Below are 72089 nucleotides of genomic sequence, written 5' to 3'. Positions count from 1 at the left end.
CCATATCGTGTCCACCGCCATTAACTTGAGAATGGCGGCAGCTATAGGCATAGAAGTGGTGTCTAAGTATAGTAAAGTAGCCATGCTCTACGCAATGAAACCACCTATAGCGCCATTTTTATCTTGAAAACGGAACGATATAGAGAAAAAAAGTGAAATACAAAGTTGTAGGGCATCATCAATTCAATACGAATCTACACCTTGCATTCAGAAATGCTATGATTAGAATATGTAAAACTCACAAGGATGCGGACGTGAAGCGATACCTCATGGAGACCTTCCTACAAGTTATTGGGTATGGTGGCTGCGTTGAGTGGCCTCCACGCTTACCTGACCTGACCCCATTGCACTTCTTCTTTTGAGGTCACATCAAACAGCAGGTGTATGCGACCCCTCCACCAACATTGCAGGACCTACGACGACGTATCACAGATGCTTGTGCAAACGTGTCCCCTACCATATTGCACAACGTGCAGCAAGATACAGTATGCTGTTCAGAGTCCAGATGTGCATTGCAGCTGACGGTGGCCACTTTGAGCATCAAAGTTAAATGAGCGCCATATGCGTGACCAGCTTTCAATGTTTTGGGGGGGGTCATGGGTTTCATATCATAGCATTTCTGTATGCAAGGTGTCGATTCGTATTGAATTGATGATGCTCTACAATTTTTTAATTCACTTTTTTTCTCTATCTCGTTCCGTTTTCAAGATAAAAATGCAATCTCCGTTGTTTTCCACCAGGTGGCGCTATAGGTGGTTTCATTGCGTAGCACATGGTTACTTTACTATACCTAGACTCCACTTCTATGCCTATAGCTGCCGCCGTTCTCAAGTGAACAATATATGGGTGGACACACTGTATACAGTTAGGTCCAGAAATATTTGAACAGTGACACAATTTTCGCAAGTTGGGCTCTGCATGCCACCACATTGGATTTGAAATGAAACCTCTACAACAGAATTCAAGTGCAGATTGTAACGTTTAATTTGAAGGTTTGAACAAAAATATCTGATAGAAATTGTAGGAATTGTACACATTTCTTTACAAACACTCCACATTTTAGGTGGTCAAAAGTAATTGGACAAATAAACCAAACCCAAACAAAATATTTTTATTTTCAATATTTTGTTGCGAATCCTTTGGAGGCAATCACTGCCTTAAGTCTGGAACCCATGGACATCACCAAACGCTGGGTTTCCTCCTTCTTAATGCTTTGCCAGGCCTTTACAGCCGCAGCCTTCAGGTCTTGCTTGTTTGTGGGTCTTTCCATCTTAAGTCTGGATTTGAGCAAGTGAAATGCATGCTCAATTGGGTTAAGATCTGGTGATTGACTTGGCCATTGCAGAATGTCCACTTTTTTGCACTCATCAACTCCTGGGTAGATTTGGCTGTATGCTTGGGGTCATTGTCCATCTGTACTATGAAGCGCCGTCCGATCAACTTTGCAGCATTTGGCTGAATCTGGACTGAAAGTATATCCCGGTACACTTCAGAATTCATCCGGCTACTCTTGTCTGCTGTTTTGTCATCAATAAACACAAGTGACCCAGTGCCATTGAAAGCCATGCATGCCCATGCCATCACGTTGCCTCCACCATGTTTTACAGAGGATGTGGTGTGCCTTGGATCATGTGCCGTTCCCTTTCTTCTCCAAACTTTTTTCTTCCCATCATTCTGGTACAGGTTGATCTTTGTCTCATCTGTCCATAGAATACTTTTCCAGAACTGAGCTGGCTTCATGAGGTGTTTTTCAGCAAATTTAACTCTGGCCTGTCTATTTTTGGAATTGATGAATGGTTTGCATCTAGATGTGAACCCTTTGTATTTACTTTCATGGAGTCTTCTCTTTACTGTTGACTTAGAGATAGATACACCTACTTCACTGAGAGTGTTCTGGACTTCAGTTGATGTTGTGAACGGGTTCTTCTTCACCAAAGAAAGTATGCGGCGATCATCCACCACTGTTGTCATCCGTGGACGCCCAGGCCTTTTTGAGTTCCCAAGCTCACCAGTCAATTCCTTTTTTCTCAGAATGTACCCGACTGTTGATTTTGCTACTCCAAGCATGTCTGCTATCTCTCTGATGGATTTTTTCTTTTTTTTCAGCCTCAGGATGTTCTGCTTCACCTCAATTGAGAGTTCCTTAGACCGCATGTTGTCTGGTCACACCAACAGCTTCCAAATGCAAAACCACACACCTGTAATCAACCCCAGACCTTTGAACTACTTCATTGATTACAGGTTAACGAGGGAGACGCCTTCAGAGTTAATTACAGCCCTTAGAGTCTCTTGTCCAATTACTTTTGGTCCCTTGAAAAAGAGGAGGCTATGCATTACAGAGCTATGATTCCTAAACCCTTTCTCCGATTTGGATGTGAAAACTCTCATATTGCAGCTGGGAGTGTGCACTTTCAGCCCATATTATATATATATATAATTGTATTTCTGAACATGTTTTTGTAAACAGCTAAAATAACAAAACTTGTGTCACTGTCCAAATATTTCTGGACCTAACTGTAGTTACAGATACAATACATATAAGGTATTATTGGTAATAGCTGCAAAAATTACTAACTTAGGCATATCGCCAGTTATTTCACACATAATTGCTATATATCTATATACATCGAACATCTATACAGTTGGTTTCAATATTTTTATTAATCACAAAAAACAGGAATTCTATAACAATAACTGTGTATTATTGGTTTGTGTGTAATAGAAGCCTAAACCATAACTGTATACCACCCACTATTATACTTCTTAGTGTGTATTGGATAGTCCTAGTGTCTCATTGGACCCCTTGCTTAATTTTAATGTAATCACATTTATTTTAAAAAAACATATTTCAATAAAATAATAAGTTTTTACTAATTGGACCTTGAGCACCTTTTTTTCTTTAGGGAAAGTTGCTATTGAGTTATATATAGTGTGGTCCTTGTCTAGATTGGGATGGTCAGCATATACACACATATGATACAATCCTCTATACAGCCTGGACTCCAGACTGAATTTTTCTTGCACTGAAATGTAGCAAACCTATCGGACTGTAATCCATTTCTACGTAACTTCAGGACCATGGACAGGGACAAAGAATTGCATGGCACCCATTGAAACATCAGCATCTTCAATAGATGTCTATTATCTTCTGATTGTCTCTCCAGGAAGGAGACAAACTCTAGCGCCACCTATTGGTAGTAGCAATCCTAAAGTCAAAAGTGGCCTTTTAAACAAGCCTTTTCATATGCCTTAGAATTTGTACCAGATCAGAACCCCAATTTGCAGACATGGTGTTTCGGGGTGATTGCCCCTCGTCAGTGCAAAGTATAGGATCTGATCTGGCTTATGAGAAGCTATAGTGGGGATCACGGGGAAGACTATTCTCCTTGCGGAGACCTGACAGTCCAGTCTGGCTGCCAGTGAGGGGTCTTAGCTGCAAAGCCCCTCTGGGAAATATTATCCTCTGAGCATTACAGGAAAGTGTAAAATCGCAGACCCCACAGAACGCACGTGCGGTACATTGTGCAGAGTTTTCCCAACGAGAGATATCGGGGGATAGAAGTATCAGGAACGTTGGATTTCAGTATTGACGATTCCTTCTTTTCTCATAGAAGAGAAGCAACTCTGAGGAATCCGACACCGGCTTATTTCTCTATCCCCATTGAAAACGTACAAACTCTTGGCATGGTAGCCGTGGCAGCAGGACAGGTGATATTTTACTATTTTAACCCTTTCCCTTTATTATGTTTTGGGGTCTGAACAAACCTCAGAGTTTAATAAACGACAAAAGGGCACTTTTTTGATTCAGACTGAATCAAATCTGCTGGTCAGTTTGAGCGAAACTTCCTGAAATTAATTGTGAGCGATTCGCTCATCTCTAGGAAAAACAAGTTATTTTGTAAGATATAATAACTACATAAAACCCTCTATTATTACACTGCAGTTTGCATTTCAAAAATATAGCAAATGAGTATATTTTATATACACATACCACTTTGCTAGAAAAAAAAAAGTAAAAATTCCAAAAAGTTATAAAAGGCAAAAGAAAACTTCTGAGGAGCACTTGCAAATATTACAGTGTTGCACTGACCCCTGCTGGGCATATTGCTGTACTACGCAGGCAGAACCTCTCATTCACATAATAATAATAAATAATCTTTATTTCTATAGCGCCAACATAATCCGCTGCGCTTTACAATGCAAATGTTCATATACAAACAGTCGTAAGTAACATGATTATAGAAAATGCAATAATTAGAGCAAAAATCTGCTCAAAAAGAGCTTACAATCTATGAGGTGGGGGTGACACAAAGTACAGGTGCTTATTTATAATGACGGTCCAGCCATCTTGAAGAAATTTGGGATAGATAAAGGCTGCAAGAGCCATTCACTAGCCAATCTGTGTAGTGCTTTTGGGTGCGGTGGAGTTTGATGAGTTTCAGAGAAATAGTGAATAGGCTGTATATAAAAGAACCTCGATTGGGGAACATGATAGGCCGCCCAAAAAAGATGTGTTTTTAGGGAGTGTTTAAAATTGTGTAAGTTGTGGTTAATCCTGATTTATTGGGGTAGAGCATTCCAGAAAATTGGTGCAGCTCGGGAGAAGTTTTGCAGCCGGGAGTGGGAGTTTTGATTAGTGCGGATGTAAGTCAAACAATGCTCACAGTGTCTAGAGACTGGGTAGCAAGAGATGTAGGGGGCTGCCGCAGTGTGGAGAGCTTTTTGGGTGAGAACAAGCAATTTAAATTGGATCCTGTGATGTATGGGCAACCAGTGCAATGACTGGCACAGAGTGGAAGTATCCGAGTAACAATTAGTCAGATACAGTGGGTACGAAGAGTATTCAGACCACTTTTTAAATTTTTCAATCTTTGTTTCATTTCAGCCATTTGGTAAATTCAAAAAAGTTCATTGTTTTTCTCATTAATGTACACTCTGCACCCCATCTTGACAGAAATAAAACAGAAATGTAGACATTTTTGCAAATTTTTGAAATCAGGAAAACTGAAATCGCACATCCTCATAAGTATTGAGATCCTTTACTCAGACTCTCATATTTAAGTCACATGCTGCCCATTTCCTTGTGATCCTCCTTGAGATGGTTCTACTCCTTCATTGGAGTCCAGCTGTGTTTAATTAAACTGATAGGACTTGATTTGGAAAGGTGCACACCTGTTTATATAAGACATCACAGCTCAGTGCATGTCAGACCAAATGAGAATCATGAGGTCAAAGAAACTGCCCAAGGAGCTCAGAGACAGAATTGTGGCAAGGCACAGATCTGGCCAAGGTTACAAAAAAATGTCTGCAGTATTCAAGATTCCTAAGAGCACAGTGACCTCCATAATCCTTAAATGGAAGAAGTTTGAGACCACCAGAAGTCTTCCTCAACCTGGCCAGATGGGAGAAAGTTCCACAAAACCAACTATCACTGCAGCCCTCCACCAGTTGGGCCATTATGGCAGAGTGGCCCGATGGAAGCCTCTCATCAGTGCAAGACATATGAAAGCCCGCATAGAGTTTGCAAAAAAACCCATGAAGGTCTCCCAGACTATGAGAAATAAGATTCTCTGGTCTGATGAGACGAAAATAGAACTTTTTGGTGATAATTCTAAGCGATATGTGTGGAGAAAACAGGCACTGCTCACCACCTGCCCAATACAATCCCAACAGTGAAACATCGTGATGGCAGCATCATACTATGGGGGGTGTTTTTCAGCTGCAGGGACAGGACGACTGGTTGCATTTGAAGGAAATATGAATGCGGCCAAGTACAGAGATATCCTGAAAGAAAACCTCTTCCAGAGTGCTCTGGACCTTAGACTTGGCCGAAGGTTCACCTTCCAACAAGACAATGCCCTTAAGCACACAGCTAAAATAACAAAGGAGTTGCTTCAGAATAACTCTGTGACCATTCTTGACTGGCCCAGCCAGAGCCCTGACCTAAACCCAATTGAGCATCTCTGGAAAGACCTGAAAATGGCTGTCCACTAACGTTCACCATCCAACCTGATGGAACTGGAGAGGATCTGCAAGGAAGAATGGCAGAGGACCCCCAAATAAAGGGGTGAAAAACATGTTGCATCATTCCCAAGAAGACACATGGCTGTACTAGCTCAAAAGGGGGCTTCTACTCAATGCTGAGCAAAGGGTCTGAATACTTATGACCATGTGATAGTTCAGTTTTTCTTGTTTAATAAATTTGCAAAAATTTCTATACTTCTGTTTTTTTGTCAGGATGGGCAGCAGAGTGTACATTAATGAGAAAAAAAATGAACTTTTTAATTTACCAAATGGCTGCAATGAAACAAAGAATGAAAAATTTAAAGGGGTCTGAATACTTTCCGTACCCACTGTAGCGGACCTTAATCCTCCGGCCACATTCACAGACGCCCTGAGAATCGCCTCCTACCTGCCAACATCTCTTCTAATTAGTAAGCCTAGGACAACGTCATGTGTGCAACCACAAAGACTAAAGGCCCCGTTACACGCAACGACATCGCTAACGAGATGTCGTTGGGGTCACAGAATTTGTGATGCACATCCGGCCTCGTTAGCGGTCGCTCGTGCGTGTGACACGTACGAGCGACCGCTAACGATCAAATATACTCACCTAATCGTTGATCGTTCTTGAAGAAACTTGAAGTTCCTTGGCTGCAATACAAGTTTTGCATCTAAGCCCCTCATCTTCAGTGCACCTTTTGTCATATTATTATGTATTATGGGGCCAACAGGACCTTGAAGGCTGTCGGTTACCAGGACGTGATGTGATTGCTATTTTTGCAAACTTTACTTCTGAAAATATTTAGACCCCCCTCAGTTACCCCAAAATAAAGCAAGAGTAAAACATTAGAATGGAGAGGAGGGAGGTGCAGCTGCAGCTTGTCACTCATTTGGGGAGGAAGGGTAAAGAGTAAAGAAAAAAATGTGTGTGGGTGGGGGGGGAAGTCTAGCATCACCCCAAGAAGCACCCATCAATTCATTAAGCAGAGGGACAATCCGCAGGTTACAGAGGGATCGTACTGCATCCATGCCCTATATTATGGAGTAGAGCACACATCAAACTCTTCGCTGCTCATTGAGACGTTATACGCAGCTCAACATTTCTCAAAAACAAGTTTCTTTACTCCGAAATCTAACAAGCTGCGAATGTCTGACGTCACATCATGCCTCGGGGACCAGTCCCGCAGACCTTGCAGAGGAGTAATATGTTTAACCCTGCGCTGCTGTGATGTACTAGCCGAGCAGGAGGCCACATGTCCGCACCTCCATCTCTCGTACAGAGGTTATTGAAGCTGCGCAGTTACCGATTTCTTCCTCTTCCACTGGTTTAACCTTGTGTATAGTGTACAGGGACAGCACACCTGTAGTCTATTCTCTTTACATTTTCAATACAATCTTTTGTACTCTATTATCAGTCAATTCAGACTGTGGGGAGACTGGCTAAGGTTAGAGTCACACTGGCGTATGGAAAATCGGAGTGATTTCATGCAGGAGAGCCGGACTAGTGATGGCCGTATGTTACTCCGTGTGAAATGTGAGGATGCCATTTTTACTAACATGTAGTCCCTATGTAATCCATATACAATGCAATTTTATTGATAAGTTGCAATGCCAAAACCCTTTTACAATAATTGGCCAAATGTTTGAAACCTATAAAAGGCCTCCTCCCGATCCCACGATGGGAGCACATCCATTATTTTTGCGCTACTGTAGCTAACTTAATTAACAGTATCTTTGTGGTTTTGGTCACCACGCCCTTCCATCTGACCCTAAACCAAGTAGGGAGAGTTCTTCTCCACTGCTGTTGTCGTGTCGATTTGGAGAGGGCTACCCAGTTGTTGTAATGACGTGGTGGTGGAGATTCTGGGTCCATCCAGTCATCAGACCGATGCCCTACAAAAAAGCACTTCCACTTTCTATAGGTGCAACTACACAGGAATCCTGATACATTTTTTTGCCTACTGCTGTATGAGCAGAAGCGGACATATCATTGGTGAAGCCACACAGGCCCCAGGAGGTCAGGGGGCCATTTCTACCCTAAAGCAAGTGGAGTTGTTCATTTTGATGCGTTATAGAATGGAAAAGGGCCATATATTGTTCTTACGCAGGGGCCCTCTTCTATCTGTGTCCACCAGTGGTATGAGCCTGGATACGTTTGCTTTTCTTTTGCAACAAGTGAGTCCCCAGATAAGCAGGCAAAATACGCATCTGCAGCAAAATATTTCTGCGGAGGAGGACACTAAGGTATGTTTGGGTTGTTTTAACATTCATTTTTTTGATTTTTGAAAATTAACTACAATAAAGTCAAAGTGCAGAGAACACATTCAACAGACTCTATGTAGGATAATTGTGCCTGACTGTATGAAGACTCTGTGGCTGATACTGCGGTAAATGGGGTTCATATGTCCACTGACTATGGCTGGTCATTTTATAGGGGTATTGGCTGTGGTCAGCGTGGTGACTATGGAAAGAAGTGTTGTATAGGCAATGACTGTGGTTGACACTTTATGGCTTCACACTTGTTGCCCTCATAGTTTTTCTGCTGCTGGCTTGATATACGGACCGTGTGGCTAACACTATGTGGACATCATTAGTCCTCTGACTGTGGTTAGCAATTTTATTTAGCCAATGATTGGCTTTGGATTGGGATTATATGTTATGGGGGTACTGAATGCAGCTAGCAAAAATTCTGGATTTGCCACTACCCCTCTTTAAAACAGAGGTCTGGTCTGGACTGGTCCTAGTGGCTATGAGAAAAATGGTTCGGACTTTGAGGTTTTGTCCAGAAAACATGATTGAAATGTATGGCAGCCTGATAATCCATTGTGCAGTTAGGCTATGTTCACAAAAAAGTTTTTGTAGTGGATAAGCTCCAAAATCCTCGTAAAAAAAAAAAAAACCTTAGAAAAGTCTTCCTATGAGCAGAAGAGTGGTTTTCCCATAGAAATGAATAGGAAGAATTTTTTAAACTTTTTTTTTTTCGTAAAGAGGCTCTGAAATATACTTGGTGGGGCAAAAAATGGCCATGTCACTTCTTCAAAGCAGATCCTGATCCAAACTAGGCACCAACCTATAAAACTAAAATAAAAAAACCCATATATATACAGTGCCTTGCGAAAGTATTTAGCCCCCTTGAATTTTTCAACCTTTTCCCACATTTCAGGCTTGAAACATAAAGATAAAAATGTTATTGTTATGGTGAAGAATTAACAATAAGTAGGACTCAATTGTGAAGTTGAATGAAATTTATTGCTTATTTTAAACTTTTGTAAAAAATAAAAAACTGAAAATTGGGGCGTGCAATATTATTCGTCCCCTTTACTTTCAGTGCAGCAAACTCACTCCAGAAGTTCATTGAGGATCTCTGAATAATACAATGTTGTCCTAAATGACTGATGATGATAAATATAATCCATCTGTGTGTAATGAAGTCTCTGTTTTCACGTCAAACAAGGAGAAAACTGATCAGAGATGCAGCCAAGAGGCCCATGACCACTCTGGATGAACCGCAGAGATCTACAGCTGAGGTGGGTGAGTCTGTCCATAGGATAACAATCAGTCGTATACTGCACAAATCTGGCCTTTATGGAAGAGGGGCAAAAAGAAAGCCATTTCTCAAAGATATCCATAAAAAGTGTTGTTTAAAGTTTACCACAAGCCACCTGGGAGACGCACCAAACATGTGGAAGAAGGTGCTCTGGTCAGAGGAAACCAAAATCGAAATTTTTGGGCATAATGCCAAACGATATGTTTGGCGTAGAAACAACACAGCTCATCACCCTGAACACACATCCCCACTGTCAAACATGGTGACATGTCAAACATGGTGGGGGCAGCATCATGGTTTGGGCCTGCTCTTCTTCAGTAGGGACAGGGAAGATGGTTAAAATTGATGGGAACATGGATGGAGCCACATACAGGACATGGTTGAAGAAAACCTGTTGGAGTCTGCAAAAGACCTTAGACTGGGACAGAGATACAGAGATTTGTCTTCCAACAAGACAATGATCCTAAACATAAAGCAAAATTTACAATGGAATGGTTCACAAATAAAAGTATCCAGGTGTTAGAATAGTCAAGTCAAAGTCCAGACCTGAATCCAATCGAGAATCTGTGGAAAGAGCTGAAAACTGCTGTTCATAAATGCTCTCCATCCAACCTCACTCAGCTCGAGCTGTTTGCAAAGGAAGAATGGGCAAGAATTTCAGTCTCTCGGATGTGCAAAACTGATAGAGACATACCTCAAGCGACTTGCAGCTGTAATCGCAGCAAAAGGTGGCGCTACAAAGTATTAACTTAAAGAGGACGAATAATATTGCACGCGACAATTTTCAGTATTTTTTTTTTTACAAAAGTTTAAAATAAGCAATAAATTTCGTTCAACTTCACAATTGTGTCCCACTTGTTCTTGATTCTTCACCATAACATTAAAATTTTTATCTTTTATGTTTGAAGCCTGAAATGTGGGAAAAGGTTGAAAAATTCAAGAGGGGGCGAATACTTTCGCAAGGCACTATATATATATATATATATATATATATATATATATATAGTACAGACCAAAAGTTTGGACACACCTTTTCATTCAAAGTGTTTTCTTTATTTTCATGACTGAAAATTGTAGATTCACATTGAAGGCATCAAAACTATGCATTAACACATGTGGAATGAAATACTTAACAAAAAATTGTGAAACAACTGAAAATATGTCTTATATTCTAGGTTCTTCAAAGTAGCCACCTTTTGCTTTCATTACGGCTTTGCACACTCTTGGCATTCTCTTGATGAGCTTCAAGAGGTAGTCACCGGAAATGGTTTTCACTTCACAGGTGTGCCCTGTCAGATTTAATAAGTGTGATTTCTTGCCTTATAAATGGGGTTGGGACCATCAGTTATGTTGTGTAGAAGTCTGGTGGATACACAGCTGACAGTCCTACTGAATAGACTGTTAGAATTTGTATTACGCAAGAGAAAAGCAGCTAAGTAAAGAAAAACGAGTGCCCATCATTACTTTAAAAAATGAAGGTCAGTCAGTCCGAAAAATTGGGAAAACTTTGAAAGTGTCACCAAGTGCAGTGGCAAAAATGATCAAACGCTACAAAGAAACTGGCTCACATGAGGACCGCCCCGGGAAAGGAAGACCAAGAGTCACCTCTGCTGCGGAGGATAAGTTTATCCGAGTCACCAGCCTCAGAAATCGCAGGTTAACAGCAGCTCAGATTAGAGACCAAGTCAATGCCACACAGAGTTCTAGCAGCAGACACATCTCTAAAACAACTGTTAAGAGGAGACTTTGTGCAGCAGGCCTTCATGGTAAAATAGCTGCTAGGAAACCACTGCTAAGGACAGGCAACAAGCAGAAGAGACTTATTTGGGCTAAAGAACACAAGGAATGGACATTAGACCAGTAGAAATCTGTGCTTTGGTCTGATGAGTCCAAATTTGAGATCTTTGGATCCAACCACTGTGTGTTTGTGCGACGCAGAAAAGGTGAATATATGGACTCTACATGCCTGGTTCCCATCATGAAGCATGGGGGAGGAGGTGTGATGGTGTGGGGGTGCTTTGCTGGTGACACTGTTGGGGATTTATTCAAAATTGAAGGCATAATTCAATTTTTAATAAATGGCTACCACAGCATCTTGCAGTGGCATGCTATTCCATCCGGTTTGCGTTTAGTTGGACCATCATTTATTTTTCAACAGGAAAATGACCCCAAACACACCTTCAGGGCTATTTGAGTAAGAAGGAAAGTGATGGGGTGCTACGCCAGATGACTTGGCCTCCGCAGTCACCAGACCTGAACCCAATTGAGATGGTTTGGGGGGAGCTGGACCTCAGAGTGAAGGCAAAAGGGCCCACAAGTGCTAAGCATCACTGGGAACTCCTTCAAGACTGTTGGAAGACCATTTCCGGTGACTACCTCTTGAAGCTCATCAAGAGAATGCCAAGTGTGTGCAAAGCAGTAATCAAAGGTGTGTTTGGTCTGTACTATATATATATATATATATATATATATATATATATATATATATAAAATATTTTACATATACATAATATGATCTTCATACCTCGCCTAAAAAAAAGTTGTTTTGTGAAATAGTTTCTGCTTGAAAATCTCATTGCTTATGAGCATCTGAAAAAAATTGAGTGAACATAACCATAGTGGCACCATTTTTTTAAAGAAAAAATGATTAAAATGAGGTTAACCCTCGGATTTCTGCCACATGTCTGCAGGTATTCATATAATGTGGATCCCCCATTCGATGGTAATAACCTGCGTGTGACTATTCTACTCTGTGTTGGGCACAATGCAGATTACGGCTCAGAGTCAGGACCACTCAGTGTGAACATGCAGCATATGAAAGTCTTCATTCCGTTAAATGTAATCATGATGTGGCTGCGCTCGTCTGCACGTGTCACCTCAGGACATCAGCACCGCTCCACCCTGCTCCTACTATTTCTTTGGTTATGTAACGTGCTCTTCAGCAGCCGATTATGTGTCCTACGCACTTTCTTAATGAGCAGTACTCAGCACATTGGAGATCTGGCAGCAGTGGCGTCGTTACAGGGGTATCAGATATGGCTCGGTACAACCAGACCTCAAAAGCGACTGTACCCATAAAGAGAACCTGTCATGTCCCCTACGCATCCTAAACTATTTTTTTTTAACTAGGTTCATTGTAAATTGTGCAAGACTACCAGTAATGAAATGGCACCATTGGATATATCTATACAGAGTCTGCTCTCCATTAATAGTTGCATATACAAATCGGCAATCGGATACAAAGAACCACAGATACCTACACACAATGTAAAACATGCAGAGAATTATTATTTCCAAAGTGCTCCATTTGAGTGAATAGAGAGCAGGATATTCTCTCCGATGCGGTATAGATGATAGGGCGTCATATGTTCTAAATAGAAAATTTTGATATAGGGGTTTTCCGGTTTCGTAAAAGTAGTTATACCTTGGTACATGCAGAACCGAGAGTCTTGTGAATGGCTAGTTATCGATTCATACCAGTGCTGCCCCAATGGCTGAAAGCCCAAGCTTGCCGGGAGGAATAAAGTTTATTATCTCCTGGCAGTGTGGCTCTCAGTGTGAGCACTGGGCAATTTCAGAACGCTAGTAACCTGCAGATTATCCTCATAGGGTTTTTTTACATGACAGTTTTACTTTAAATCTATGGCCATAGTGCATGTTAACCAGACTGTGCTGAGGAAATTCTTTTTCAATTTCCAACATGTTTTGTTAAAGAAAAAAAAAAAACGTATAGGGCACGGCAACAGAAAAAGGACAAAAAGGGTGCCAAGAGAAAAAATGGGGAAAAAAGGAGAATAAAAAGGAAAAAAGAAGGAAAAATTGTTTATTCCAAGAGGAGGTGGATAAAACAATTGAAAGATAGAGTAAAATGTTTGAAACTAGATAAGAAGTAAAAACGGTTCAAAAAATACAAATTATTTAGGACTAAGTGGACTAATCAATGCACTAGTCAATCAGTGGAGCAATCAATGGAAAAGGAAATAATGGTCAGAAAAATACAAGGAACAAGGCGAAGAGGAAGACCAGCAACTCGATGGCTTGATACTATCAAGATAACAGCGAAGACCCTGGTGGACCTATCTAGGCATAGCAGACCCTGATGGACCTATCTAGGTGTATAAGACCCTGATGGACCTATCTAGGCATAGAAGACCCTGATGGACCTATCTAGGTGTATAAGACCGTAGTGGACCTGTCTAAGCTGCACAAGATCGATCTTCCTACAAAGCATTCATCCATCAAGTTACCATGGCTCGAGCTCAAACTGAAGGCCGTTAAAAAAAAAAGTGATTGTAAAATGATTACATTGTATAATAATTAGATTAGATCTTTCTAATAATTTTACTACCATTTAGCCCTAAAGAATTTTGATCTTTTATTTGCATCCCCTGCCTCATCTTTGCATTAACAATTTGTCCTTCTTTTTTCCCTTTTTTTGTTCTTCAGTTTTTTTTTAATTCTCTTTCTCTCCCTTCCCATTAAGTGCGTTCTTTGCAATTCTCGGCGCCCTTTTCAACCATTTTAAAGAATTTCTGTTACTGGGCCATGTAAATTTATGTTTTACCTTGAGAAAAGCGTCGGTCTGGCACCAAAATGTGTTGGAAATAAAAAACACTATTCTGAAATATAAAGGGTTCCTCAGCAGTAGCGGCTATCCACGTGTCAATAGGTGTGTCCTACACGTCCGGTGAGCGCATTCATCACCTCATGCTATCATTTCAACATATGCTACTGCCCTAATTGTGTGTCCTTTTGTTCCAATCTAGATTTCCTCAATTTTAAATCTATGAAGTATCTAAGAAAGCCCACATGATTTTCAATTTAACAGGGAGGTCTTCTAAAATCCAGAATTTCAAAAATCTTAGCCAACTAGTCAACTGTCTTGGGTAAGGCTATTCCAGCATTGTCTTTTGGCCCTATAGTTTCCTTAGCTTTAGAAGGGCCCAATTGCCAAATTAAAGAAATCATATGAGAGTTGATGGTTTTAATGAATGTCTGGGGAATGGGAAAGGTCATATGCTCCAGGGCACATTTGACTTTTGGAAGAACTATCAACACAGGAGAGATGTTGAGGTTGTATATTTGTGTATAATCCTAATTACCCAATTGTTGGATCTCAATCACATAAACATTGATTTTTGCCATTTGATGTGAAGTCCTGAAAATTGGGTAAATGCGGTAATTCCATTCTGGCAAAAAGACTGCGGAATTTGACATCAACAGAATTAGATTGTCAGTATAAAGGATGACTCGATCCTCTACGTATAGAGCCTATTTTTATCCTGTTCTGCTGTGCCTGTCTGAGCTTGATCACCCAAGGCTCAATTGCAAACGCACATTTCAACATTGAAATATCAACACCAAGGAGGAAAAGTCGAGGAATGTTAAAAATCACAGGACGGATATGTAGCACCAAGGGATATGGGGTACTCTGTCTCGGGCAGTGTACGTCTGGGGAATGTCACAGTGGTGGCTATTACCCGGTTCCGTGCATTCTGCCCTTTTTGTAATTGGGATATTTACAGGGGATTGTTGAATAAAGTTTATTCGTGACGCCACTTGCGGTGGTGCAGCTAAATGTAGGGAGTTGCCTCTGCAGAATGTCTCTACTGGGGCTGGTGGTATTGGCAGCTAGGATGGTGGTCCCTCCGCCCCAGCGGGTGTATGGTGCAGTGGGCGTCGGAAGAAGGGAGTCCATGCAGGTATTTAGTGCAACTGGTTTACTCACTTTTCTGAGTTGGTAACTGGGGACCCGAGGCGGCTGGTTGCGCCTCCAGGTTCCCTTTTGTTCCAGTGCCAGTCTGGTTTCTCTGGTACCTTCTTCCCCTGCACCTGTCTCTGGTAAGTGGGTCCCCGTGATATAGAACACTGGGGGTCCCCGTTCTGTCCGCCTGACTGTAGCATGAACCCTGTGGGGTTGCAGTCTCTGGTCCTGTCCCCTGTTCTCTTTGCTACTGAGTCTTCAGATCCTTTAGGGTCAGCAAGGTCCTTTATGGTCCCCTTTGCTGTGCAGGTGTTAACAGGTCAGCTTAAAGCTCTTTCCAGTCCTAGGGTCCTGTACCCTGTCGGGGCATAGTTCCGGGAGTACTCCACCGGCAACCACCTCTCCTGGGTACCAGGTCACCGTCAACCCAAGTCAAGACGTCACTCTGCTTCCACCTTCACTCCTCGCCTGTCTGACACTTGTCTCTGACTACTCTCCACAGTCTGCCCCTCCCACCTGTCAACTAGTGGACTGGAGTGGCTCCACCTCTAGGCGGCCATCCATGATTCCCACCCTAGCTGGGTACCTGTTACGGTTGCTGTGGCACTGGAGTCGATGTCCAGATTTCTTGCTACTGCACATGTGCAAGCGCTGGAGACTAAGCCCTATCTTGGAGCCATTGCACATGTGCGGGTGACATCATCGCTGACACGAGGTCACATGTCTCTGACACCTTCTATGCCGATTGGTCGCTGGTCATGTGCTTGTGACGCTTTGCTCGGTGATAGGCCAGCGTGACGTCATTCCTGTCGTTCTGGCAGCGGATTGGCTCTGGTGTCCTCCATCTTAGATGAGGCACAGAGTCTAACTAAGAACCTGACGCACGCCGCACGGCGCTCAGTCCTCTTGGTTCATGCATGAGAGTAGACGCTCTGTGCACGTTCCTCTAGGCATCTCTCTGTCTATGCTAGGTGAGCGCTACCAGCAGGGTAGCGTTCTTATACCTTACAGCTTCGGCTGCAGTCCGTATCCTTACCTCTTAGGGGAGCGGACATAGGCAGGTGCCTGAGGCACATGGTCCGGCTGGGCCTTGTGATTCTACTCATAGGTGGACGTTGCCGCTAGGGTAACGTTCCTTATACTACGTCTGGCAGTTGTTCGTATCCTCGCACACTAAGGGAGCGAACAGAGGTAGGAGCTTTGTGCGGCTTATGCTGCTGTCTGTCTCTTTTGCACCACTAGAAGAGCGGACCTAGGCAGGTGCCATATCTAGTGGTTCGTGTCCTCGCACACTAGTGGAGCGAACGCAGGTAGGAGCTTTGTGCGGCTTACACTGCTGTTCGTCTCTTTTGCACCACTAGAAGAGCGGACCTAGGCAGGTGCCATATCTAGTGGTTCGTGTCCTCGTACACTAGTGGAGCGAACGCAGGTAGGAGCTTTGTGCGGCTTACGCTGCTGTCCGTCTCCTGGCACCACTAGAGGAACGGACCTAGGTAGGTGCCATTTCACACTCACTGCCTTTGTCTCTGTGATTATTAACAGAGACCATTCCACACACCCTCCAAGTAAGGGAGGAATTGCCTTATTTACTAATTATATTCCTCTGTGAGTTTAACAGAGGTATTGCACTCTGCCATAGTCTGCAGCAGAGCCTTTGCACAGTGGACCCTGACTGTCTGATACTCCTTTAGGTTTTATTATCAGACAGCCCCCTGTAACATTAGGACTGAGCCAAGGGTCTGGCAGTTATGGCAGAATATCAGCAGTTACACCGTTACATACAAGTACTTGAGTTACGGCTCAAGAGTATAGAGGATAAACCTCAGACCATGGTGACATCTGCACATGATCCTCGACTTGCTCTGCCAAACAGATATTCTGGCGATGCCAGATCATGTCATGGTTTCATTAGTCAGTGTCAGATACACCTAGAGGTCAACTCTTCTCGCTTCTCTACGGAGAGGTCCAGAGTAGGCTTTATCATCTCCTTACTTCAGGACAAAGCCTTAGAATGGGCGACTCCCCTATGGGAGCGCTCTGATGTGGTTACTCTGAGACATCAAGACTTTCTTGATGCTCTTAAGGCGGTATTCATGGGTCCGCAGGTTACCCATGATGCGGCCCTGAGACTGTTAGATCTATCTCAGGGTTCGTTATCCACTAGTTCTTATGCCATTGCTTTTAGACCTCTTTTGGCAGAACTAGATTGGCCAGAGAAGGTGTTGATTCCTATCTTCTGGAGAGGGTTGGCAGGCTATGTCAAGGATGCTCTTGCTACTCGTGAGGTCCCTGCTTCTCTGGAAGACTTGATCACAGTAGCAACGAGGATCGACGTACGTCATAGGGAACGTAGACTCGAGGTCTCTTCCTCACGCCCTAAGCATCGGGCTATTCCAGTTGTTGAGGGTCCACTACCATCTTCCTCAGCATCTGAAACATCTCCCACTCCTATGGAGTTAGGTCATACATCCTCCAGACTACGCAAGTCTGGTCCTCCTATATGTTACGTATGTCGTCAGGCTGGGCACTATGCCAACAAGTGTCCTAGCCGTCAGGGAAACTCCCAGGCCTAGTAACCATTAGAGGGGGGTTACTAGAGACGTCTTCTGCACCCTCTAAGTGTAGTATCCCAGGTCAGCTCTCATTCTCTGAGAATACATGGCCTATTATGGCTTTTGTGGATTCCGGAGCTGACGGGACTTTTGTGTCCTCAGGATTTGTAAAGAGACACAATATTCCCTCTGTCATGTTAGAGGCGCCTATTCCTGTCCGTGTTGTTAATGGAACTATGTTGTCTGACTCCATTACATTGAGGACAGTTCCCTTGCGCCTTTCCCTGTCTCAGGGTCACATAGAGGAGATTTCTTTTCTTGTTTTGCCTGAGGGTATAGACGACGTCCTTCTGGGTCTCCCATGGCTTCGGACTCATGCTCCTCACATTGACTGGGAGTCCGACAGCATTATTAGTTGGGGTTCGAAATGTCAGTCCCGATGTCTTCCCTTACAACCTAAGGTCGTTGCGGTTGCATCAACTGATCTCTCTCCCATACCTACACCCTATTTGGATTTCGCTGACGTGTTCTCCAAACAGGGTGCTGAGGTTCTTTCACCCCATAGGCCGTATGACTGTGCCATAGACCTTATCCCAGGTTCGGTTCCACCTAAGGGCAGGGTTTACCCCTTGTCGATACCTGAGTCGGAGGCCATGTCGACCTATATAAGAGAGAGTTTAGAGAAGGGGTTCATTCGTAAGTCTGTCTCTCCCGCGGGAGCTGGGTTTTTCTTTGTTCGGAAGAAAGAGGGTGATTTGCGTCCCTGCATAGATTACAGGGGTCTCAACGCAATCACAATAAAGAACAAATACCCGTTACCTTTAATTTCGGAGCTCTTTGACAGACTGAGGGGAGCTCAAGTTTTTACGAAGTTGGATCTGCGGGGTGCGTATAACTTGGTACGAATTCGAGAGGGTGATGAATGGAAGACCGCTTTTAACACCCGAGACGGTCGCTATGAATACCTCATCATGCCTTTTGGTTTATGTAATGCACCCGCAGTATTTCAGGACTTCGTAAACGATGTGTTCAGGGATTTACTGTTATCCTCTGTAGTGGTGTATCTGGACGACATCCTGATTTTTTTCTCCTTATCTGGAGACTCATCGTCAGGATGTCGTTCGTGTCCTTTCCCGTTTAAGGGAGCACTCATTGTTTGCTAAACTCGAAAAATGTGTATTCGAGCAGTCATCCTTGCCTTTTTTGGGCTACATTATCTCACAAAAGGGTCTGGCTATGGATCCTGCGAAGCTTTCTGCTGTCCTGGAATGGTCCGAACCTCATTCCTTGAAGGCGGTGCAATGCTTCTTAGGATTCATAAATTATTACAGGCAGTTCATACCCCATTTTTCTACTTTGGTGGCCCCTTTGATGGCCTTGACTAAGAAAGGTGCTAATTCCAAAGTCTGGTCTACTGAGACATCTCAGGCTTTTGAGGCAGTAAAAAGACACTTTTCAACTGCTCCCGTTCTTCAAAGACCCGATGAGAATAAGCCCTTCCTCTTGGAGGTTGATGCCTCTTCAGTGGGTGCTGGTGCGGTCTTGTATCAAAAGAACGGTGCAGGTAGAAAAAGGCCGTGTTTCTTCTTTGCTAAAACCTTTTCACCGGCAGAGAGAAACTATACCATTGGGGATAGGGAACTGCTCGCCCTGAGATTAGCCTTGGAGGAGTGGCGTCACTTGCTGGAAGGAGCGAAACATCCTTTCCAGGTCTATACAGACCATAAGAATCTTACGTACTTACAAACCGCTCAGCGTCTGAATCCTCGCCAAGCCCGCTGGTCCTTATTTTTCTCCCGCTTTCACTTCTCCATCAACTATCTGTCTGGGAGTAAGAATAACAAGGCAGACGCCCTGTCTCGCTCTATGGTTTCTACCCAGGAAGAGATTGACGAACCTCGTCTTATCCTTCCCTCCAGGGTTTTTCATACACTCTCCCCTGTGACGTTAGACCAAATCCCACCGGGCAAGACCTTTGTTCCACCTGATCGACAGAATGATATACTGTCGTGGGCCCACACCTCAAAGGTGGGTGGGCATTTTGGTATTAGGCGGACACGAGAGTTACTGGAGAGGTGGTATTGGTGGCCACACTTAGCCAGCCACGTCAAGAGATATGTCGGTTCCTGCTACTCGTGTGCTCGCAACCGTCCATTACGGCAGAGACCGGCTGGGCTCTTGCATCCTTTACCAGTGCCAGATAGACCATGGGAGGTGGTAGGCATGGACTTTGTGGGTGATCTTCCGTGTTCACAGGGACATAGATTTGTGTGGGTCATTACGGACCATTTCTACCGGATGGTTCATCTCGTACCGTTATCGAGAATCCCATCTTCCAGGGTACTAGCCAAACTATTCCTCAAGCATGTCTTTAGGCTTCACGGGATGCCAGATCGTATCATTTGTGAAAGAGGCCCGCAATTTGCTTCCCGTTTCTGGCGAGATCTTTGTAGCCTTCTGCAAATTGAGTTGAATCTCTCTTCGGCATACCATCCGGAGACCAATGGTTTGGTTGAGCGTACCAATCAATCCATGATTATATACCTTCGACACTTTGTTGCTGAGAACCACGATAACTGGTCCTCCCTCCTAACATGGGCAGAATTTGCCCTTAACAATTCGCTGGCTGAGGCCACTGGGCAGACACCGTTCGTACTCAATAATGGGCAACACCCTAGGGTACCGGTACCGTTTCCTGCTGCTGCACCTCCTCCTCTTGTGGCCGACTGGGCAACTAATGCCAGAGAGGTTTGGGATCGGACTCAAGAGTCGATCCAAGCAGCTAAGGACCGTATGAAGACGGTGTCCGATCGGTTTCGTCGCCCGGCTCCTGTCTTTTCTCCGGGGGACTTTGCGTGGCTCTCTGCAAAACACGTGAGACTTAGAGTGAGCTCTGTCAAATTTGCTCCTCGCTTCCTGGGTCCTTATGAGGTTCTTCGACAGGTAAATCCTGTAGTCTACCAATTGAAGTTACCCGTCCATCTTAGGATCCATGACAAATTCCATGTCTCACTGCTAAAGCCGGCTATTTTACCTCACGCTCGTGAAGTGCACTCTCCTGCCTCTGATTCCTCTCGCTCTAGCTATGAGGTACAAGCCATAGTTGGTTCTAAGATGGTTAGAGGTCGCAGGTTCTTCTTGATAGATTGGGAGGGCTACGGCCCGGAACATCGCTCTTGGGAGCCTGAGGAGGCTATCCATGCTCCCGACTTAGTTGCCGATTACTTGCGTCGCCGGGAGGGGGGCCCTTGAGGGGGAGGTACTGTTACGGTTGCTGTGGCACTGGAGTCTATGTCCAGATTTCTTGCTACTGCACATGTGCGAGCACTGGAGACTATGTCCAGATTTCTTGCTACTGCACATGTGCAAGCGCTGGAGACTAAGTCCTATCTTGGAGCCATTGCACATGTGCGGGTGACATCATCGCTGACACGAGGTCACATGTCTCTGACACCTTCTATGCCGATTGGCCGCTGGTCATGTGCTTGTGACACATGGTCACATGTCTCTGACACCTTCTATGCCGATTGGTCGCTGGTCATGTGCTTGTGACGCTTTGCTCGGTGATAGGCCAGCGTGACGTCATTCCTGTCGTTCTGGCAGCGGATTGGCTCTGGTGTCCTCCATCTTGGATGAGGCACAGAGTCTATATAAGACCCTGACGCATGCCGCACGGCGCTCAGTCCTCTTGGTTCATGCATGAGAGTAGACGCTCTGTGCACGTTCCTCTAGGCATCTCTCTGTCTATGCTAGGTGAGCGCTACCGGCAGGGTAGCGTTCTTATACCTTACAGCTTCGGCTGCAGTCTGTATCCTTACCTCTTAGGGGAGCGGACATAGGCAGGTGCCTGAGGCACATGGTCCAGCTGGGCCTTGTGATTCTACTCGTAGGTGGACGTTGCCGCTAGGGTAACGTTCCTTATACTGCGTCTGGCAGTTGTTCGTATCCTCGCACACTAGGGGAGCGAACAGAGGTAGGAGCTTTGTGCGGCTTATGCTGCTGTCTGTCTCTTTTGCACCACTAGAAGAGCGAACCTAGGCAGGTGCCATATCTAGTGGTTCGTGTCCTCGCACACTAGTGGAGCGAACGCAGGTAGGAGCTTTGTGCGGCTTACGCTGCTGTCCGTCTCCTGGCACCACTAGAGAAACGGACCTAGGTAGGTGCCATTTCACACTCACTGCCTTTGTCTCTGTGATTATTAACAGAGACCATTCCACACACCCTCCAAGTAAGGGAGGAATTGCCTTATTTACTAATTATATTCCTCTGTGAGTTTAACAGAGGTATTGCACTCTGCCATAGTCTGCAGCAGAGTATTTGCACGGTGGACCCTGACTGTCTGATACTCCTTTAGGTTTTATTATCAGACAGCCCCCTGTAACAGTACCATTGTATGGGGGATTGTTGAGGAAAACTGGGATTACCTGGGTTTTTGTTGGTACCGGCACTGGGGTTCTGGGTTCCTAAGGGGGTAGGCCCTGCATCCTTGTGGGGATGCAGAACCTTTTAGCACCCTGATGGCTTCAGGGGCGCTACATATAAACATGTTAATGATATGCAAATGCTGAAAAAATGGAAGCTAATTTTTAAAAATATCTTTATTTAGTATTGAGTATGAACGTTCCTGCCTTTAACTAGTGATGGGTGATCATTAAATGCTCGGATGCTCGTTACTTGAGTCGATTATAAACTATTACTATTTTTAGTGATGAGGAAGGGTGCACGCCACTGTTCAGTACTTGATCATGCATAGAGGTGCTCAAGTACATTCATTACTCGATCGAGTATCACAGGTGCTCGAATGCCATGCTAGATTCCCTGCCTTGCATGTTTCGCAGCTGTTATACAGCCAATCAACAAGTGAGGATTACATGCCATAGATGGTAATGCCATGGCCTTGTTGGCTACTGGCATTACTCCAGTTATTGATTCTGGCCTCTTGTCCTGCACATTTCAAGAAGGACATGAGGAGATTGTGTGTAGTGATGCCAAAATATTTGAGCGGAAGTGGAAAACAAGATGGCAGATGATGAAGTCACTGACCCAAACTTGGAAGGTGGGTACCATGCAGTGAGAGGACAGCAGAAGAGAGAGGGAGAGATCCACAGCACTGCAACAGACAGGAAGGGAGAGTGAGGTGGCCAGAGGGAGAAGGCGGGCAACTGTTCCCCATAGTACCCACATGCGGCAAGCTCCCAAGGTATACGGTTCATTGTTTCTTCTTTTCTTGTCCTCCTCCTCCACCACATCAACAGGGTCTTCATGCGGCCCTCACTCAAAGGTTTTAGAGGGTCATCAGGTGGCCGTTGCTTCAAATTTAGGAGGGTAAACAGGTGGCTGTCACTCAGTTTTCAGAGGGTCATTATGTGACCCTTGCTCTTAATTTTTCCATGGTGTGTATGATGCCCACCTTCATAATTTTTTCAAGATGTGTATGAAGCCTAGCTCTGAAATACTTTTACATATACAGTATAGATGAATACCCCCCAGGGGTAAATGTTTTTCAACTGTTGCACTTAGTAAATAGTCTGAGTCTCACTCCTTTAAAAATGGGTAAAAAAAAGGTTTTCTAAAGCCCTCTTCTACGTGTCTTCCAGTGTGTATTGCAGACCTTTACCTAATAGTTTTAACAGGATGTGTATAAGGTCCTCTTTATAGCTAATACAGTGTGTAACGGAATCCCTCTCCCTTTTAATTTTCACAGTTCTTGCATTGTCCGAATAGGATTTCTAAGTTTTAGAGTCCCTCCTTCATAAATTAGAGGATGTTGTCTGACCATGTCATACACCCCACATGCCCAGATAAGGTAGTAAAATGATAAAATTACATTTACCAGTGGCTACCGTTGGGTGTAGTTTTATTTCATCATCTACTATGTCATCTACTGTAGCACTGGAGACAGGGAAATGCGGTGAGAGATGGCCAGCCTATTAAAGTGTGAAAGAGGATGGGTTTTTTTTCTCTTTTTAATTTTGCCTTATATACAAGAAGGAATCTTTCTCAACTTTTGCACTGTAGAAACCATTTTATCTTCGGTTTTGTAAGTTTTATTGTCAGTCTGTAAAAGTGGAGTAATACTCTGGAGTGGATCAAATTGTCTCTCCAGGAAGGAGACAAACTCTAGCGCCACTTATTGGAAGTAGCAATCCTAAAAGTCAAAAGTGGCCTTTTAAACAAGACTTTTCTTATGACTTAGGATTTATATCAGATCAGAACTCCAATTTGCAGACACGGTGTTTTGGGGTGATTGCCCCTCGTCAGTACAAAGTATGGCATCTGATCTGGCTTATGAGAAGCTATAGTGGGGACCACGGGGAAGACTATTCTCCTTGCAGAGACCTGACAAACAAGTCTGGCTGTCAGTGAGGCATCTTATAGCTGCAAAGCCCCTCTGGGAAATATTCAAATTGTCTCTCCAGGAAGGAGACAAACTCTAGCGCCACCTATTGGTAGTAGCAATCCTAAAAGTCAAAAGTGGCCTTTTAAACAAACCTTTTCATATGACGTAGGATTTATACCAGATCAGAACCCCACTCGGGAGTAGCGTAACAACATTGTTCCCAGCAGCAACCTGGGAACCAACAGTGACCCAGGCATCTTCTCCATGCTGTTCCCATTCCATTTGAGAGCTGATTTCACCATTTCAGCAATTTTCATGCCCCCCCAAACATCCTGTTAGGGTCTTCCAGAAAAATGCTTGAGTTTCCCTGTGACTTCCATTATACTTGGTACTCGAGTCAAGCTTGTTCGAGTGTCTGACCTGCTCGATTCGAGTACTCATCACTAATCATTTTATATAAAATGTTGTGGTTGCTTGACTGTATTTTTGACTGTATTTTTCCTTTTGAGTTGTGTACTTTGCTATGTTTCAATTAATACAGCCCCTGCCTACTTCGCTTTAACCATGTGGCACCATTACATTCTCTAGTATATCTTTGTACATGGTACCATTCATATTTCCATCAATTCTATGCAGAGGGCCAATGGCAGATGTAAAAAAGCAGCCCAAAACCATGACATTGCCACCACCATGTTATATTGGTACCTTACATCATTACGTTTTCCAATTGAGTGGTATACATAGTGCCACCACCACTACCAAACAGATTGAACTTGGATTCATCCGACCACAACACCTTAAGCGGGCTTTACACGCTACGATTTCGCTACAGCGATCTTGTTGGGGTCACGAATTTTGTGACGCACATCCGGCCGCTGTAGCGATCTCGTTGTGTGTGACTCCTAGGAGCGATTTTGGATCGTTGCAAAAACGTCCAAAATCGCTCCTCTTTGACATGGGGGTCCGTTCTCAATTATCGCTGCTGTCACGTGGGCGAAGTTGATCCTCGTCCCTGCGGCAGCACACATCGCTACATGTGACGCCGCAGGAACGACGAACCTCTCCTTACCTGCCACACGCCAGCAATGAGGAAGGAAGGAGGTGGGCGGGATGTTACGTCCCGCTCATCTCCGCCCCTCCGCTTTGATTGGGCGGCCGCTTAGTGATGTCGCTGTGATGCCGAGCGAGCCGCCCCTTAGAAAGGAGGCGGTTCGCCAGTCACAGCGACGTCGCCGAGCAGGTAAGTACGTGTGACGCTGCCGTATCGATAATGTTCGCTACGGCAGCGATCTTCACATATCGCCATAACGATAGGGGCGGGTGCTATCACGCTCGCCATCGCTAGCATCGGCTAGCGATATCGCAGCGTGTAAAGCCCCCCTTAGACCAATCTGTCTCTTTCCATTATCTTTGTTCTTTTGCAAACTCAAGTCAAACCTTCCATTTTTTTACAGAGATGAAAGGCGTCTTGAGTGGAACTCGTGCATCCAAGCCTACTGCTCTTAGCCATTGCACCATACATAGTTTGGTGACTCACTTTGACACCATATTCTTTGTTACTTTGTGCAAAATCTATACAGCACCTTTATGGACATCAGATACAGACTTTTTCTTAATGTGATCAACTTTGGAGGAAGTTTTCCGTGGTCGTCCACTTCTAGGTTTGTCAGCTGTTCCATAACCTTCTTTTTCTTTCTTCATTATACGTGACACTTAACTCTGAGAACAGATGAGTTCCATAGCTCCTCTTTTTGTCTTTTGCCTGGCTTCACTCTCAGAATAATAAGCTTCCTGACATCTGGTGATAAATTTGGCTTTATCTTTTTACATGTTTTATCCTAAAAACACACAAACCCCTCCCATTTCACCCCTGCAAAAAAAAAATAAAATCCCCGGACGTCTGGTCATGCACACCATGAAGTCCGGTGTACACGTCCTGGCTTCAAACTGGTGTACTGTGCATGACCGGAAGTCTGATCATGCTCATTGACCTTACGCCCAGCGTTCTGAGGCGGTGTAATGGACACAGGTATGTGTGTCACTGCCGCTGATGACGCTGGGTCATGGGCATTGAACAGCATGTTAGTACGCCCCTGTGGGAGTGCTAACTTGCTGAGAGGGTGAAATGAGCGCAGAAACTAACACCCTTGCGACTAGTCCCTGCACTCATTAGCATATCATAAAGGATCTTTAGAAATACTTTTTCTAAAGATCTCTTTATCTAGGCTTATATAGGCTGGGACAGTTAGGCAGGGATTAGAAATAGTCAGCCAGAACTGCTTGTGGTTCTGGGTCCATATTGCACCTGACAGGTTCCCTTTAAAACAATGACAAACACAATATTCATCCATAGAGATGACAACCATTTGCTTTCGGTTTACCAAAATCACCATGAAAATGGTATCATAACAGCCAGACAGAAGCAATCCCACATAAAAAAAAAGGAAAACTTTTGGTTGCTATTCTATGTAAGGTTCGGAGGAAGAAAAAAAAAGATATGTATCTAGCCAAAAGGTGTAATATGTGTTTGGTGAGAAGTTTTGTTGGGTTCTTGGAAACACCAACGTTTTGTGTTTTCTAAAAGGTTTATCCAACCTATTCCCCTGGTTAGTGCATTAAGTAGCGTGGAAACACTGGAAACTGTCAATTAAAATGTGTGATGTGAATCTTTCCATCTGTTGGTCAGTCAATAGATTGAAACACTGGCGACACAGACTGTACGAGAACAGTATATGGGTCCTTTGTAGCCCAAGACCTCATCAAAATGCACAATTCCACCTGCTTTGAAGGTGTAATGGGCCCCCTGACCTCTTAGACCCCTGTGCAGCAGCACAGGCTGCACCAACGATATGTCCTCCCCTGAATTGAAATAGCCCACGCAGGATTATGACCGTGAAAGGAAAGGAAGCAGCAAAAATCTCTGCCTCCTTCAAAATCTCTAGACAAGCAAGAGGGGGATTATACATATATTGTACACACACATGTAGCACTCCTTCATGCATAAGGGATCTACAAGGTACTGCATCTGTGATGCCCTGGCCTATCAGATCGTCACAGGGCATTGTGCAATCTGCCCTTCTGTGCAGTATCCACCTCCTCCTTGGTTATGGGTCGCTCACCTTTGGTGTTGCAAAGAACAAGCTAATCAAATCCTAGAAACACTCTGCACCACACCCATCAGACACACCAGTGGACGGCCTGAGTGGAATAGGGTCGCCCACTTGGGGGGGTTGGTTGAGGGGGGTCAGGAGTGTCAGGAGCAAAAGAGAGAAGTAGCTCTCAGAGAGAGAGGAGGTTAGGAGCTGGGCTCCGTGAACTACTAGGTGGCAGAAGTTGGTCTGGGCCTGGTAGGAGCTGGACCCCGGTCGCAGGGGATCGTGACAAGGGGCACGGAATGTCGAGGAGGACAGCCCGGCAGCCTTGTGCCATCACCGGGCAGGGGCCAGGGCACGACTGGTTAGGGAGAAGCTTCAGGCGTCCTGACAATTTACCCGACGAGGACAGAGCCTTCAAGATCCGTTCTCCACCCGCTCCAAAATCGGGGTACTAATGCAACGATGGATGCCGGAGGAGCCCGTTTGCCCGCAGGCGCTGGCCCTTAGGTCTCTAGCCTTAGGCTGTAGCTGTATACCCTCACGGTGCGGACGGTTGCCTTCTAACGGGTCTTTGGCTGTTAGGAAACCCCTGGGGTTCCTGTCACACTCGGACTTGACTGTTGACGGCGACTCCAAGCCTAGTCGGGGTCCGATGGCCCTGCCTGTGTGTGCTGGCTTCACTTCGCTCCCCGGTCGGTACCGGCGGGCCACCGCCCGACCCCGGTCCTACGGTTCTGCGTCAATTCACCACTCCTGCAGACAGCCACCACCGTCTGCCAACCTTGTTGTCAGTGCCTGGGCCACAAACCCAGACACTCTCCTCTCACTTCAACCTCCTCCATTGAACTCCTCAACTCCACTCAACTGTCACTTTTCCTGCCTCCAGGCCTGTGAACTCCTTGGTGAGTGGGGCCAACCACTTGGCTCCGCCCCACCTGGTGTGGACATCAGACCCTGGAGGGAGGCAACAAGGGTTTTGTGTTTGGCTAATGTTACTGTCTAGTGGGGGTGGGGGTGTGTGTGTGTTACCTGTGACGACCTGGCTAGTCCAGGGCGCCACATTTGTGCGCATGTACATCATCAGAGAGAAGTGCTTATAGCAGACAAAGGGTTAGTCAGCAGGTCTGAGCCAGAAAGTAAATGTAGGTAGTAAATAAACATGAATTTGTTGAAGAAGAGGTTGTCACCTAAGAAAAATGGATGGTAAGACAAACTCCAAGCTACACAGTAAGTGAAAATAAATCTTACTGAATACTCACACACCCATTTGTCTGATTTGGCCTTAATCTTTTCCTATCCAATACAATTTCCTATTTCGCCCAGTGAACCTATTATAGGTCATCATCAGTTATATTTATTCCAGCGTTCGGTAGTGAAATTTGGAATCTGCTCAAACCCATTGGCAGAAGACGACATTCGTTGACACCCATCGACGTCAACCTCCGTACCCTCGTCATCTTCATCGCTGACATCGGTAGAAAAAACGCTTTCAACATCACTCAGTTCTGACTCCACAACTTCACTTCCATCGTCCGAATCACTCTCACTATTACTACTTTCACTAGTATCGATTACACGCTGCCTTACTTCGTCCGGATTCACGCACCTTCATTTCGCTATCTCTTAGCCATTTTCACTTGTAAAACAAGAAGAAAACGAACCTGGGTTGGTTCAAAAGTCGTCAAGAACAGATGCAAGCATTGGCTGCCAAAAATATCACTATGCGCGAAGTCCTGCCTACTATGCTTAGAAAAGGGACATTCCACTCAGTGGCCAGCTAGAAGGGACTTAGGAGAGTAAAAAGCGTATGAAATATTGATGTCCCCTGCCAGGGGACAAAGGAGCTTAACGGACTATTTTAAATGTAGCCCCCTCCCCGGGGGAACTCAGGATAGGAAAAGGTTAAAAGGCTTTGGGTGATGATGTTGTGACGCCCTGGCCTATCAGGTCGTCACAGGGTATTGTGCAATCTGCCCTTCTGCATGATATCCACCTCCTCCTTGGTTACGGGTCCCTGACCTTTGGTGTTGCTAAGAACAAGCTAATCAAAACCCTAGGAACACTCTGCACCACACCCACCAGTGGCTGGCCTGAAGGGAATAGGGTCACCCACTTGGGGGGTTGGTTTACGGGAGGTCAGGAGTGTCGGGAGACAGTAGTAGCAGTAGAGTGTGTAGTGTTGGAGGTGAAGGAGAGAGGAGGTCAGGAGCTGGGCTCCTTGTGGTACTAGGTGGCAGACGTTAGTCTGGACCTGGTAGGAGCTGGACCCCGGTCGCAGGGGATCATGACAAGGGGCACGGACTGACGAGGAGGACAGCCGGCGGCCTTGTGCCATCAACGGGCAGGGGCCAGGGCACGACTGGGTACGTGGACCCTAGCCTGGGAAGTAGCTTCAGGCGTCCTGGTAATTTACCCGACGAGAACGGAGCCTTCAAGATCCGTTCTCCACCCGCTCAAAAATTGGGGTACTAGCGCAACGAGGGGGATAGGACTTTCCCACTACATAGTCCAGAAAATCCCAAGCGTGAACCCTGAGAGCAATCTCACCCAGTTAGCCATACTGGTGAGCGGGACCCGTTTAGTTCCATGCTAAAAGGGACCAACTACAGAAAAGAGGTGCCAAGGTTAAGTTCACAGGCTAAGAAGCAACACCAACGGGCACGGGATTCAGGCGTGCTCCCTCCCTGCTGCAGTGCATCAAGAACTTTGGTTTACCGCGGTTGTCAGCGTCAGCATTATTGGACTAAGTGAGTATGCAATTAACCCTTACCGGCCCGATGGCACCACCCCGACACCATCACCGACTTCCAGGGCATCCCCCTACCCGTGGAGGGGTTAAAACACCTGGCTGCCCACACCATCGCCACCGGGTACTCCCAATCGCAGCGGTGGTACTCCAATCTTACCACGCACCACGGGTGGCGTCACGAACTTTCCACATCATCCCCTGTAAATACCCCCACCCCTTTATTCCGTGTGGCCGCGCGACCCCGGCTTCTCGGGTCCGGAGACCCCTTGAGCCACCGCGGATCCGGATCCGAGCGGCAGCGGCAGGCTGCCGGCGCGGCGGCAACACAATGTCACAGGAGTTTTCTGGGCTACTTGAGAAACCAGTGTGGACCAGGTCAAAAGAGGGTGACAACAAGAAAATGGAGCAAGATCCAGCCTTTAAGCAGAGACAGATGAGTGACAGATGCAACGAACATCCATATTACATGCTGCTAATAACATTTCTAAGTAGCCAAGAGCCTATTACATCCAGCGAACAATAAAACAGTAAGTGAGACCAGACGATATTTAGCATCTGTTGATAAATTGTAGAAGAGCAGTTAAATCAAAACATATAAGGCTCAACAGAAGCCCACACAATCTGAACCGAGGATGTACCAAATACTGGTAGAGCAATATAATGGAGACCTACTGAATGTGGCCTAATATTAGGAGAATCTATGCAACCAGTGGGTGAAATATTACATACAAACATTAAAGCTTACGTGACGCCCCTGACTATACCAGGGTGTCACAGGGAACTGCACTCCTTTCTCATATGGTGCAGAACTCATCCTCGATGGTTCTGGGATCCTAAAGCGGGGTTTACACGCTACGATATCGTTAATGAATTATCGTCGGGGTCACGTTGTTTGTGACGCACATCTGGTGTCATTAACGATATTGCAGTGTGTAACACTTATGAGCGACCTTAAACGATCTCAAAAGCGGTCAAAATCGTTTGCCGTGGAGAAGTCGTCCTGAAACAAAATATCGTTTTCTGTTAATTAGCGATGTTGTTCCTTGTTCCTGCGGCAGTACACATCGCTGTGTGTGACATCGCAGGAGCGACGAACATCTCCTTACCTGCCTCCACCGGCAGTGCGGAAGGAAAGAGGTGGGCGGGATGTTACGTCCCGCTCATCTCCACCCCTCCGCTTGTATTGAATGCCTGCCGTGTGACGTCGCTGTGACGCCGCACGAACCGCCCCCTTATAAAGGGACATCGCAGAGACATCGCAGAGCAGGTATGTGCGTGTGACGCTGCCGTAGCGATAATGTTCGCAGCGATCACACAATATTGCATGTACGACGGGTGCGGGTGCTACTGCACTCGACATCGCTAGCCGATGCTAGCGATGTCGCAGCGTATAAACGCTGCTTAACTAGGGTATTGCTCCCATCAGCACTAAAATCCTAACCACACCTCACACCACACCCTATCAGGCACACCAGTGGGTGGTCTAGCTGGAAAAGGGCCACCCGCCTAAGGGTCAGTCAGACTGGTGGGAGGGACATAGTCAGTCAGTTGAAAAGTAGCCCTCAGAGAGTGAGGATATGAGGGAGTTGTAGCTCCCTGGGAGACTTTGGTTAGGTCGCAGACGGTGGTCTGGGACCAGAGGAGTTTGAGACCCGGTCGCAGGGTATTGGAGCAGGGTGCCCAGCCTTAGTTTTGGATAGCGGTCGTCATCGGAAAGTCCAGTAACCGGACCAGTACCTAGCACGGCAGGGTACAGGACCCTATATCAGGGAGTAGCTTCACACAACCTGGTTTTTCACCTGTGGAGGATAGTCTCTTTATGAACTTCCCCAAGCACTCAGAGATCGAAGGCACCAACACAACGAGGGGGATAGGGCTTTCCAGCTTATGCGGCCCACTGAAATCCCAAGTGTTAGCCATCGAGAGCACAGCTTCCCTATTTAAATATAGGGAGTGGGACCCTGACAGCTTCAGGCCGAGGGGTCACTCAGAAACATCTATCTACATGTGAATGGAGGCAGGCTCTGGACCACTAAGCAATACCAGCGGGGACGGATTCCCGGACGAGTTCCCCAGAGTGGCAGCGGCACCCAGAGACTTGGTTTACTTCTGTGTCAGAGACTGCTTAATGGTTGCACCAACATCCACACAGTCTGAGTGAGTACACTGCTCTCCCTGCGTCCTGCCTGCCCACACAGCCCGCACCACGCTACCCTCCACCTATCCTTCAGAGTCCCGGGGTCTCCCCTACCTGTGGAGGGAACATCATCTGGCTGCCCCACTCCATCTCCCCCGGGTACTCTCATCGGCAGCGGCGGTACTCCCCTTAACGCGAACCATGGGTGGCGTCACGAGCTCTCCCTTGTAAATATTCCCCCCCTTTACATTTCGAAGTGGCCGCAAGCCCCCGGGTCCAGAGACCCTCGAGCCACAGCGACCCCGAACCCGAGCAATTCGACTGCTGCAGGGGCGGCACACTTACTTAAGAAAAGTATTGTTTATAACAAGGGTGACCAACATGCGGCTCACGATGGCTGCCAATACAGCCCAAGGCAGATTACGAGTAGGCCATAGTGCTTAAATTTATAGTGGGCTCCCAGCCCAGTTTTTTCATCCGCTAGCCTTTTATTTTTTATGCAGAGAACCAAGCGCACATGCATTTTGTATTATTTCCTATGTGATGCATACAAGAGTCTCAATGTCTCCTATGTGATGTATATACAGCAGTCTCCGTGTATTCTATGTAATGTACTGTATATTCAGCATGCACAAGGAGTACAGGCTTTTCGGCAGGATCTGACCTGTCTTGAAACCGGGCATTTAATCTTTTCACCACATGAATTGCAATGTCTAGGTGAGCTGTTGGATTTTTTTTTTTTCTGTTTGTATATACAGCAGTCTCAGTGCAGTGTATCGTATGTGATGTATATACATTAATTTCAGTGTATCCTATGTCATGTATATTTAGAAGAGTCTCAGTGCCTCATAAGTGATGTATATACAGCAGTCTCATTATTTCCTACATAATGTACTGTACATACAGTAGTTTCAGTGTCTCCTATGTGATGTATATACAGCAGTCCCAGTGACTCTTATGTGATAAACAGTGTAATGTACTGAACATACAGCAGTTTCAGTGTCTCCTATGTGATGTATATACATCTGTTTTAGTGATACAGAGTATGTGACGAATGTGAGTACACCCCTCCCAGTTTTGTATATATTTCATTAGTAGTTAGTGTACAGCTTGTATAATAGTGTAAATTTGGTGGGCCCTCTAAATAACTCAAAGAGTCAGCCATCAGTGTCTAAACTGCTGGCAACAAAAGTGAGTACACCCCTAAGTGAAAATGGCCAAATTGTGCATAGCCATTTTCCCTCCCTTGGGACACATTAGGTTTCAGGTGTGAATGGGGAGCAGGTGTGTTAAATTTTATGCTCACACACTCTCATACTGGTCACTGGAAGTTCAACATGGCACCTCATGGCAAAGAATTCTCTAAGGATCTGAAAAAAAATAATTGTTGCTCTTCATAAAGATAACCAATGCTATAAGAAGATTGCCAACACCCTGAAACAGCTGCAGCACGGTGGCCAAGACCATACAGCGGTTTAACAACAGGCTTTGCCATGGTTGACCAAAGTTGAATGGACATGCTCAGTGTCATATCCATAGGTTGTCTTTTTAAAATAGATGCATGAGTGCTGCCAGCATTGTTGCAGAGGTTACAGATGTGGAGGATCTGCCTGTCAGTGATCAGACCATATGTCGCACACTGCATGTTGGTCTGCATGTGTGTCATCCCAGAAGGAAGTCTCTTCTAAAGATGATGCATAAGAAATCCTGCAAATGGTTGCTTACAACAAGCAAACTAATAAGGACATGGATTACTGACATGACCCACATGTACTGTGGTCCGATGAGACCAAGATGAACTTATTTGGTTCAGATGGTGTCAAGTGTGTGTGGTGGCAACCAGGTGTTGAGTACAAGTTTGAGGTTGCATGAGTGTTGCCGTCTGTGGGGAACTACAGTTCATTGAGGGAACCATGAATAACAACATTTACTGTAACAAACTGAAGCAGAGCATGATCCCCTCTCCTTGGAAACTGGGCCACAGGGCAGTGTTCTAACATGATAATGACCCCAAACTCACCTTCACTTTGGGTAAACTGAAGGTAAAGGTGCTGGACTGGCCAAGCACATCTCCAGACATAAACCCTATTGAGCATCTTTAGAGCTGGAGCAGTGCAAGGTCTCTAACATCCACCAGCTTTGTGATGTCATCACGAAGGAGTGAGAGACGATTCCAGTGGCAACCTGTGAAGCTCTAGTGAATTCCATGCCCAAGAGATTTAAGGCAGTGCTTGAACACAATGATGGCCACACAAAATATTGATACTCTGGGCACAATTTAGTCATCATGACTTAGGGGTGTACTCACTTTTTTTACCAGTGGTTTTGACTTTAATGTCTGTGTGTTGAGTTATTTAGAGGGCACAACAAACTTACACTGACTACTTTAAATTGTATCATATCTTAAGTGTTGTTCCATGAAAAGATATCAAATATTTACAAATGTGATGGGGTGTACTCACTTTTGTGACATACTACTGTACTGTATATACAGTAGTCTCAGTATCTCCTATGTGATGTCTATACAGCAGTCTCACTGTTTCCTACATGATGTACTATATATACAGTAGTCTCAATGTATTCTATTTGATGTATATACAGCAGTCTGTCTCCTATGTGACATACATCAGTCTCAGCGTCTTCTATGTAATGTACAATGACGAGCAAAAGGGTAACAAAATGTTTTGAACTTTTACTTTTAGGCTCCATATATCACCCTCCACTACAGCTTTGAGCATGAAACTACCTTCATTTTATAGACAATCATCTTGGCGATCTCATACATAAATTTGATTTGCAAGTTTTTAGCATATGATTAATTATGCAGATTCTTGTCATGTCACTGCATTGTTAATCTTTTGCTCCTGGTGGTGGAAAAACATTTTTCCACCAGACGTCTCAACACAGACGTTCTTCACTGACGTGTAAAACACGCACATGTCGCTCCGTGTGCCGTGATTCACGGCACACGTGGGTTGTCTAAGTGCAATCCGGGCTCCGTTCTCCGTGGCCCGTGATTGCACATAGAGATTAACTCACCTGTGCCCGCTCCCGCTCTCCATGGTGCTGAACGCTCCCGCGGTGCAGCATCCGGCCGGCGCTGACCCCCGCAGCAGCTGCTTCCGGGTCGGCTGTGTCGTGCATTCATGAATATGCACGACAGTAATGAGCCGGCTCAGAAGCAGCAGGCAGAACAGGCTGCAGAGAGCGCCGCTGAAGCCGGGTGAGTAAAAATGATTTTTATTTTATATGCACGTTTTTTTCTGGCACGTATTTCACAGATCACACCACTGCGTGGTCCGTGGGACATCAGTGATGCCAGAAAAAAATGGACATGTCTCCATGCGGCAATCACGGACACGCAGGTACGCCGCACGGAGACACGTTCAGTGAAAAATCACTGATGTGTGAACAGACCCATTGATTATTATGGGTCTGCGTATGTCAGTGATTCTGGTACGTAGAAAAAAAAAGCACAAACGTACCAGAATCACTGACGTGTGAAACAGGCCTATATCCCAGTGTATCCTATGTGATATAGATACAGCACAGACTCAGCGTCTCCTATGAAACGTATATACATAAAAATAAAAAAGTGAGCTGGAGTATGAGTTGGTATACATGCAGCTTGTAAGCTCATGTTCACACTGGTCATAGGACAAAGAAAAACCAGTGTCCAGTTGGTACCCGGTCACTCAGGCCTTTATTCACATTGAGGCCTATCTTTACCCATGGTAAGGTTTTATTACAGAGTTTAGGTACTGTCTCGACTGGGTACACCTTGTCGCAGTCGGATGGCTTTATGCTTTTTTTGATCAAAAACAGTATTTACTAAGTACCCTGTGTTTATTTATATGCACTATGCTTTTAGTCAGTTACAGCAGAGTAAACGTCCATATTATTTTTGTCTGTTTTTTTTTGTAATGTATATACAGTAGTCTCTGTGTCTCCAATGTGATGTATGTACAACTGTTTGTCTCCTATGTGATGTACTATATATACAGGTTTCTCTCATGTAATGTATACAGCAGTCTGTGTATCCTATGTCATGCATACTGCTGAATCTCAGTGTATCCTGTGTGATGTAGATACAGCACAGTCCCAGTGTATCATATATAATGTGTATACAGCAGTCTGGGTGTATCCTATGTCATGTGTATAGAGCAGAGTCTCAGCACCTCCTATGTGATGTGCACACAGCAAAGTCTTAGTGTATCCTATGTAACGTGTCGCGGGCGGAGGAGGGGACGCTGCGCTCTCCCACTGCTCGGGTCCGGCCACTGCTGCTGCGGCTGCCGCTGCCCGGTGGTGGCTCGAGCGGTGGGCCGGATCCCGGGGACTTGAGCGGCGTTCCCCGCCCGTGAGTGAAAAGGGGGATTTGATTGGATTGTGGGGATTTGGATATTGTCCGTGACGCCACCCACGGTTGTGGTGATATTGGTGACACCACCGCTGCTCTGGACGGGGATCCCGGGAGCGGTGACAGGGAGCAGCTTGGTTGTTAGTTCTTCCCTCCGTGGGTAGGGGGGTTGGTTGTCCCGGGGCCCGGTGATGGGGTAGGGATGGATGACAGGCGGGTTACAGGGCCTGGTGAGGTGCAGGGTCGCGGGTGCAGCACTGTGCCGCACGGCACGGTGGTACTCACTCAGCCAATGATGAGGACACAGTTCTCGGTAAAACACACGGCTGGATGGACGGGTCACACAGGCGGCTGCGGTGTTGTTTCTCCCGGCAGGTTGATGGTGACTGCCTTTCCCTGCACCTATGTACGGTAGATGGTTCCAATGGGTTCCCACCGGTAACCCGCTCCCCAGCTTGGATATGGGCTGAAGGAGCCCCTTTTGTCCGCAGGCTCTGGCCCTGGGAACGGTAGCCTTGGCGGTGGCTGTGTTTCCCTCTCTCGGTTGGACTATTGCCTTCTGTCGAGTCTTGGCTGCTGGGAAACCCAGGAGGTTCCCTTCGCTAACGAATTTGGCAAATTCACGGCGACTCCTAGCCTTGCCGGGGTCCGTAAGCCCCTGCCAGATGGTGCTGACTTCTCTTTGTGTACCGGTCCGGTACCGCCGGGCCACCGCCCGTCCACGGTCCTTACGGTAGACTCCGATAGGCCACTCCTGCAGACGGTCACCACCGTCTGCCAACCTTGCTGATCCGTCCGGGCCACACACCCGGACCAACTCCAGTCTGCTCAGCTGCCACTTCACTCCTCTCACTTTCGCTTCCTAAACTGAACTCCTTACTTTTCCCGCCTCCAGGACTGTGAACTCCTCGGTGGGCGGGGCCAACCGCTTGGCCCACCCCCTGGTGTGAACATTAGCCCCTGTAGGAAGGCAACAAGGGTTTTGAGTCTGACTTCGGTGTGCCTGACCGGGAGTGTGGGGTGTGTGGGTGTTGTTCTCTGTGGCCCCTGGCTTGTCCAGGGCGCCACAAACGCATACTGCTTAGTGTAAGTATCATTTGTAATGTACTGTATATAAAGCAGTCTCAGTGTATCCTATGTGATGTAGATATAGCACAGTCCCAGTGTGATGTTTATATAGCCGTCTCTGTGTATCCTGTGTGATACATACAGCACAGTCCCAGTATATCCTTTGTAATCTATACACCAGCCCCAGTGTAGTGTTTTATTCTACATTTTATATATTCACAGGTATTTGGGGTTTACGAAAATGGTTTCACATCCAATGACTGACTTTTTTGTTTTCTTATGCCCAGATTTAAAAAAAAAAAACAAAAAAAAAACCCCACTTCTATTTTTAACCTAGTATGGATTTTGCACAAAACGCAAGGGAAATTAAGTACAAGCGAGATGAATAAGAAAAATATTTATTGTAGCCATAATATTATATAAATGCATTTATTGAACATTCATTCTGCAACTTGATTGGAAATTGTTGTACCTTTTCTTTTTCTCTTCAAAGCTTCTCTAAGGGCCTCTTTACACGCTGCGATATCGGTACCGAGACCGCTAGCGTGGGTACCCGCCCCCATCGGTTGTGGGACACGGGCAAATCGCTGCCCGTGCCGCACAACATCGCCCAGACCCTTCACACTACTTACCTGCCTAGCAACGTCGCTGTGACCGGCGATCTGCCTCCTTTCTAAGCGGGCGGTCTGTGCGGCGTCACAGTGACGTCACTAAGCGGCCGCCCATTAGAAGCGGAGGGGCGGAGATCAGCAGGATGTAACATCCCGCCCACCTACTTCCTTCCTCATTGCGGGCGGGAGGTAGGTAAGGAGAGGTTCCTCGTTCCTGCGATGCCACACGGAGCGATGTGTGCTGCAGCCTGAACGACGAACTACATCGTTACTGCACCAGCAACGATATTTGAGAAGGGACCCCCATGTCACCGATGAGCGATTTTGACCGTTTTTGTGACGATTCAAAATCGCTCATAGGTGTCACACGCAAAGACATCGCTCAAGCGACCGGATGTGCGTCACAAATTCCGTGACCCCAACGAGATTGCTTGAGCGATGTCGTAGCGTGTAAAGCGGCCTTTAGGCTATGTGCGCACTAGGAAGTGTCATTTTCTTAAGAAAAAAACTGACCCTCTGAAAGAATCCCTCACCCGCGTTTTTTACCGCTGAGTTACCGTGGATTTTACGCAAGTTGGTTCCCGCGGTTTTTACCATTATCTATGGCAAAAACCGCAGGTACCTGTGGAAAAGAAGTGACATGCTCATGAATTCCGCAGCGGAAAATCCGAGGGTATAAAAAAAAAACGCAGTATGCGCATAGCATTTTTTAAAACCCATATGATTTACTGGGGAATGACTGCAGCAATGTTAGACACATTTTCTGCAACAATTCCGCGGCAAATCCGCAGCGTGGGCACAGGGCCTTAATCTTCTCTGTGAAGCATCCAGCAGTCGTCCCCCCATCATGTTCCCATTTCATCTACCTTGATATCTCCGTTCCAACTTCATGATATCCTGGTAAAATATTTCTGCTTGCTCCTTGCTAACAGCACCAAGGTTTTCAGGAACGTAGTCCAACTGGGAATGTAAGAAATGTAACTTCAAATTCATCAGACAACCCAAGGCTTTGAAACATTTCAGCATGTTCTCCACCATGGACTTAAATTTTGGATCTTGGATCTGAACAGAAAACTCAGCGTACTCGTAAGAGGAATTGGCGTGATGCGGATTTGAATCACACACCGCAGGTCAGATTACACTGAGTAACTAAGAGGCACAGTGGGCAGGAGGTTTCTATGAATCCCATACACTTTAATGGAAATGTAAGATGCTGCGTATTTAAAGGGAACCTGTCACCACTTTTTTGGCTATAAGCTGCGGCCACCACCAGTGGGCTCTTATATACAGCATTCTAACATACTGTGTATAAGAGTATAAGAGCCCAGGCCGCTGTGTACAACATAAAAATCATTTTATAATACTCACCTAAACCGGTCGCTGCGGTGCTGGTTGGCCCCGTGGGCGGCGCTGTTCTTCGGGACAGGCGCCTCCTCTTTCGGCCATCTTGCTCCTCCGTCTTCTGAAGCCTGTGTGCATGACGCGTCCACGTCATACACACTCGCCGACACTTCCCTACCTAATGTTATTCATTTCATTTTAAAAAAAACAAAACAAAGTATTTAGACATTCCAGTTGCTAATTAGGGCTTGTACCAGTCGATGGGGCGTTAGTTTCCCACGACTAGTCAACCCTCTTTCCATGTTATTATGCTCCTGCGGGCGTTATAAGGTTATCTATAAGCCAGCGTCATCGCAGCCCTTGAAAATCTCGAGCATGCGCACAGCTTTAGTCACTCACATTGAGCCTTAGAAGCCGGGTGTGTGCATCCTGAGAGGTGCTCTGCACATGATCAGAAGTGCAGAAGCTGTTCTTCCGATAATGTGCAGCGTGCTCCTCTGAAACTGGAAGCGTACACCGGCTTCTGAGGCGCACTGACACTGCCCAAATGAGCCACGCGCATGCGCAAGATATCCAGGAGCTGGCAGTGAAGCCGGCTTGTGATAATCAAGTTATGACGCCCACAGGGGTGTGATAACATAGAAAGAGGGCTGGCTAGTCTGGGGAAACAATACCCCTGCGACTGGTCAAGGCCCTAATTAGCATAGAAAAAGCAGAGGTTCTAAATGCTTTTTAAAAATTTAGTTAAAGGGTTATTCACATCTCCAGCATCCTATCCCAGTATGTAGTAGATGAAATAATAAGAATATTAGCAAATATCTCCAATTAGAAATGTAGTATAGTTCTTCTGATTAGCCATGTCTCTTACCTCATGTGCAGGGCATTGCAGCTAAGGGCCGTTTCACACATCCGCCATTTCGCCAGATTGCCAGATCCGGCACACTCCAGTACAGTGTAATACAGTACAATGACATTGTGGCAACCTCCGGTCACATGCTGTCATGTGACCGGAGATTGCCGCGATGCCATTGTACAGTATGTCAGTGTGACAGATCCGGCGATCCGGATGTGTGAAACGGCCCTTAGGTATCCATGGTTATGACCACGAGGTGTCACTATATGAGTGGATATAACAAATACCAAATTATGTCACACAAGGGGATATAACTAAAATGTCCAATGGTGTCAAAGCGCCATTACATCCCCCTTCAGGTATATGGAAAAGGCTATAAGTATAAATAATATACCCCTACAGAGCACGTCAGTGGGATATGACGGTAAACCCTTGCTTACATACATATACTGTTCTATTCTACTATAGTGTTTTGCTGTTCATTGTTCTCTGGTATCACCCTGTGTCATACAGTGCCTACAAGTAGTATTCAACCCCCTGCAGATTTAGCAGGTTTACACATTCGGAATTAACTTGGCATTGTGACATTTGGACTGTAGATCAGCCTGGAAGTGTGAAATGCACTGCAGCAAAAAAGAATGTTATTTCTTTTTTTATTTTTTTTTTTTAAATTGTGAAAAGTTTATTCAGAGGGTCATTTATTATTCAACCCCTCAAACCACAAGAATTCTGTTTGGTTCCCCTAAAGCAGGGGTGGGGAACCTTTTTACTGCCTGGGGCCATTTGGAATTTCCTACTAACCTTTGGGGGCCGCACAACATTATCAACTTGAAAAATTTGGTCAAACGATTAATTAACTCACCCTTACTGTGGAGGCAGGAGCTGCTTCTGTTTGGTGTGACTGTGTGTTCGGTGATATTGATCATCTTGTTTCTCACAGCTGCTTTTCCAGGTTTGTCTCGGTCTGGAGATGCTGGGGGCATATAGATCACAGGAGGGGCTGGGGCATATACATCACAGGAGGGGCTGGGGTGCATAAATTACAGGAGACACTGGGAGTACACATCACAGGAGGGGCTGGGGCATATGCATCACAGGAGGGGGCTGGGGCATATACATCAGTAGGGGGGCATGGACAGCCTTGGCTGTGGCACAGACAGCACTAGGTGGCTGCACGGACTGCACTAGGTGGCAGCACGGACTGCACTAGGTGACAGCACGGACTGCACTAGGTGGCAGCACAGACAGCACTAGGTGGCAGCACAGACAGCACTAGGTGGCATCACTAGGGAGACACAGAGAAGTCTGGGGGAGCATAGACATCAACAGGAGGGCACAGACTGGGGGGCATAGAAAGCAGTGGGAGGGTACAGACAGCAGTAGCAAGTTCAGAGCACTGGGGGATACATAGTACTGAGGGGTGGCACACAGCACTGGGGAGCACGGACAGCATAAGGGGGCACAGACAACACTAGGTGGCTGCACGGACTGCACTAGGTGGCTGCACGGACTGCACTAGGTGGCTGCACGGACTGCACTAGGTGGCAGCACGGACTGCACTAGGTGGCAGCACTAGGGAGACACAGAGAAGTCTGGGGGAGCATGGACATCAACAGGAGGGCACAGACTGGGGGGCATAGAAAGCAGTGGGAGGGTACAGACAGCAGTAGCAAGTTCAGAGCACTGGGGGGTACATAGTACTGAGGGGTAGCACACAGCACTGGGGAGCACGGACAGCATAAGGGGGCACAGACAGCACTGACCGTGGCATGGACAGCACTGGTGGCAGCATGGACAGCATTAGGTGGTGCGGACAGCACTGGGGGGGGCATAGACATCACCCAAGGGGTATAGACATTACTAGGGGAGCACACACAGTACTAAGGGGTACACACTGTACTAGGGGTGTACTCAACATTAGGGGGTACACACTGCAGTAGGGGGTACACACTGCATTAGGGGGTACACACAGCATTAGGGGGTACACATAGCATTAGGGGGTACACACAGCACTGGGGGGGTACACAGCACTGGGGGATACACAGCATTAGGGGGTACACAGCACGAGGGGGTACACAGCACTGGGGGGTACACAGCATTGAGGGGTACACACAGCACGAGGAAGTACACAGCACTTAGCGGGGGGGGGGTGTAGCGATGGGTTGCGTACTCACAGTGAGGGGGAGGAGGAGTCACGCAGACAGCAGGTCCGGGAGGCTGGTAAATCTGCTGCAGCTCTTCTGTGACATATCGCAGCGTGCTGCTTACCCCGCCCACCAGAGCAGAGAGCACACTAGCACAGGCCGGGGTTAAGCCTAGAATGTATGGGCTGCAGTCAGGTCCTGGAAGTCAGGATCTGGATAGAGCCCGTACATTCTAGCATCTACCCTCAAGGCATCAGGCCGTGAGATTTAAAGGGCCGGCAGCCGGGAAAAGCACGGCTGCTGCCAGAGCACAGCGGTCCCTGGGAATGTGCCTGGGGGCCGCATAAAAAGTCGTGACGGGCCGTATACAGCCCGCGGGCCGGAGGTTCCTCACCCCTGCCCTAAAGTATTAAGAAGTATTTCAGGCACAAAGAACAATGAGCTTCACATGTTTGGATTAATTATCTCTTTTTCCAGCCTTTTCTGACTAATTAAGACCCTCCCCAAACTTGTGAACAGCACTCATACTTGGTCAACATGGGAAAGACAAAGGAGCATTCCAAGGCCATCAGAGACAAGATCGTGGAGGGTCACAAGGCTGGCAAGGGGTACAAAACCCTTTCCAAGGAGTTGGGCCTACCTGTCTCCACTGTTGGGAGCATCATCCGGAAGTGGAAGGCTTATGGAACTACTGTTAGCCTTCCACGGCCTGGACAGCCTTTGAAAGTTTCCACCCGTGCCGAGGCCAGGCTTGTCCGAAGAGTCAAGGCTAACCCAAGGACAACAAGGAAGGAGCTCCGGGAAGATCTCATGGCAGTGTGGACATTGGTTTCAGTCAATACCATAAGGTACTCCACCGCAATGGTCTCCGTTCCAGACGAGCCCGTAAGGTACCTTTACTTTCAAAGCGTCATGTCAAGGCTCGTCTACAGTTTGCTCATGATCACTTGGAGGACTCTGAGACAGACTGGTTCAAGGTTCTCTGGTCTGATGAGACCAAGATCGAGATCTTTGGTGCCAACCACACACGTGACGTTTGGAGACTGGATGGCACTGCATACGACCCCAAGAATACCATCCCTACAGTCAAGCATGGTGGTGGCAGCATCATGCTGTGGGGCTGTTTCTCAGCCAAGGGGCCTGGCCATCTGGTCCGCATCCATGGGAAGATGGATAGCACGGCCTACCTGGAGATTTTGGCCAAGAACCTCCGCTCCTCCATCAAGGATCTTAAGATGGGTCGTCATTTCATCTTCCAACAAGACAACGACCCAAAGCACACAGCCAAGAAAACCAAGGCCTGGTTCAAGAGGGAAAAAATCAAGGTGTTGCAGTGGCCTAGTCAGTCTCCTGACCTTAACCCAATTGAAAACTTGTGGAAGGAGCTCAAGATTAAAGTCCACATGAGACACCCAAAGAACCTAGATAACTTGGAGAAGATCTGCATGGAGGAGTGGGCCAAGATAACTCCAGAGACCTGTGCCGGCCTGATCAGGTCTTATAAAAGACGATTATTAGCTGTAATTGCAAACAAGGGTTATTCCACAAAATATTAAACCTAGGGGTTGAATAATAATTGACCCACACTTTTATGTTGAAAATTTATTAAAATTTAACTGAGCAACATAACTTGTTAGTTTGTAAGATTTATGCATCTGTTAATAAATCCTGCTCTTGTTTGAAGTTTGCAGGCTCTAACTTATTTGCATCTTATCAAATCTGCTAAATCTGCAGGGGGTTGAATACTACTTGTAGGCACTGTATATAACCCCCAATCCAGTGCTATCACAGGCATATCCCCTCTATGCACTTTATTGACATGTAACCAGGTGCTTTTGTTCATCAATTTGCACTTTATTGCTATTTTTTGATATGCACTTTACTTTTGCACTTTAAATATCCCTGTTTAAGGGCTATTTATTTACATAATATTTTATAGTTTATATCACATATTATATATTTATGCCTTTATAAGTGCAATTTTGGATTCTGTGTATGTAATATTCCTTTGGATTTACTGTAGATACCGAGCTGCAATGCCCTGCACATGAGGTACAAGGCTGCTTGGGCGGGGACGTTATCACACAGGTGTGAGCGCTGCTCGGGTGGAGGAGGGCACTGCACAGGTTGCCTCTAATGCCCAGGCTTCCTCTGTGAGCTCAGAGCTGTTTGCACTCTTATGTTCTTTGTTCCCTCCGCTTCCCTGTAGCCTCCATCCTCTCCGCAGACCGTCCCGCTGCAATTCAAGAAGCACCTGCTCCAATCCTATTAGCCGCGCATTCTGGTCACGTGACCTCGACGAACTTATATCACTTTAAAAAAGGGGGCGGGGAAAATATCAACGCTTCCCAAACCGATTTCTGACCCTCCGATTGTGCAGGTCCGCTGTGTTATCTACGAGCCTTGCTTGGCTCCTTATAGCCAACCGACCCCTGATATAAGTAATACCTCATTCACCGCCACGTGCGGGACCTTCTCCCCCCTTCTAGAGCTTTTGGTTTGTTCCAGCAGGCGCTGTTTACTTTCTGCTAACTTTGGAACGTACCATTTTTGTACAGAGGGGGGGTATGAGGTTTTAATTTTTTATAAATAGACTTGTGTTCGCTCCTTTATGCAGTGGTGATAAAACTGACTGGTAAGTGTAATATTTTGAATAATTGTTCAGTGTTTAAGGTTTTAATGGTATAAGTAATAACTGTTTCCTAATACCCCCTATAATTTTTCAGTAATGGTTCAGTCCGCGCGTACAGTCGGTCTTCCCCTGGCTGCCTGTGTTCAGTGTGTGGAGGAGCCGGCTGGGAGCTCGGACCTGGGAGGGAGATGAGGCCTGTCCCTGGCTGCTACTCCTCACAGCGGTTTCGGTTACCGTGCGCCCCGCAGACTGCAGCGGAGGAGGGATGAGGGCTTCCGGCCTGAGCGGTCGTCATGGAATCCGCTAAAAGAAAGCGCCGGAGAAGCCCCGGAGTGCGGCCGCTGAGAGAAAGGATCCCCGCCCCCCTCCTCAACGTGCAGCCAGTCAACGGCACACTCAAGCCCGAGGCCCCGGAGGAGGAGGAGGTGCTGGGGAGCGGCGGCAGGCTCCGGCGGCCTCGGTACAGTCTCCTGGCCGAGATAGGCCGCGGCAGTTACGGGGTGGTGTACGAGGCCGTGGCCCGGAAGAGCGGGGCCCGGGTGGCCGTGAAGAAGATCCGCTGTGACGCCCCGGAGAACGTGGAGCTGGCGTTGTCCGAGTTCTGGGCCCTGACCAGCCTGCGCCGCCGGCACCCGAACATCGTGCGCTTCGAGGAGTGCGTCCTGCAGAGGAACGGCCTGGCCCAGAAGATGAGCCACGGCAACAAGAGCAGCCAGCTGTACCTGCGCCTGGTGGAGACCTCCCTGAAAGGTAGCGGCAGCGCGCCAGGCCTCCTGCGAGGGTGACTGCCGGCGGGGGCGTGACTGACCGAGGGGGTAACTGGGGCCGGCGGGGGCGTGACTGACCGAGGGGGTAACTGTGACTGGGGCCGGCGGGGGCGTGACTGACCGAGGGGGCAACTGTGACTGGGGCCGGCGGGGGCGTGACTGACCGAGGGGGTAACTGTGACTAGGGCCAGCGGGGGCGTGACTGTGACCGAGGGGGTAACTGTGACTAGGGCCGGCGGGGGCTTGACACTGACCGAGGGGGTAACTGTGACTGGGGCCGGCGGGGGCGTGACTGACCGAGGGGGTAACTGTGACAGACCGAGGGGGGTAACTGTGACAGACCGAGGGGGTAACTGTGACAGACCGAGGGGGTAACTGTGACAGACCGAGGGGGTAACTGTGACAGACCGAGGGGGTAACTGTGACTGACCGAGGGGGGCGTAACTGACCGAGGGGGTAACTGTGACTGACCGAGGGGGTAACTGTGACTGACCGAGGGGGCGTAACTGACCGAGGGGGTAACTGTGACTGACCGAGGGGGTAACTGTGACTGACCGAGGGGGTAACTGTGACTGACCGAGGGGGTAACTGTGACTGACCGAGGGGGTAACTGTGACTGGGGCCGGCGGGGGCGTGACTGACCGAGGGGGGCAACTGTGACTGGGGCCGGCGGGGGCGTGACTGACCGAGGGGGCAACTGTGACTGGGGCCGGCGGGGGCGTGACTGACCGAGGGGGTAACTGTGACTGGGGCCGGCGGGGGCGTGACTGACCGAGGGGGTAACTGGGGCCGGCGGGGGCGTGACTGTGACCGAGGGGGTAACTGGGGCCGGCGGGGGCGTGACTGACCGAGGGGGCAACTGTGACTGGGGCCGGCGGGGGGCGTGACTGACCGAGGGGGTAACTGTGACTGGGGCCGGCGGGGGCGTGACTGACCGAGGGGGGTAACTGTGACTGGGGCCGGCGGGGGCGTGACTGACCGAGGGGGGTAACTGGGGCCGGCGGGGGCGTGACTGTGACCGAGGGGGTAACTGGGGCCGGCGGGGGCGTGACTGACCGAGGGGGCAACTGTGACTGGGGCCGGCGGGGGCGTGACTGACCGAGGGGGTAACTGTGACTGGGGCCGGCGGGGGGCGTGACTGTGACCGAGGGGGTAACTGGAGCCGGCGGGGGGCGTGACTGTGACCGAGGGGGTAACTGGAGCCGGCGGGGGCGTGACTGTGACCGAGGGGGTAACTGGAGCCGGCGGGGGGCGTGACTGTGACCGAGGGGGTAACTGGGGCCGGCGGGGGCGTGACTGACCGAGGGGGGCAACTGTGACTGGGGCCGGCGGGGGCGTGACTGACCGAGGGGGCAACTGTGACTGGGGCCGGCGGGGGCGTGACTGACCGAGGGGGTAACTGTGACTGGGGCCGGCGGGGGGCGTGACTGACCGAGGGGGTAACTGGGGCCGGCGGGGGCGTGACTGTGACCGAGGGGGTAACTGGGGGCGTGACTGACCGAGGGGGCAACTGTGACTGGGGCCGGCGGGGGCGTGACTGTGACCGAGGGGGTAATAGTGACTGGGGACGGTGTGACTGTGACCGAGGGGGGTAACTGGGGCCGGCTGGGGCGTGACTGACCGAGGGGGTAACTGTGACTGGGGCCGGCGGGGGCGTGACTGTGACCGAGGGGGTAATAGTGACTGGGGGCGTGACTGTGACCGAGGGGGTAATAGTGACAGGGGCCGGCGGGGGCCTGACTGTGACCAAGGGGGTAATAGTGACTGGGGGCGTGACTGTGACCGAGGGGGTAATAGTGACTGGGGGCGTGACTGTGACCGAGGGGGTAATAGTGACTGGGGCCGGCGGGGGCGTGACTGTGACAGAGGGGGTAACTGTGACTGGGGCTGGCGGGGGAGAGACTGTGACCGAGGGGGGTAATAGTGACAGGGGGCGTGACTGACCGAGGGGGTAATAGTGACTGGGGCCAGCGGGGGCGTAATTGTGACTGGAGTCGGCGGGGGTGACCCTTCCGGGGACTATGGCCCAACATCCTGCACTGCCAGGAGTGAAGGAGCTGAGGCGGCTGCCGTGGAATCTAAGAGTGTATGAGCCCATAGTGGCAATGGCTTGCTGTTGTGATGACATAATCTGACAGCTGTAAGTCATTGCCATTATGTGTTCATATACATTATGGTAGTTATATTCTTGTACGTAGAGGGAAATATTATTGTAGTTACAACTACTATAATACTGCTCCCCCTATGTACAAGAATATAATTACTATAATACTGCCCCCTATGTACAAGAATATAATTACTATAATACTGCCCCCTATGTACAAGAATATAACTACTATAATACTGCTCCCCCTATGTATAAGAATATAACTACTATAATACTGCCCCCTATGTACAAGAATATAACTACTATAATACTGCCCCCTATGTACAAGAATATAACTACTATAATACTGCCCTCTATGGACTAGATTGACACATGGGTGTTATGTTTCGGCTGATTTGGCTAGGTGATAGGCATGGATTATGCCGATCATGGGGGTGGCTGACTGGATCGGAGGAGTGGTAGCGTAGGCTGTGTGGTACTGAACTCTGGCCCTATATCACGAACACAAGTAACCTTTGTTGAAAACCATGTTTCCCCCGCCCATGTTAACTTTTTATTCTGAAACAAAAAAGATAATTTGTCACCTAATCTGAGTGCAGCATAATGTACGGGCAGAGATCCTACTTCTAGTGATGTCACTGGGCAGTTTATCCTAGTTTTCATAAAATCACTGTTTAATCAGCTGATTATCTTATTTATTATCTTATTTATTATCTTATCTTATCTTGATTATTATTACTGTTTGATCACTGATTATCATTAGAGGACTACTTGGCGTGCTGCCAGGTAGTCCAGCATATTCATGAGCTCTGTATAACTGCTACATCTGCAGCAGAGAAAACATTGATTTTATCAAAATGGCAGCAAACTGCTCAGTAAGTAACGCACCTCTGAAATAAGGGTCTCTACATTATACATGTATAATGGTTCCTACATTATGCTGCTCTCAGATGGGGAAGCAAAAACCTGGTGACAAATTCCCTTTCAAGCAGTCTTCGCAGTATGTAAATGTAGGGGCACAGTGAAATTGCCCACTTTTCTCTCACTAATGCTGACTTTGACTGGGGCGTCTTTTTGGAGCAGGGCTTATTGTCAGGGAAACACGGCAGTGACAAATACAACCTTAAATCCATTTGAGGGTTGTTGATGTCCCTTCTTTCTATGGCAGACATGGGAATAACTACTTCCGTCTCATCCACCACAGGTTGGGTTACGATAACTGCAGAGCACACAGACACTACCCTGCATAACTCCCATTAACTTCTATTGGAGCTAAGCAAACAGCTGCACTCTCTGGTCACCTATAACAGTAATTCTACCTTGGCCATTTAAGGGTGTGATGGAAACTATCGTGTAAGACCTATTCTGATCTTTAATACATTTTCTGATAATCTTTTAAATTCTTCAGGTTTTAAGATCCGCGTGCTGTTGGTGAATGGAATTTATTTATTTATTTTTATTTTTTTTGTACATCCAGAAGCAAAATTATGAAATCCACAGTGGTCCAATACGTCTCACAGCTGAAGGTCTGTTACAATTGTAACCATTGTAGAGCTGACCGAGCATCTTTGCAGGACTCTGGACCAGGGGCCAGATTTAGTTCCTTGGCTGTGGGATCAGAGCCCTGCGAGCCTCTGTGGCCTCTTTTGATTAGCAGGCCCGCAGCGAGGTTGTCACAGGCGCCTTGTGATCAGAAGAGGCCGTGCGTAGGTGGTAAGAGATTCACAGGGCTCTTGCCTGTTGGCCACTGGACCAGGGTCCTGCTAATATTTTTGCTAATCTCTCATCCATTGTAGCAATTGAGCTGATCGGCCTGCACTCTGGTGATACTATGGCAGGGGAGAAATTGTTTACACTGGATACATTGTAACAGATCTTGTGCTATGAAAGGTGGGCTCTATGCCTTCAGTGATTGTTTTAACACTAGAAGTCCCAGAGAGGGGTCATTTAACATTTCTACCATTGGAACCCTATGGAGCTCAAAATTCCTGGGACTTCTAGTGTTAAGTGGCTAACCAACTTTACGATAGAAGAAATCCGCTGGGAATCTGTCGGGTAAGGTAAATAACTTTTAATCCATCCAAAATAAAAATTCATAACACTGGCATCTCAAACAGTGGATACATGGATGTTCAGATATGGAAACAACGCGTTTCGGCGGCGATGCCTTCCTCCGGTTCTAATAGCCATTGTTACAAGTGAGTTTTTAAAAGCAACGAAGCTCTGTCTTGGTGACTCCCACAATCAGTGCATTGTTTGGTATCTCTATAGGAAGTGGGAGAAACCCTAGACAGACTAAAACGTAACGAAAACACATCTGAACAATAGTTTTCATATATTATATTACGGTTTGTACATATATTTTCACTTAAATCATTTATAACATTGTACATATTATCAATTCAGTAAGCACTTCAGAACATTCTACAAATGGAAACAAGAGAAAAAGACAAGAAAAAAACACCAAAAAGACCATCAAATTATTCTATATATAATCCTTATTTGATCTAGTTCTATAAATGGAGCCAACATATTGTAGCAGTACATAAATCGTCATTAGCTTTCTTCATAGCACCACTTCCTATGGAGATACCAATGAATGCACTGATTGTGGGAGTCACCAAGACAGAGCTTAGTTGCTTTTAAAAACTCGCAACAATGGCTATTAGAACCGGAGGAAGGCATCGTGGCCGAAACGCATTGTTTCCATATCTGGACATCCATGTATCCAGTGTTTGAGATGCCAGTGTTATGAATATTTTATTTTGGATGGATTAAAAGTTAATTTTTACCATACCCGACGGATTCCCAGCGGATTTCTTCTATCTTAAAGTTGTTTTTTTCACCAAGTGGCTGGCTACTACTATCCTGCTTGGATCTCTAAGGACACTGACTGAGGGGTTACACAGGCATACCTGCAAAGTGGTGAGCGTTTCCATTGTGTGGATTGTTGTTTTAAGTGGCTAGAAACAATAATAATGCCACAAAATAAAATTGGCCTGGTGATTTGTAGTTTCCCTACATCTAGCCAATTTGTGATGTCTGAAAATGTGCATTCTCTTAGAAACTTGCTGTGCATTGCCAGCGTTAGCCCTGCGGTTGCTTGTGCCATCTGTTGCCAGTTGGGTTTTTTGAGTGGCACCGCTGATATTGCCCTTGCAGGCAGGGCAGTGCTTTGTCTTCAGGGCGGCTGCCAGTGCGGACTAGTTGCATGCAGGTGCTTCACAGGAGGCAGTCACTTGTCAGGTGTAGGAAATGTGCCAGGAGACGGCTTGTTTGTACTGTACAGGGTTGGGCTTTCTGCGCTAACATCTGGATTTGCCCACGTGCCAAAAGGAAGCTGGTACACGCATGAGTCTCTTGTATGCATCTTTGGCTTAATCTAGTATGTAGATGCAACTCTCACTTGGCAGATGTGACTTTCTGGGGCTGGATAAGGCGACCTGGGAAGGAATGGATTATACAATCTGCCTCTCCAGGAGGTTGCACTACAGTCTGTCCACAGCTTGGACATGATGTGCAGATTAAGTTCTATGACTACACTTAATCCTCCTCGGTCCAATCTCTGACCCAGGCTCGAGGTGAGAGTCTTATATAATATATGGTGCGGGGTTCTCGTCATAAACATCTGAATCCCCAGAGGCTGCTTGTTACCAGACAGCCCTGCAGAAAGGCGGCTCGTCTGTCACGTAGTGGGCCACGGTCTACTGGACAGCCTTGTGTGCATTTATGTATTTATGCATTGTTCTGCCTGACACCCCCCCTAGGAACCAGCTGAGACTTATCTATAATTGGCGTCTATTAGAGTGGTCACTGGGGAACAGCTATTCCCTATGACCGATTCAGGATATCGTTATCACTTCTCTGACATGAGGAGGAGCACAGGAACGCCCTGGGGGGGGGGGGGGATGTATATTTTATATACTGTATGAAACGCTAGTGCATTATGTAAAGACCACTTGCACCCCTCTGTTATCAGCAGTCTGTGGGGAGAGGTTGACAATAGACATTCCCCCCTCACTAATCTGCTGGTACAGTTAACATGTATGATACTCCAGAGCAGCACTCGCTGTTCTGCAACTTAAGAAATTAAATCTCACAGGTAATTAGCATGTAGTAGCTGCACCAAGAACTGTAGGGTAATCTGTTCATCAAAAACAAATTGCCGCCTATGTTATAGAGTTAAAGGGACCCTGTCAGGTGCAATATGCACCCAGAACCATGAGCAGTTCTGGGTGCATATTAGTGATCCCTACCTAACCGTCCCTGTATACACTAGCATAAATAAAGGGATCTTTAGGAAAAGTATTCCTAAAGATCGTATATTATATGCTAATGAGTAGAGACTAGCTTAAGGGTGTTTGTTCCCTTTGCTAGCCGGCCCACATAGCATGGTAGCACGCCCCTGTGGGTGTACTAACATGGTAACTAATGCGTAGCGATGCGCACATACCTCACTCTTGATGGCGGCGAGCGGAGGATGGATGCGCTCTGCGCATGATCCGGAGTCCTCAGCACGTCTGGTCCTGCGCACTGTACCTCACTGAAGCTTGGCAAGCTTACACCTGGCATCAGTTTAGTGTGCATGAACGGAAGTCCCAAAGACTCCGGATCATGTGCAGAGCACATCCATCCTCCGCCGGCCGCCATTAAGGTATGTGCGTGTCGCTGCGCGTTCATTAGCATGTTGGTACACCCACAGGGGCGTGCTTCCATGCTATGTGGGCCGGCTAGCTAGGGGATCAAACTGCCTCGGGACTAGTCCCCACGCTTATTAGCATATAATATACGATCTTTAGAAATAATTTTCCTAAAGATCTCTTTATCTATGTGTATACAGGGACATTTAGACAGGAATCACTAGGTTTCCAGGTCTGCTTGTGGTTCTGGGTGCATATTGCACCTGACAGGGTCCCTTTTAAGTTGTTGGTGGTATATCTAACAACAAGTGAGGTTTTGAATAACCAGCAGAATATTGTTTGCTGCTCTGGAGTATAATGCAGTGTGTAACTCTGGATAGCCATGATACTGAACACTTCGTATGTAGAGACTGTTCTCCTCTCCTTCACTCTGTGCTTGGGGTTTAAGAAAAAAAGTATATTCACTGATGTCTGTCTTATTTTTCCTTGCAGGGGAACGTATTTTGGGCTACACAGAAGAAGCTTGTTACTTATGGTTTGTCATGGAGTTCTGTGAAGGTGGGGACCTCAATCAGTATGTCCTATCCAGGCGCCCGGACCCAGCCATCAACAAAAGCTTCATGCTGCAGCTGACAAGTGCCATTGCATTCTTGCATAAAAACCAGATAGTTCACCGGGACCTGAAGCCGGACAATATTTTGATTACAGAGCGATCCGGCTTCCCGGTGCTCAAAGTGGCCGATTTTGGCCTCAGCAAAGTTTGCGCTGGACTTGCTTCCCAAGGCAAAGAGAGCAGTGGGGAAGGCAGCAATGAGAACAAGACGGTCAATGTCAACAAGTACTGGCTGTCGTCAGCCTGTGGCTCGGACTTTTACATGGCTCCGGAGGTATGGGAGGGACACTACACTGCTAAAGCGGACATATTCGCCCTGGGCATCATCATCTGGGCCATGATCGAGCGGATCACCTTCGTGGATTCAGAGACCAAGAAGGAGCTGCTGGGGACCTACATAAAGCAGGGCAGTGAGATTGTCCCTGTGGGGGAAGCGCTGCTAGAGAACCCAAAGATGGAGCTTCACATCCCGCAGAAACGCAGGACTTCCATGTCTGAGGGCATTCGACAGCTGCTTAAAGACATGTTGGCTGCTAATCCTCAAGATCGGCCAGACGCGTTTGAGCTGGAGACCCGAATGGACCAAGTGACGTGTGCTGCCTGAAGCACCCTTCTAGTAAGTTCCAGCATCCCCACTTGTGTTCCACATGGGATGGCTGTCCGCACCTTGCATTGTGAGCTGCATCTGTTGTGGAAAGGTTTGGCAGACATTGCTGTGATGTATAAAGGGAGCCCTAGCAGTTGTGGTTGCAGTATTATGGAATTGGCGCCACCCAGAGGTCAATAGAGGCACTACACAGCTCTGGAGCACGTCCTCAGAGCTTTGCTGGCTGCTCTGTTATGAAATCTTCATCGTCAGTCATTCATGCTTTACTAATGCAGCTTATATAACTTGCCCAGGGCCTGGGGGATGAGGGGTGGATCGTGGTTGGTGTACATCTGCTTCCTGAGAGCTGCCATCTCTGCACATTCCTGCACGCTGACCCCCTCCCCACTTTGTCCCCAGCTCTGCCTGTCCTAATCCTCACGTGTTTGTGCCATGCTGTCTCTGCTGTGGTGCCCCCTCACACGTGCTGGGAAACCTTTTTCCCATCGTGTCACGTGGGTCAGCTCAGAAGTGGGTCACCCACACATTAAGGCAGAGTTGCGCTGCCGCGTTCACTGGTAAGCGCGTCTTTCTGACATGCTGGCCCTTAGCCTTATAGGAAAGGGCGCTGGGTGATGTGGACAGTCCCGAATTGTAAAACCCAGCTATACACCCACGTAGAGGGGTGGCACTTGACTGTCCATCATAGATCCTAACTCATACAGATTTGGGAACCTTTCAGCTGTCGCGACCACAAATAAATAGCATTAAACCCCACCTTCCCCATTGAAAATATATATTATATTTTATATTATTTTTTATATTATATTTTATAGTGTATTTATGTATGCATATGTGTATGTGTGTGTATGTATATGTATATATATATGTATATATATGTATATGTATATGTATATGTATATATGTATATGTATATATATATATGTGTATATATATATATGTATATATATATATATGTATATATATATATATATATATATATATATATATATATATATATATATATATATATATATATATATATATATATATATATATATATATATATATATATATATATATATATATATATATATATATATATATATATATATATATATATATATATATTTATATATATATATATATATATTTATATATATATATATATATATATATATTAATATATATATATATATATATATATATATATATATATATATATATATATATATATATATATATATATATATATATATATATATATATATATATATATTTTTTTTTTTTTATTTATTTATTTTTTTTCCTTACATATGGGGAGGTGGTGATGGTTCCAGTTCTCAATCTTCCTCTATCTCCATATGTTTGTCCCAAGGAGCGATATTTGCCTGGGGCTCATCACATGGTCCTACAGGAATCCACTGCGGATATTATTCCCAGGCTTCTAATGCAACCGTGTTGCACATGGTGTTTGGACATAGGCAGGTTCCCCACATGAACACAGGGACCCCAGACACCAGAGATTATGCTATTGGAGAAATTTCCTGAATCCATCACTTTTTTTGATATTGCAGGAGATTTATAGGATCAAGAGACCGGGGATGTGTATAAACCGGGACTCTGCGGCCGATGAATTGTAATGTATAGGAGGGCTGGACATGTAACCTTCTATTAACCCTGCAGTAGAAAGAGACAGCTGTGATGTGGATAACTTATATTGTCCATCACTTAAAACTAGAATAGCGATATGAGAACTACGCGTCTGATCCAGAGCTCCAAATCTTTAAGGCCCCGTTACACGCAACAACGTATTTAACGATATATCGCCGGGGTCACGGATTCCGTGACGCGTTAGCGACGTCGTTGCGTGTGACAGCAAGGAACGAGCGTTAACAATGGAAAATACCATATCATATGTCCATCGTTGACACGTCGTTCCTTTTTTAAAAAAATCGTGTCGTTCCCGAGGCAGCACACATCGCTACGTGTGATACCCTGGGAACGACGAACTGCAGCTTACCTGCGGCCGCCGGCAATGCGGAAGGAAGGAGGTGGCGGGATGTCGCGTCCCGCTCAGCTCCGCCCCTCCGCTTCTATTGGGCAGCCGCTTAGTGACTCCGCACAAACCGCCCCCTTAGAAAGGAGGTGGTTCGCCGACAACAGCGACGTCGCTAGGCAGGTAAGTCCTTGTCACGGCTCCAAACTATTTTGTGCGCCACGGGCAGCGATTTGCCCGTGACGCACAAATGACGGGGGCGGGTGCTTTCACAAGCGATATCGCTGCGTTTAACACCCCCTTTAGTCCTCATAGCTGGCCAGTACAGAGTTCAGTGGCCGCTGTAGAAATGTAGTCAGTGAGCTGCTCCGAGGGGTGGCTGCAGGTAGCCCACAATTTGGAGCTCTTTATTCGAAAAGTTTAGCTTTGGCTATACAGTGAAATGAATTGGAGAACTTGCACATTGGTTATATCTTGCCAGCCTCCATGGATGCCCAGGGCACTAGTTGGTGATATTGGCAGTGTCACATTGGTTTAAAATGTTTGGGTTTTTTTTTTTCCCATGTAAAGATGTGTTTTCGTGAGTTGTTCTGGGACTTGTGTTTAATATTGAGAATGAAGGGGTTATAGAGCTATCCGGTCTCGGTTCCTTTTGTCTTCTGCCCATTAGAATCAGTGGCTGCCTCCTGGATAAATGGCTCTGGATGGGGTTTCGTGTGCTGCTTTCCACAAACAAACTGCACATGGGCCCCTTCATTCTTTGGATGGTTGGCCGTCCCTGAGATTGGACCCCCAGCATTAGTTATGTGCTAGCTATACTTCATCACCTAATGAGTTGGGCATACATTGTTGTTCCATGGTGCTTTACAAGTGAACAGAGGTATACATAATCAAAACAAGCACAGTAAACAAGACAAGGCATGGTCTCTGACATCTGCTGGTCCATGCAGGGGGTCTTGGTGGCGTGACATTGGGGTGCTTAGTCATCCTAATATGACCGGTGGGCTTCCATGGAGGCTTGGGGGAGAGGTGGGGGGGGTCTGGTGGAACTTTCACACTCCTGATTATAATTCACTCTTCTCTTTCCCTCAGGTTTAAGGTGGGATCAAGGATTTTGTTCTGTCTTCCGAAGACGCCGATGACCTCCCCTTCGCTTGCACCTGGGTTTCTCTCGAGACTGGATCACCTGTAATATGTTCTAGAGCAAAATGATGGCTCCTCGACTATCACTGGTGCTAGTTACATTGTGTTACCGACCACAAGGCGGCTTCTACGTTATTCACCCCTCCCCCATCGTCATCTCTTCCAGACGACTGCATTAAAACCAATGATGAACACTCTAGTGCCGAGAGAACGCACCAGCAGGGCTTGTTCGTTAGCTATAAGTTAACGATCTATGCAATGAATAGCGGCCTTCCCTATTAATGGGCATTGGCCGCTGTGGCTTGTAACAACCCATTTTATTTGTTGGTCATTTTAAGGTTAGAAAGTTGTTGGCTTACTGTTTAAAAGGCCAGCACCTTATGTGCATGCATCCCCCCCCCCCCCTCCTTCCTTCACACGGGGGTGAGCTGTTCTGTGGCTGCTCATGCAGACCTCATTTAAGACTGACTGTCTCTAGGTGCATATCTTGAGACAGGAGCCCTCTTAAATGGGGTCAGCAGGCCCATCAGTGTCTTTATTCCCATGATTCCTCTACTTCCTCCAAACAACCCACTCCCTCTTCCCCTTTAAACATATCACCTGTGGGTGGATGATGGAAAGGGGCCACCACGTCTTACGCCCAGCACTGCTTATTCCTGCACTTATTGTCTCAGGGAATCTCTGACTCTAGTGGGTAGACGGAGCCCCCTCTTCCCCGTGCCTCCTTCCCCCCACATCCCGCACCTTCTTGACTTCCGCATGCTATGATGGGTAGTTTTATTTAATTTTATTTTTTTTTCTTCTTTTACCCTCTTCTGCCAAAGTGCCTATTACTAGATGGGGAGAACCCTGACCTACATGCTCTGGGAGACCTAATCTGTAGTCTTGGGGGAGTATTAGAAGCAGCTTGCACTCTTTGCGGTCACTCGTGTTTGGAACACCGTGCCTTATTTTATTATTTTGCTTTTGGCACCCAACTACCTGCTAGTCACTAAGCCCATGACACAATCCCTGCTCCCCTCCTTGTTTCTTCCCTGCTGGATGGGCTGTACTGCAGACTGCTCACCACCTAGAAGTTATATTTGGGAGGTATGGGGTTAAACTTATCTGGAGCTCATTGAGTCTATGCACCGATTTACGATGAGTTGAGTAGGGGTCTCGATTACTATGTGGGTCGAGTAAGGGTCTTGTGGGAGTTGACATTGCATCTGTGAACCGGGTTGAGATCTATCACTACAGTAGGAGAAAGTTTTCCTAAGCAACTGGACCTCGCCTGACCCAGATTTACTTACCCAGCACAAAGCTTTCCCTTTACGGCTTGCTGCCAGAGGTTTTCTCATAGACCTTCTTTAACTAGTGGCACTTCTTGTTATAGGATCACTGTCTTTCTCCTCCCCACCCCAAAGTGCATTTTGTGCCATGTTTTACTAGACTACACAGCCCCCCTGTGGGTTACACTTTGTAGTGTTGGGTCTCTGTGGGTCTTTCCCTACCCCCCCCCTCCATCCAATCTCCTATTTCTATTGCTCAGGTAAAAGTTCTGCCGATGATCGGGGACAGTGCATCGGGGGATCCATATCCTCTACAGGCTCTGACCAGAGCTGCGATCTTGGAGCATTTCATCTTTGTTGGGGGGTGAGGGGCTAAGCTAAATTTATTTAGGGATGTTTTCCTGAACTATAAAAATATGGCTGCTTTCTTCCAAATCAGCAACAGGTTGTGTGTAGTATTTTGGCTCTGCTCTATTCATTCTAGTGGAGTTAAATTGCAATAGCAGATTCATGTGGCCCATGGGGCTAGTATGTTTGTAAGGCCTAAGACACACGGCGAGAAAAACTGTGCAAGTGGAATGCGATAAAACATGGCATTCCACTCGGATCAATATTAGCCTGTGTGTCAGCACACATGAGCGATTTATTATCTCAGCCCTAATCGGACCGAGAAAATCATCGCAGCATGCTGCGATTTTAATGCGCGAGTCTCTCTCACACCCATTCAAGTCTATGGGGCTAGAGAAAAATCGCACTGCACTTGCGGTACACTGGTGTACCGTGAGTGCAGAGCGAGAATGGCAATAGCCGGCTACGGAGGAGAGAGGGAGATAAACCCCTCCCTCCCCTCCTCAGTGCCGGCCAGCCCCCCCGCAGCTGAGGTCCGCTCGCACAGTCGGACCTCCGTCGCAGGGACACTAGCATGACACTCAGCTCTGTTGTACTGCCAGCGTGAGCCGAGTGTCATGCGAGGGGATCGCAGTAATCAGTGTGGCCCCTGCCTAAAAGCAATAAGTTGCCTTTTTCTAGTTTGGGGAAACCCTTTTAAGACCTTCCTGCTGGCATGTGTATATCAGTGGCACTTGGATATTGCACTGAACTTGCTCTTGAATGGGCTATAGACTGGATTTGGATAAATGGTTTAAAGAAACACTGCTTGTCGCTTAATAGTGCCCTGACACTGCATGTCATGTCATAGGAATAAGCAATTTTTGAGAAACTACTTAAACAACTAGCCATCCCATAAGTCTGCTATGTGGACAGCGACTAAGATCTGGTTGATCCTTTGCGTTTCTAGATTGCCCTATGCCGGATGCTCCTGTGTACTATGGGATCACTGTTGCCCTGTTCACCAGTCTTTTTTTTTTTTTGGTGACGTGGTGGGTGCCATGAGATTATGAAAATTGCTAGCACAATTAGATTTGATATGTTCAGTTGGGCACTGTCCATCAATGTAACAGATCAACAAAATACACCTTAATGTCTGAAGTCAATGATTGCTTTTATCCAAAGCTAGGAGCTTCAGGTAAGGATTTCCTTCTGAAGCAGCCATATTGGAAGTGTATTGAAACTGTACGAAGACTTATGCAGTCTGCAGTACAATGGCGTGGGTGATAAGGTGGGTACTGATGAGTGTGGCCGCTACTTTAAGCCGGTCATATAGTCTTTGTCAGGTGAGACATCTGACCGTTTCGCCTGTTGGAGCTGCTGGCAGCACTGCAGGTGTAATTTTATAATTCTTATTTAGGTCTCACTAAATTGCCCCATTTCAGATTTGCTTCCAGGGCATCAGGATGAATTTGAGATGCCACCCCTACAGGGTTAAAGGGAAGATATCACTATGAAATTGTGGGTAGTGGGAAAATTGCAAGATTTTATTTTTTCCAAACTCTTTTTTTATTTAAAAAAAAAAAAATGCTCACAACAAAAAACTGAATTAAACAATGTCTTTTTCTGATGACAGCGTCCCTTTTAAATAGGTTCTTTTACTAGTTGAGCATGTAAAACAGGCCACCTCAATGAATACTGGCTGCAGAGCGAAGTAGAATATAGGATTATGCCTTTCCTTTGTGGAGATATTAGCTTGTAAAGTTTAACTTAAAATTCTAATGGGAGGTTACCGGACATTTTGTCTGGGGCTGTGTACATGTCCTGCATGATGTTGACCATCAGAAGCAGGCAGCAACATACTAGGAAAATACTAGCCGCCTCATTGTATGAGACATGTAATGACCTAGTCTTTCTCTCCTCTCTGTAGAGCCATTATAAGATGTGGGGAGTAGAGCAGAGTGAATATGAACACTACTCCCGCTTTCACCTTATAGCAGTCCTTGTGCGGGGAGAGGGTACAGTAGAGCTGACAGTACTGTGAGATAAATCTCAGCTGTACTACCCCCTTACTGACTGCTGTCAGATGAAAGCTGAAGTATTTGTAATTATGCACAACTCTGCTCTACTGCCAGCATTGTGTAATCACACCGCTCTGCAGTGAGGCTAGCAGACTGTCTATCATTACCTGTCTTCCTATAGGAAACCTGTTCTGGGCTATATTGGGTGGGGTTTTATTTTCCCTATACTTCTCCACCACCCTGTATGTTGCTGCCTGCTTGTGATTGGTCAAACTCATGCAGGGGAAAAAGTACACACCCCCCAGAGATGAATCTCTGGTAACACCCTGTTTGGGATTGTCATAAATTTATTACCTAAATTTTACAAGCCAATATCTCTGCAACAGATGATGATTTTAAAAAAATGAACTATTTTTATGAAAGTCGCCAGCATTGCCGATGTACAACTCAGAAATAGCGATAAATATTTTGATGATTTTCCAAAGTGATATGCCCACTTTTTTTTAATTTAATTTTTTTTTTTTTTCGCTGAATAAATAAATGACGCTCCCAGCACAAATGAGTAATCAAACCTATTGAGAACGAAGATTATGTCGAACAGCAGCACTCCTCATAATTTCCATAGGATTCATTACACCAAAGGCAGGTAAACATAACAGGCCAGCGATCCCACCAGCGGAAGCACGGCTCTTGTTTGTAGCTGCCTATGCTGTAATGACTAGACTGTTCTATAGCGGCGACGTTCATCAGAATTTCCATCTTCAATTTATTCTTCTGCCTCTACTCCTTGATTTGGCTGTATAACATGCTGAAACAGGAGACTGCTTTGTGTAAGGTATATCTTCTGGGATGGATGTGATCCTTAATACAAAGCAACCCCCCCCCCCCCCCACACTCTTATAAAGAGGTGATCCCACCAGTGCACTCCCTGCTCTGCGGACCTTTTGTCCTCTCCCTTGTTTTGCACATTCGCTGGTGACAGGACCTGTTTATTTTTGATGTTTGAGTTGGTTGTGAGTTTACAATGTTGTATTTATGTTCCTTTTACACTGTAACTCTCCCTAATGTGTGAATGGCAGTTGTGATGATGTAAGATGAGTGTATATGTAAATATATATATTTTTTTTCCTTTTGTGAAGATTAATAAAGGGAGTATAAATGTGATGTCTGGTTTCCTTTCTATGGGAGAAGCTGCTGTGCAGGTAAGATGTGTGGACTTTATTATTTACATGGTAAAGCGGTGTACACAGATTTTGTATAATTGCACTTGGAGGGCTGGAATTTATCTCTGCGGGTCCATATGCTGCAGCTGATTGTTGCTGTTTACACATCTAGAAGAATATTTTATGTAGTATGTACACAATTGAAGATACAGTTGTGCTAAAAAGTTTACATACCCCGGCAGACTCTTAGCTTTCTTGGCTTTTATCAGAAAATATAAATAACCCAAAATCATTTTTCCCCACTCATGGTTAGTGGTTGGGTGAAGCGATTTATTGTCAAAGTACTGTGCTTTCTCTTTTTAAATCCTAATGACAACCAAATAATCAAAAGTTCACATCCCCTGGTGATTATGGCATAATAACATACATAGAAATTGACACAAATGAGTTTGAATGTCTAATAAAGGTAACCTCCTCACCTGTGACCGGTTTGCTTGTAATCTGTGTCTGTACATAAAATCAGATTCTTATATCTTTCATCCAGCCACTAACGTTTCTAGATTGAGTCATGGGGAGCAAAAAAATTGTCAAAGGATGTAAGGGAAAAGATAGTTTCTGTATAGAACAGGAAAGGGATACAAAAAGATATCCAAGGAATTGATAATGCCAATCAGCTGTGTTCAAACTGTGATTAACAAATGGAAAATCAGGGGCTCTGTAAAAACCAAACTACAATTAGGTAGACCAACAAAAATTTCGGCCGCAAATGCCAGGAAAATTGTTTGGGATGCATAGAAAAACCCACAAATAACATCAGCTGAAACCAGGGCTGTGGAGTCGGTAAGCCAAACCTCAGACTACGACTTCATGACTTCGACTCCCACATATATTGTTTATAGTTAAGTGAAAAATTTATTGTAATACATGAACATGTGTATGTGAACATCAGACATGTAATCATTTTTATGATACAATAATCAAGATATTTAGATGGAACAAATTATATTTATTGGAATACTACTTTAGAAAACTAATAAATTGTAAATGTTATACAATATGTAATATACAGTAGATTACATATATATCTTGTGTGTGCATGTATAATATATATTGCATTACATATTTACAATTTATTACAGATTTTTGTGTTCTAAAGTTGTATTCCAATAAATATATTTTATCCAAATATCTTGATTATGGAATCATAAAATGATTAGATGTCTGATGTTCACATTGTACTATAAATTTTTCACTTAAATATAAGCAATATACTAAATGTTATTTAGTATGTTTTTGTTGAAAACTTTTTTTTTGCCACTTACATAGTGTATTACATAGTGTTCTATATAAGTGGCAAAAAAACAGTTTTCAACAAAAACATAGTAAATAACATTTGTGCAGTCTATGACTTTGTTGTAAGAAATAGAATTGCCTCCATCAGATCCTCCTTCATAAATGACCTTAAATCTGACCTAATAATTTTGAGGCTAGAGAACAACCTCTCTACAGTAACTTGGGTTGTAGGCAAAGCCGTAACCACATGGGCAACATCTCTAACAATTTCCGGGTATAAAGGAATTGCCTCATGCATAGTCAGTTTTGATGAACAGTAGAATTTCTCTCTTTCAGAGTAAGTGAAAAATTTTACTGAAATCTGGTCAATCCCGCTGCTATAGGAGATGGAATGAAGTCTTTTTCCTTGCGGCAACACTTTGCTGCTCCATGTCATCCAAATACTTGTCAAAGTTAAACTCCTCATCTGATGAGGATGAAGATATGGCAGCAGTAGCACTGTCAGGCCCCAAGTCCTCTTGTGCTTTGCAGTCCTGTAGCCGCTCATCCTAACTGCTACCTCAGTCACAGCTTCTTTTCCTTTAGTAAGCTGTTGATCATCAAGCAGTATATGCTGACTTGGGTCCACATAAACAGCTGCCAGAAGAATTTTATTTTCCAATAGCTGTCTCTCTCCGTTTCATTGAAGTAGAAATGCAATCTGCGATTAAACCTCCTCTTTGGGACAGGCAAAATAGCAAGTTCTTCCACTCCCTTATGAAAATGACAGGAGTTAAATCCTCGGCTTGTAATTTTTTAGTCACGGTAAATGGGTGATTAAGCAATTCCTTCAATTCAGCCACCTGTGTCCAGTGACCTTCATTTAAGGTTACTTGAGGGTTCACCATATCTATAAGAAACTATTTTAGTTCAAGCAATCGCTCAATCATTAAATAAGTGCTGCCTCACCGAGTGGCTTGATCAACAATTTCCCTTTTCCCAGCACGTCTCTTCAAGATGGAAGCAATTTTAGGGGTTCTGGCGGCAATAACCAACTTCCTCACTTTTCCAATCAGATTTCCAGCATGTCCGCCCAGTTTCACACATCCGGCTTTTCGCTGGTTTCTCGGATGTGGCGCACGCCGATACAGTACAGTGGCAGCGCCTCAATTTCCAAGCCACATGACAGCATGTGACCCGGCGTGTGTCGCGCTGCCAATGTACTGTATACACTGTACTGGAGTGCGCCACATCTGCCAAACAGGTGAAAAACCGGATGTGTGAAACCGGGGTCCCTCTTGCAGACTTAATTGCCAGCTGCAGCGTGTGCACAACACAGTGCATGTGATGAATATGAAAGTGTTTTGAAGCAGCTTCAACAAGATCTAATCCTAAAGTATTATTTTGCTGTTCTTCTGTTGTAATATCTGTTTGTTCCTCAGTTACATGAACAGCACTGTGGCTCCATCTCACACATACTACAGTAAATCCTAAATTTTCTTCTAGCTGTTGTTCATTACTCTCATTCATCAGTTTTATTGTACTTATGTTTGAAGTATTGTTTGTTACAATGGCAAGAACCTGTTCTTTTTTGCGTTCCTAAGCTTGCAGAACTTTTTCCACTAAGGCCTGGAGAAACTGGCTGATGTGATGAGCTTTACTATCTTTTACTGCCAGTGTCTTACTAACAATTTCTGTCTTGTCATGAACATATTGAACATTGATGGCAAAATAATTCAGTGAAATGCAGTGACTCTGGCATCCCAGCAAAGCCAATGGGTGAAAAGATAGGACATTCAGACACAGCGTTTTGTGAGGATCCTCACAAAGAATGAGCAGTCAGTTTGTGTGGTGTTTTTCTAATCTGCTTTTGCTATTGAAAGCATTATTTATGAGCTCAAAAACCTTTCAGGTGATGCAGTTTTTTTAAAAAGCTGATCTGCTTTTGCAGCTGAAAAACGTATCCTCAAAAAACGCCGCAAAAACGCTGTGTCTGAATATAGCCTTAGATCAGGAATAGAACAGACATTTATAGGACATTTCATAATTTTCCCAAATTCCTATGAAAAAATTTTCAGCACATTCTGTATTAAACTACTGTCCCCAATTTTTTATATATTTTAGAAGTCTGAGTCGGTGCATTTATACCGACTCCACAGCCCGGGCTGAAACACAGGACTCACTGAAAAGTAGCGGTGTGGCTGTTTCAAGATGCACTTGAAGAAATATGGGCTGCATGGTCGAATCGCCAGAAGAAAACAATTACTATCTTTCCTGCGATATGCCAAACCGCACAGAGCGAAGCCTCCAAACTTCTGGAACAAGATAATTTGGAGTGATGAAACCAAAATCAAATTTTGGGCCATAGCCATAAACGTTATATTTGAAGAGGTGTCAACAAGCCTATGATGAAAGGCACATCATTCCTACTGTAAAGCATGGAGGTGGATCGCTGATGATGTGGGGATGTGTGAGCTATAAAGGCACAGGAAACCTGGTCAAAGTTGAAGGAAAGATGAATGCAGCATGTTATCTGCAAATACTGAAGCCAATTTGCACTCATCAGCCCGGAAGCTGCACATGGGATGTACTTGGACGTTCCAACATGACAATGATCCAAAACACAAGGCCAAGTTGACCTGTCATTGGCAACAGCAGAACAAAATGAAGGTTCTGGAGTGGTCATCTCAGTCTCCTGACCTCAATATCATTGAGCCACTCTGGGGAGAACTCAAGTGTACAGTGCATGCAAGAAAGCCCAGGAATTTACAGGAACTGGAGGCTTTTTGCTAAGAAGAATGGGCAGCTTTACCATCTGAGAAAATAAAGAGCCTCATTCACAACTACCACAAAAGACTTCAAGCTGTCATTGATGTTAGAGGGGGCAATACACGGTATTAAGAACTGGGGTATGTGAACTTTTGATCAGGGTCATATGAATGTTTTTGGTTGTCATTTATGAAAAGAGAAAACAGTAGTTTGACAATAAATGGCTTCACCCGACCACTAACCATGAGTGGGAAAAAAAGATTTGTGTTTATTATTCATATTCTCTGAAAAAAAAGGCCACTTAAGCAAAAACTCTGCTGGGGTATGTAAACTTTTGAGCCCAACTGTATGTCTGCTATGGTTTGTACCACACAAATCTCTAAATACGAATTCTTGCATAAAACCTTACAAGTAACATCCATCATTAAAAGATAAAATTCTGTGGCCACCACTAAAGGGGTTGTCCGGTCTAAATCCACAAGTCTGCAGTCACTGTGTGTCCCTCTGTGACTGCAGAATTGTGAATCCTCACATTGTGCACTGTGAGGATTCACAGCTGTTGGAGCCGGTAATGGTGGTCACGAGTATCTGATATGCATACTCCTGGTCAGAATTAGACTAGATGAGTTCTTCCTCGCTCAATGGAAGCGAGGCCATGTCTATCTAGTCGAATTATGGCCGTGATAATACATATCGCATACACTGAGCTACAGAACCCCTAATCCTGACTCTTGATACTAGTAAATTCTTAGAGCGCACAATGCGTGCGATGTAAGGATTCATAAGTCCACAGTTGCATAGAGTGACTGTTGACTTGTGGATTTAGACCTGACATCTCCTTTAATGCATACTGGTTATACATTAAATTGTAGCTCTGCTAGTCCTCTAAGTGATTAGCTCAGTATAACGCTGGCCACACCACTGATCAGCAGCTTTCTGCTGATTACCGCTACACACTGCAATTGGTGATTGGAGGTAACAAGTATAGCCAGTGCTCAGGAATGGCAATTCGTACATACCAATGAGTTTATGTTCTTACTTTGTTTGCGTGTGTTTCCTCCCACACTCCTAAGACCTACTGATAGTGAATTTAGATTGTGAGCCCCAATGGGGACTGTAATGATAACGGATCAGTTACCTTATTCCTTATGAATATGCATGGTGTTGACTGGCACAAGGGGGCTCTTTGGAACCACGAGTGTTCCTGGGACTCCTCACGTGTATCGCACGTGGCCAGCTAGAGAAGAACAACCACAAGATGTCCACACTAATGTTATGAATCCCTACACATCTCATGTCCCCTCCCACCTGGTGACCTAAGACTGGGCTGGACATGGATGTACCTTTCACCTTGCATGGAAATATGGATTTTCAGTTTTCCCCATATCTTAGCCCCTGAGTGTCCCACATGGAATATATGACCATCATATTTTTAATTATTTGATCTGTCTATAGATATGAAAAATAGATATGAAACATGATAGGTCTGTGGGCTTCCTTCGGAGAGTTATTGACTGCTACGCACGTCACACAATTTAGGGGAAATGTGTGGTACGTGTGTCTTGTGTTCAGGAATCTGAGAATATGCCTGCCTTATTTGTGAGGATGATGTACTCCCCAATATTGTAACTCTTACATTGGCCCCTCAAAGGCTACCAAAAGCTTTCCTCGTGCCCGCACATTACAATACTTTGAGCTTCCCTCAGCAGGGTAGATCAACGTCCTGCGCAGGACCTCAATGCCAGCCAGTGTGGGTGACATAGACGCGTCATCCATATCGGGCTGGGTAGAAGGAGGATGGAGATTTAGGCGCTGAACTGGAGAACAGGGACACCCATCAGACCGGACTGCCCCTTAGGTGAGTATTATAAAAGTGTTTTACGTTATACAGAGCAGCCTGGGCTCTTATATACTGTACAGTATTCCAAAATATTGTATATAAGAGCTCAGTGGTGGTGGCCGCAGCTTCTAGTCTAGTCAAAAGTCTACTTCTAGTCAAATCTGGTGACAGGTTCCCTTTAAGTCTATGTTCACACAGGGTCTTTTTGCTGCGGTTTTTGCATGTTCTTTTCATTGGTTTTATGCAAATCCATGCTATTACAATGCTGCTTTTACAGTACCAGCAAAGCCTATGAAATTCCAGAAATGTCATGCATACACATAACATTTGTGTCTTTTGGGTTTTTTTCGCCTGACTTAAATAGCAACCTGCTTGGTTTTTTGCTGTGTTTTTGAAAGAAGCAGCATGTCAATTCTTTCACCTTTACAAAGCAATGAGAAAGTACAAAAATGTTGTAAAACACATACCAAAACCTCAGGTTCTTTCCTTCCAAGGGAGGAGGTTCTGCTACATTTTTACTGCAGAAAAAAAATGCCCTGTGTGAACATAGCCTAATAGAGCGTGGTCAGAGATTTGCAGCCAGACTGCGCACCATATCACACCTATGTATGAATTTTTTTTTTAAGCAAAACTACAAAGCCTAAAAAAAAACACAGTACGGAGTAGGGTGACCGGATCTCATAGGGGTGGGGGGGGAGATGTCGGAATCTTGTTCGTCTGGACCCCACAAAACGATTCCCCTTTCCAGATATTGAGAGAGCCAAAATTTGAGCTCAATCAAACGACGTTAACCCGTGCCGCTCGTTGCTCAAAGTTTGAAAAAAATCCAAATTTTTGGCCAAAAAGCTGACATATGGAGCCATAACTCCAGAACGGTAAATAATAAAAACACGCTTAATATATCAAAAGAAAGCTAATGTTGTTCTTCAAAATTTGTTTCACACAGGGTGCATGTAATTTCTATTTTAGAGATGGTGATTTTACTTCAGCGTACAACCGACCTTTTATTTATTCAGTTTAGTTTCTAAAGTGCCTTTGAGCTGGTTAGATCGAACAATTATCCAGTGAAGATATTTTAACGGGTTTTTTTTTTAATTTTCCAAGTGTGTGTGTTATTGTTTTTATAGCTATTATAGTATTATTTTAAAAGATATTTGAAAATATTTTATTGAAATTAAAGTTTGTAATATATTTGGTTTAGTTTTTCTAGTTAACTGTTATTTACCTATTGGACTCTGAAATGGCATTCACATCAGGTATACAAAGCCGGAACAAGGATAAAATATTTCTTCTGGGCTATCCCATTCACCAGATCACCGGTTGTAAACTACCCTCAAATCGTCAAGTCTTATGTGCTTTATTTTTATAATTTACGTACTGTGAAATTAACTGTAAGAGAATCAGCAAAACTGACCATACGAGAAGTGTTCATTTTTTTGGGGGGAAAGCTCGAATTAAGACTAAACATGAGCAAGATGCAATTACTAAGCTGGAAAAACTTCACGCCGAGTGGAGAAGTCTTCAAAAAGACCGGAAGAAAACATCGGAAACGGCCAAGAACAAATTTAAACAGTTTGTTGAAAAGTTGAATGATCTCTGATATTGCTCAACAAGATGCCTTGGCTCTGATGAAATCGGAAGAAGATAAGGCGTTTCTCGTGAAACAAAGGCAGAAGGGCCGACCAGGTTCCATGGCTGGAGTGGATCTCAAGTTGTCTCGAGCTGAAGAAAGCTGCTGGGAGTTCCTGTAACAGCAAGCAGCTCTGGAGAGGAGCAAGCCGTAGCCGTATATGAATGCCTACAGGAATGGGGTCTTCCCAACACCGTCAAGGCGATGTGCTTCGACACTGCAGCATTGAACACGGGAAGACTCAAAGGAGCATGCGTCCTATTGGAGCAAATGTTAGGAAGAGAATTGCTACACCTAGCTTGCCATCACCATATCTTGGAAATTGTGTTAAGAGGCGTATTCGACACAAAAATGGGATCAACCACTGGACCTCATCCAGACATTTTCAAAAGATTCCTCACTGCGTGGTCCAAGATAGACAAAGGAAAATATGACACAGGTATCAGTGACAATCTAATACAAAAGCAGCTAACTCCAGAAGTAATTGCAAATGTTACTGCTGAATTCGAGACCATATTAACTGAGAGCCACCCCAGAGATGACTACAAGGAGCTGTTGCAGTTGGTTCTCGTATTTGTTGGATCACTAGACGGCAATGTTGAGGGTTTTAGAACTGCAGGAACCATTCATCACGCTAGGTGGGTGGCAAAGGCTATTTACTGCTTAACCCCTTAACGACCCATGACGTACTAGATACGTCATGGATCGTGTGCCGGTAAGCCCCTCCCCCTCCCCCTGCCGCCGGTCGGCGGCGGCGAGACGCGCACATATCAGCTGTTATCAACAGCTGATATGTGTGCCTGCTAGCCGCGGGTGGAATCGCTTCCACCCTCGGCCATTAACCCCTTACATTTCGCTGCCAAAGTCTTGGCAGCGATATGTATATGGGCGCCGCCATGACAGTGACTTACCCCGCCCCCGCCGGAAGTCACGTGACATGATCACGTGACTTTCGGCGGTTGCCATGGTAGCACAGGGTCATGTGATGACGCCTGTGGCTAACATGAGTCACTTCCTCTCAATGCCGAAATACAGCCGGCATTGAAAGTGAAGCAGCAAATCTGCAGTTCTCAGCTCTAGCTGAGATCTGCAGATAGTGCAGAGCGATCGGATTGCTGATCGCAATAGCCCCCTAGGGGGACTAGTAAAATGTAAAAAAAAAGTTTTAAAAAATTTAAAAAAACCTAAAAGTTCAAATCACCCCCCTTTCACCCCATTGAAAATTAAAGGGTTAAAAAAATAAAAAATACACACATATTTGGTATCGCCACGTTCAGAAATGCCCGATCTATCAAAATATAAAATCAATGAATCTGATCAGTAAACGGCGTAGCGGCAAAAAAATTCCAAACGCCAAAATTACGTTTTTTGGTCGCCGCAAAATGCAATAACCGGCGATCAAAACGTAGCATCTGCGCAAAAATGGTACCGTTAAGAACGTCAGGTCGAGACGCAAAAAATAAGCCATCACTGAGCCTCAGATCCTGAAAAATGAGAACGCTACGGGTTTTGGAAAATGGCGCAAAACGTGTGCCACGTTTTTCGGACAAGTTTGTGAATTTTTTTTAACCCCTTAGATACAAGTAAACCTATACATGTTTGGTGTCTATAAACTCGCACCGACCTGAGGCATCATACCCACACATCAGTTTTACCATATAGTGAACACGGTGAATAAAATATCCCAAAAACTATTTTACAATCCCACTTTTTTTGCAATTTTTCCGCACTTGGAATTTTTTTGCCGTTTTCCAGTACACTATATGGTAAAACTTATGGTTTCATTTAAAAGTACAACTCGTCCCGCAAAAAACAAGCCCTCATATGGCAAGATTGATGGAAAAATAAAAAAGTTACGCCTCTCGGAAGAAGGGGAGCAAAAAACAAAAACGGAAAGTGCCCGTGGGCTGAAGGGGTTAAAACATTTCATTTTTTGTCGCCAATTTAAGATGTCTAAAGAAGAAGAAAGTTCTGTGCGTGCCATTTCTGTTTTCCTAGTTTAAAATGTATTGTAAAGCTTGGTTCAATGCTCCAAAAGCTCATCTTGCGCCAAAGCAAGATTTAGGTATTTTGCATAGTCTGTTAGACTATAAATGTGACAACGACTTTGCAGAAATAGCCCTGACCAAATTTTCGAACCATTTGTGGTATTTGAATGCAGAGTTGGTGGGATTATTGTTTTTTGATCCCACCATTACAGACGATGAAAAGTTGTTAATGGCTAATAAATCGCTCAGTAGCACAGATGAACCATCAGAGCACGCTAGGGTTGTAAATCCAAAAGTTAGGAAAGAAAAATTAAAAGAGGTAGTTGATGAGGATTGGTAAATTTACTTACCAAAGAAACATTTACATTCTTTGACCGATTTAATATAAAAACAGATTTCCTAAGACAAAATCCAAACACCTGGCCTCAAAATAATGACTTCCAAGAAGGATTGAAAATTGTCAAAACATTAAAAGTAGTTAATGATATGGCTGAGCGTAGTGTTAAATTAATAACCAACTTTAACGACCTTCTGACAAAAGATGAAGAACAAAAGCAATATGTCCTGCAAGTTGTAAGCAAATGCCGAGCATTATATTCTGACGTTTCAAAAACTACTTTAACAAAAGCTCTAGAATAGATTAGATAACTGTAAAATTATCAACTCATGTAGCTACTACGTCTGTATCTTTTCTGTGTTTGTTTTGTATGTATTATATACCTCATTTTTAGATTTTAAAATAAAAAATGTCATTTAGACTTATCAGTATTTACTTGTTTTTTTTTTGTTATATTTCTACTTTAAACTCAAAAATATA

At 45.6% G+C, this 72089-nt stretch overlaps 1 protein-coding gene across 1 annotated transcript; it reads left to right on the top strand.

Moving 5' to 3' along the window:
- Positions 1-45270: 45270 nt before the first annotated feature.
- Positions 45271-61912, top strand: STK35 (serine/threonine kinase 35). Its single transcript, XM_075350505.1, has 3 exons — positions 45271-45886; positions 53143-53879; positions 56941-61912. Exons 1-2 carry the CDS (start codon positions 45430-45432, stop codon positions 53865-53867), a joined length of 1182 nt encoding a protein of 393 aa, XP_075206620.1. The 5' UTR covers positions 45271-45429; the 3' UTR covers positions 53868-53879; positions 56941-61912.
- Positions 61913-72089: the final 10177 nt, after the last annotated feature.

The sequence above is a fragment of the Anomaloglossus baeobatrachus genome, chromosome 5 (assembly GCF_048569485.1).
Source record: "Anomaloglossus baeobatrachus isolate aAnoBae1 chromosome 5, aAnoBae1.hap1, whole genome shotgun sequence".
Taxonomy (NCBI): Eukaryota; Metazoa; Chordata; class Amphibia; order Anura; family Aromobatidae; genus Anomaloglossus; species Anomaloglossus baeobatrachus.
Note: the sequence above shows the minus strand (reverse complement) of the source record. Positions and strands in the feature narration are given on the sequence as shown.

Excerpts from the sequence above, each read along its gene's own strand:
- STK35 (XM_075350505.1), top strand. The coding sequence starts at position 45,430 with ATGGAATCCGCTAAAAGAAAGCGCCGGAGAAGCCCCGGAGTGCGGCCG. Across the intron at positions 45,887-53,142 it reads GGTGGAGACCTCCCTGAAAG|GGGAACGTATTTTGGGCTAC; the intron begins GTAGCGGCAGCG and ends TTTTCCTTGCAG.